This window comes from Nylanderia fulva, unplaced genomic scaffold (genome assembly GCF_048542155.1).
Source record: "Nylanderia fulva isolate GAGA-0341 unplaced genomic scaffold, ASM4854215v1 Scaffold59, whole genome shotgun sequence".
Taxonomy (NCBI): Eukaryota; Metazoa; Arthropoda; class Insecta; order Hymenoptera; family Formicidae; genus Nylanderia; species Nylanderia fulva.
In genome coordinates, this window is record NW_028190687.1 from 298556 (window position 1) to 370644 (window position 72089).

The 72089-nt window shown below is 33.9% G+C and overlaps 2 long non-coding RNA genes across 4 annotated transcripts; one reads left to right on the plus strand and one right to left on the minus strand.

Annotated features, from left to right (window-relative positions):
• The first annotated feature begins 12235 nt into the window (after window positions 1-12235).
• Window positions 12236-21597, plus strand: LOC114929597 (uncharacterized). 3 transcript variants are annotated; one of them, XR_003819285.2, is made up of 4 exons: window positions 12236-12656; window positions 17351-17643; window positions 18731-18918; window positions 21356-21597. It is a non-coding gene; the product is annotated as an uncharacterized LOC114929597 (long non-coding RNA). The 3 variants fall into 3 exon arrangements; XR_003819283.2 differs by lacking the exons at window positions 12236-12656; window positions 17351-17643 and adding an exon at window positions 18037-18413; XR_003819284.2 differs by lacking the exons at window positions 12236-12656; window positions 17351-17643 and adding an exon at window positions 18434-18587.
• A 6525-nt stretch (window positions 21598-28122) lies between these two features.
• Window positions 28123-28507, minus strand: LOC146720897 (uncharacterized). Its single transcript, XR_014925854.1, has 3 exons — window positions 28445-28507; window positions 28277-28360; window positions 28123-28204 (listed from the first exon to the last, which is right to left on the minus strand). It is a non-coding gene; the product is annotated as an uncharacterized LOC146720897 (long non-coding RNA).
• Window positions 28508-72089: the final 43582 nt, after the last annotated feature.

Sequence of the window (72089 nt, forward strand, 5' to 3'; positions counted from 1 at the left end):
TAATTGTATGTTTGATGAGTTTAAGCTTCATCAAACATACAATTTTGTAGATAATAATTTTTTAAAAAAATTAAAAAAATTATTTTGCATCTTCAAATCCCAGTCGGAAGTATTTCTAATTTTCTGAAGATGTCATTTATCCGTTTGGTGGCTCATCATCAGAACTGTCCAAAATAACAAATACGTCATTACTGTGCTCAGAAAGTATATATATATCTTCTGAAAGGTATTATTTTTAATATATCCTAGATCCAAATAAACGACATGATATGGGAACAACAACTGTACGAACACCATTTTTACGTCCAAGATACCTCCACGAGATAAATACCTTGGATGTAGAAAAAAATCTTTAGAAAAGGGTGAATACAAAAACGAGAATTCTGGAAGTCATGTTCAACTAAAAAAAATCATAAATTTATTGGAAGCGAAAAAGCATCGTGTATTCATAGACACAAATGAATACGCACTTTATACATCAACATTGATGACGTCATAACATTGACCGGCGGGTGTTTTAAGCAGTAGCACCTATGAATTTTCAATCTTTTCATGATGCCCTACAATTTGATGTATATCTCATCTTTGGGCCCGGGGACCCAGAAACACCTATAAAAATGGGTGATTCTTCTTTAGATTTTAAATAAGTTATTTTCAATTAAAGGTTAGGTTAGGTTATTAATCGATATACAACATTATTAAGTTAATCCTGATGCAGAGAGATTGTCGGGTTATCATTCAGTTGTTAATCGTAAGTTTCGGATAACGATCAAACAGCTGGTTATCTGAGTATAGTGGTAATAATAATACCAGTGCGTTTCTCTGAATCGATGACGGATGTTATATCGATGCTTTCAGGCTGTATTAGATGTAATTGAGACGATACCGGTTAATCCCGCCCAGTTAAGTCGTCATCATACTTGTCGTCAAACCACTTGCTTTTCTGACGTATGTATATTCATTTGCGTAGCCGTTCCGTAAGTAATTGGATAATTATATCCGGCTTTCCTGCAGTCGCGTTATATTCCTGTACAACGACGTGTAACTTCTGTAATGCGCAGAGTCCGTATATGTTGTTCGGATAATCTATTCGCACACATTTCACTCCTGTCACGTGGTGTTCATTTTTCTTGTAAGACGAAATCTTGAAAAATTTAATGAAACCGGTACCAGTTTTGCATTCAGCAAAAAGTATTATTCTTTTTAAAAAAATGATAACTTTTTTCTAGAAACAATCTCAAATAAATGTTTCGAAATATATTGAATAAGTATTATATCATTTTACTCTTGTATCTATCTAACTTTAATAAAATAAAAAATTCTAATAATAAAGTTTCACAAAAACGTGCGTGCGTGCGTACATAAAAGCATAAGAGTTATACTTCACAATAGCGTTGATGTTTCAAGCATAATCGCAAGACGCTAATCGATAGATATATTATATGCATGCTTAGAAGGCACGTATAATCTTAGCTATGTTAACTCGTTCCTTGTAACTCTTACTGCGTCGTAACATAGCCACGATATCTCGTCCTTGCCTCCAAAATCTTAAAGAGTTTCGACACGCATCACTCGAGATTTCTTCCAAAAAAATATTCTCTTCTTCAATAAATATTACAATCTAAAAAAAAGTAATCCAAAAATAAAAACGTAAAAATTAAGCTAAAAAAAATAATGACTTGAAAATTTTTAAATCCAATTTCGGTATGAAAGAAGATGGACAGAATGACGACATTTTTCGAAATGCGTAATGAAGCGGGAGACAAAAAAATATTACGAACACGAGCGCGAATAACAACGTTCACGGTTTTACTGGGGCGGTATTTCGGCGTTTCTCTCTCTCTCTCTCTCTCTCTCTGGCTCTCTCTTTCATTTTCGTGCGGTATGTGTGTGCATGTCGGGTTTTAAGCCGAGGGCTGTCGGCGGTGCGGCGCATAACTCGTGACGCCAGAAGCGGATTACGCGGCGAGCTAGCGAGCGGGCAGGCGCCAGGACGCGGGTCAGCCGCCGCCTATCGCGATAGCTCAGGATCAACCGGGTCGTGCGCGCGCGCGCGCCAATATATATAGCCGCTGTTGAACGTCAAAAGCTCGCTCATTAATTAATCCGCGGCCACCTCGCGCTCGTGCGATTGTGCGTGCATGCGCGATTGCTGGCCCGATTGCCGCGTAATTGTTAATTGTCGATAACGATATGCGGTTCCGCACGCCAGCGAAACTGTACGGTCGCTTCGTAGGTAGAATTTACCTTGAGGATATTTGATATTCTCGAACGCGGAGCAATTGTTGCCCTTTATTTACGCGCGCGTGTGTGATATCTTAATTTTGGGTGTACGTGAACGATTTTGCTTCTATTTTATATAGGTTTATGTATGTATATCTAGGATGTTTCTAAAACTGTGTCAGAGATTTTAAAGGCCTATTCTAGGGGTTCAAGATAAGAAATAAAGTTCCTATAAACATGAGTTCAAAAATAAAAATTAGCCCCCCCCTCCCATATTTCACTCTAAAAATCGGATCAAATTGTCAAAATCACATAAAAATGAAGTATTTACTACTAATTATTACGCTGTGCAAAATTTCAATGATTTGTGAAAAAGTCTTCAAGAACTATAATACATTTTTTTATTTTTTCTCCCAACTTTAGGGGGTTATAAATGCAGAGCAAAAGCATTTTTGGATCCATATTTATGGGAACCTTTTTCTTATTTTGACCGCTAGAATATGCCCTTAAAATCTTTGACATAGTTTTATAAATACTCTGTATACACAGATATATATCATTTTAAGTGATGATTATCTTAAATAATACGTTTTTAAAAAAATGTTCCATATAAAAGTTGTAGGGTTTCGAAGGGGAAATCATATCATAAGCTAGAATTGCCCCTGAATAGTGTTTTTCAAAGTCATTTAGAAATTAACATAATTTTAAACGAAATTACTTTTTTTACATAAATTGATTATAACATTCATTAAGAAGTTATAAGAATAGGATGAACAAAAAGTAAATAGTTTACGAAATAAAGCATTTATGATTTTTTTATTACAAAGTACCGACTTATCAAGTATATATAATCATGTTTGAGATCGACTTATTACAATCTTTTCATCACAATTTTGCGCACCCACACATCTCATTTCGCCGATATCATAAAAAATGCTCTTATACATATATACGTAGATCTGTGCGTATTTATTTCCGCGATACCCCCCCGAAGATCTTTCTGCTCTAATTCCTAATAATATATCCACTGAACATACGTTCAGAACATACATGTTTCATTGAAGGATATTATAGATTAGAATATCCAAACAAAGATTATATACAGAGTATAAGAAAAGCCGCATTATACATATTCAATGATCGATACCAGCGATTAAATGGAAGTATAACGATAATATTTCAAATCCAGCTATCCGCTATATTTACAAATCACAGAAAATGTTGAAATAATTTGTAAATAATTTCCAAGACGTAGGGAATATAATCTGCGCATATGTTTTGTCAGAATGGAGTATATCAATTAAGAAAAATTTTGTCATACAAAACCAATCGTCATGAAATTTGACACAGACATAGTATGAAGTAAGTAAAATATGAAGAAATCTAACCGAAATCGAATGGCTAAATGGACATCGACAATGACGAGAGAAACAGAAATAGATAAAACCCTGCCAATTACTTTATTTTATGAAATTCTATGAACTAGGCACACTTTTTCCCCATTTATGCAGCCAAACAAAATTGTAGTGAGGTATTTCATGAATAACGTTATTCTATTGTCAAAGTAAGATTGTATGAATGGTAAATGGGCACTGCCGCCACGTGACACATCGGACCCATTTTCTGATTTTTGACTTGGATCTACTCATTTAGTCATTCGATTTTGGTTAAATTTCTTCATATTTTACCTCATACTGTGTGTCAGTATAATATTTCATGATGATTGGTATTGTACTGCAAAATTTTCCCAATTTGGTATACTCTTTTGTGTACCAAAATTAGAAAAAGAAAGCAATATCTATTATTCTCCTCTACGTTTTTATTTGAGAAAGAAAACCATACTTCCCAAAGTTTTGTTTCTTTTTCTAATTTTGGCATAACATTTATTCAATATGCGCAATCTATTATATTTCTTACGTCTATGATAACCTCGCAGAGTGGAAAGTTTTGATAGAGAACAGATAAACTTAGATATAGAGAGAAAAAAATCTTGTGCGCGTTTCTTTGGTAAATTTCAATTATATCTTAACATAATTTCAATTCGCGCTTAAGGGGATAGGTTAGCACCACACATATCTAAACATATGCACGTATACACATATATACATGATAGGTTAGCACAACACATGTCTAAACATATGCACGTATACAACACATATGCGTGAAAATTTTCTGCACCGTTTTCTTATTTATTAGATTTTTAAACTTATATCTAAAAATATACTAATACTTCTTCATTCAATTTCTAGTCGGAACCTATCTTATTTTGTACGTACAAACAGCAGAACTTTTATATTAAACAATTATTTTTTTCGACCTGACGACGAAGTCGATAAAGAAATTTTAAATTTTTTCTTGTTTTTAACATAAAATCAGTAGGTTCCCACTTTGTTTCTGTACGTGTTTCAATTGTGGAAAAGCATTTATTATTTTATTAAACCAATAAAAAGATTTCGGTGCAGAAAAATCTATAATCATCTGATCGATAAAACAGACATCCGGCATCCCCTTAATTATTCAGAAATATCACGTGGAGAAAATAAAAAGTTAAGCAGATCGCGGACGATAAATTTCTGTCGAATTTTCCGTCGGGGAAGAAAGATCGCTAGATGATGCGCGTTCAGATGAAGGCGAAAAGCGCGACAACAAAAAACGAGACCGAGACAGCAAGGAAAGACGTTCGACGAGGAGGCGAAAGGAATGAGCGACAAGAGTTAGGTTAGGTGAGGGTAAAAGAAAGACGACGACTGAGGGAAGACGAAGGAGGCGTGCAGCCGCGTTGGCATGAGAATGGAGCTTAAGCTAGGATGTGTTAGCCGTCTCGTGGCGAGCTGGCAGGCACAGGCGAGGCGAAGCGAGACGGAGCAGGTTTAGGTTAGGTTAGGTTAGGTTAGGTTAGGTTAGGGGTAAGACGAGGCAAGGTAAGACGCGGAGGTGGAGAGCTCGAGTTGGGGTTCCCTCGCTTCCGTTTTGCTCGTTTTTTGCCCGCCGTCGTCTCCGGTCCCCGAAGAGTCTTCGGCTTCTCACCGCTTTCTCTCTGTCTTTCTCTTTGCGGTGCGCTTCGACTTGGTCGTCTCCACGACATTGAGTCTTCCTTCTCTTTTCTTTCCGGATCCTTCTTGTTCTTCTCCTTCTTGCTCCTCATCCTACTCTTGCTTTCCTCGATTTTTTTTCTTCCTCATTGCTCCGCGGAAGAACTTTGACGCGCTCTCTGCTCGTCGGTTCTCTCTCCTCTTACTTTTTTTTCTTCTTCTCTTTCACAAAAAGCGTGAGCACGCCCCCGCCTTATTACTCTTTAACGTTGCGTTCGGAAGCGCGCGACGATGCCGTGGCAAAGCGAGCGGCACGGACAGCTAATTATCCTCCCTGCCGTTCTATTTCCCGTTTCGCCCTCCGCCTACCCCTATCCTTGATCGAAGTTGCTAATGGAGATCTCCCGCACGATGTCGCGCCCTTCCTTTGTCGGCAACTTCCTGCCATGACCCGCAGCACAGCACGGAGAACAACTTTCGATGTGGAGTAAGGGTGGCCAGCGCTACGGGAATTTATATAAGCGTTGCTATAGAAATTATTATGATTAGTTGTTTATTTTATTCGCGCACAATCGCATAATATATGTGTATAATCGTAAATATAATTTATCATATTCAGTGTTTGTATAATGTATCATTACAAAATATTATCGTTTATAATTGTTGCGATTGTATTAGAATTGTTAATATTTTAATATAAAATTAATTTAATATAATAAAATGGATAAACTTATAAAATTGATTCACAAAAATCTGCAATTAATACTAATGCAACTAATAAACTTCGATCTGATATTTGAAAAACAAAATAATTAAATAAAATATATTCTAAAAGAAAATAACATTGTTACATTATATTTATATTAAAATATACATTTATGTAATATTACTCTAAAGTAACTAAGTTAAGTTACATCTACATACTTTTACATGTAACTATTGTAATATTACTTCAAAGTAACAAGTTATATATCTCATATAAATTATTAATATAACAATTGTTACATTACGTGTTACTTCTAGGTAACATAAATGTTATAAATTGTGTTTAGTGGGATAGGTCCTGATTTTGGTCAAACACGACTTTTGCAAGCTAATGATTAAAAATTAAAGCGACAAAGTCGATAGAATTTTTATTAAATTTATTTAGTTCTTTCTTTATCATATTTAGTTTATTTTATAACTTGTAATATTTTATTTTAGGCGCTTTTAATTTATGTAATTTAAAAGGTCTCGGGTTCGATTCCCGATTCAGCGACTTTCGGATCTATATTTTTCTCTCGCACTTATTTCCTTAGGGGGGAAGAGGGGATGTATGGAATTAAATCTCTTGTAGAGATTATTTCAATTTTCAATCTTGGCCGTGAGACCAAGTAAAATTTGGTGCCTTGTGCACAGATATTTAATTCTAACGGAAAAAATTTTAGTTTCGTTGGGATAACGCACTGTCATCCGCGATCTGGCTCTTATTGCCGGTCTTACACTTTAAATTTATATTTATGTAATTTGTTTTTTTCCTTTTGCATTTTGAAATTGAGTTTAATGTTTAAAATAAAATTTTCGCAAATCTACGATTTTGTTAGCATCATATATATATATATATATATATATATATATATATATATATGTATATATGTATGTATGTACAGGTATGTATGTATGTATGTGTGTATGTGTGTGTGTTAATAAAATATTAATATCATATTGATAATGGACATATTTTTTGTAATGATAACGCGCGAGCGAAAAAGAAGATGAAGCTTCTGCCTTTGCTCGCTGATAATGCCGAGGCTAATTAATGTGCTCGGATTCGCCGGAGATTCAAACGTCTTGAAACTTTTCTGAGTTTGAAAGAAAAGATTCTAGAGAGAAAGAGAGGGGGAGGGGGAGGGAGAGAAAAAAGAGAGAGGAGGAAGGAGAGAGAAAGGGAGGAAGAGGGAGGAGAGGAAAGGGGAGGGAGAGGGGGGAGGGAGGGATTGCGTTTCCGGCAGTTTTGTTTTCTTCGAGAAACGATGCGATGCAAGCAGAGGAAGGGAAAAAGAGAGGAAAACGGGAAGGGATAGGTTGAAATAAAAAGAATAAGTTTAAATGCCGTCTCGTCACTTGTATTTGTGCAAAAGAATTCATGCAGGTGACGATTAGCTAAATGTGAGCAATTCCCTTCGCACTTATACATGTTTATAAATACTTGCAATCTCTAATTGTCGCGCGCATGTTATTTTTAAAACTTAAATATTATCCTTTATGAGTAATTTTTCGTTTTACTTTAACACTGAAGAGACATTTTTCTAACAAAATAAATTTATTTATTCGAACAAGTTTTACCTGATTATCCGGTTGACATCAAGAATTTTAATAATTATTCCATTCGCACTTATTCCATCTCACTCACTGTGTGTCGTTTTGACTTCTCGAGAAAATTTATTGAATAGTTATTAAAATAGATATAGATAAGATTCACTTGATGCCATTGTTTCGCTTGTCAGTGGCATCAAATAACATGAATATTTTAAGAAATTCGAATGGACATAGTGATTCGACACAATCACTTATATTGATCAGGGTGACTAGCATGATTAACCAATCAAAAAATCCTATGTTCGATTGACCAATAAACAATATATTCAATTGTGCATCATCCAATAACTGCTAAAATATCATACTGGCAATAATTATCTTGAATATAGAAATATAAACTGCAATTCTTCTACTTGTAATTATAATTAAAAATTATTTCCCTCTTTCCAACTCATAGCTTTTGTCAGAGAATGGTAATCTCTTTATATATGTGCTTTTTTTATCATCTCTTTATATGTGTGCTTTTTTATAGTCTTTCCGCAGACATACAGTTTTATACTGATTTCGAACATCTAGATTTCAGGGATTTACTTATACTAATTGTAAACAAAATACTATTAGTGGTTTACTATTGCTTGTCGAGAAGTGGCGATTGATCTAAGATGTGTTTCTAAAATTGATGTATTTATCTCTTAATTAATTAGTTAATAATATATAAGTTCTTGTACGGGCTATCTACATCAAAGTAAAGTATGATAATGCCTGTTTCTACTAATTAGTTGGATGAACATTCTCCAGACTACTATCTCTCTGTTTAATGAAAGAAGAAACAGTTTATGGCCAAATTTGAATTTCAGACATAACTTTTTGTATCACAATTGCATACTATTAAAAATAATTATAATTTGTAAAATCAACAAGAATATTTTTTAATCAATCTAATTTGTTAGACATTTTAATATAAAATAATTATATTTATATATATAAATAAATTTAAATACAATATACATAATATGTAAGTCATAAGTGTGTTTTATGAATGGATAAAAAGAGCAAATTCTTATGAACTTTAATGTAGGCCTTTATACCTGAATACAGTAGAGACAACGAACATACTTATAATTAAGTCAATATGCTTTAGATAGTTTAACCGAACAATGTTAATATTGATTCATTAATTTATTATATTAGTTAATAATATATAAGTTCTTGTACGGGCTATCTACATCAAAGTAAAGTATGATAATGCCTGTTTCTACTAATTAGTTGGTACACATATTTTCATTTGAAGAAACAAAAAAATATCCACTTGAAATTTTTCATTATTTTAAATAAAATACTTATTTATGTCCATTATTTTAATAACGAAACATTTTCGACCTAATATTCATAGAAACATTTGTTCGTACTTTTTATCTAGGAGCTCGCAAAGTAGTAAAACATATTTATGTGTGTGACTCGCCCTATATATTCATATATAATTATATAATTATATAACCTTAGCGTTTCGGGCAAAACACGGGCCTCGAAGCTCTCTTTCTCAAAGATTTTACCTTTTTTATAATTTATTTGTATTAACTACTTGCAATTATGTACACACACACACACACACAAATATACCTCTCTCTTTTTTCTGATTTTTGACTTTTTTGGACAAAAATTAAAATTTTAATACAGCTTATAACACTCCCAAAATGATAAAGAATCCTTAAAATTTCCATTTCAATAGGCCTACTTGTTTAAAAGATCATAAAGGACAAACAAACTGACAAACTCTGTATGTATAAATAGTATAGATAAAGAAAACCATTTTTCTATAATATTTTTCTTCGAAAAGTATCACTGTATTATAGTTTGTATACACCAGTTTATGACGGCAAAAGGATGGAAAATTGGGTATTTTGACATTAAACAGACTTTTGACAATAATTAAAATTTTAACACAGCCTATAACACTCCCAAGATGACAAAGAATCCTTAAAATTGTATTTCAATCGGTCTACTTGTTTCAAAGATCATCGAGGACAAACAAACAAACTAACAAATTCTGTATCTTTATACAATATATATATATATATAAATAGTATAGATAAAAAAACTATTTCTCTATAATATTTTTATTCGGAAAGTATTACTGTATTATAGTTTGTATACTAGTTTACAGCGGCAAGGGGATGGGATATTGGGAATATTGGGCTAGGAACGAAAAATTGGCGCGTCGCGCGTACACTATAGCGTCAGTATCCTAAATACGGTTCGCACGCGCGCTATACATCCGCACGCCCACGTTAAACATTCATCCGTTGCGGTCCGCCGCGATGGAGTTGCGGGTGGAAGCTACAAAAAAAAAAAAAGAAGATGGAGTCGCGCTGTTCCCGCGCGCTACTTCGAAGTAGAGAAAATGGAAATGCGGCCGGACAGAATCGGGTGTTTCCTTTGGCCGATCGCCAAATTTACCGGGCTTTCGCGAGATCTTGTCCCTTCTTTCTCCCTTGCTCCGTCTTCTCACGACTGCTGAAAAATTTACGTTTACGATTAAATCCGGCCAATGCGCGAAACAAAGAAACAAACGCACGACTTGAAGAAGAGACGATGGAAATTCTATTTGTTATAATTAAACATTAAAAATCTGTGTGCATAGTATATAGGAGCTGTATTGCATTAAATTTAAAGATAACTGGTTATCATTATTTATGGCGAACATCTATCAGGGCATTAAAAATAAAAATGTCACAAATGTATATAAATGTGTGTAAATCCTTCTCCTCGGGATTAAAATTTTATCACAACATTACGAGACACATTTTAAAGGCTTGTCGTGCCGTATATTATTTACAATCGTACGATTTCCGGCTGCCGGAGTTTGTCCTTTCTCGTGTCCGGTTATCGCTCGATAACTCACGCTCTTTGTTTGCATTTGAGTGTATTCGATCGATTCGCACTTTTGTTCTCGGTTTAACTCGCGATCGCTCGATGGACGACCTACTGAAACTAAGAATGAAAATGCCGAGAGTGCAAACGTTCGTTCCCGCCTAAATTCGAACGCTGTCGATTATGTCATGTAAATTAGAAATACAGCGTCGATCAGGTCAGCAAAATACTAATTGTTTACATTGCTAATCATTATGAAAACGATAAATTATAAATCGATAAATTATATCTGTCAGCAAAAACTACTGAAATCATGGAGAGCTTTAATCTGCAGAATGAGTTATATTGGTAATCTATTTAAAATCGTCTTTAAATCTTGAATACGCTCTACTATCTCATGACTTTGCATTCTGTATGTAAAAAATTAATGGCTTTCTCACACCAATCGATAATCCAGCCTGCTGCTCGCATATAATTCTTAGTGATGATACCACGTCATGATCGTCTCTTTCTGCTATGCGAATTTCCAAAATATAGATCCAATGTAACAATTAATTACCTCTTTAGCAATTGTTAATTTGTTTTTTGCTGCCAAAATATAAATAGCTAATTTATTACTTTTTTCGGTTTCTGTGTTCGCGCGTGCTTATCATCTACTATCTCCAACGATACCTGTAGGTATCGATATCTTTCAACAATATTTGTCGTTCGCGCCCTGAGTATATTTAAATAAATGGTTTTAGATTATACAGGATGTGTCGAAAATATGCTTTATAAGCGTAAAAACTTTGGTGAGTGTTTTTTTATTTCTTCAAATAAAAACATTTTCTACACTGTCTTAAGCATACTAACTTAATTATAAGTTAATGTTAGATTAGATATTAGATAAGTTGTCTTTTATTGCACTCAAGTACAGACCTTACACATTAAAACCTATTTCCTTTTTCTTTTAGTGAATTATAATAGCGTGTGCTAATAAACAAATATTATCCAAAATCCAATATATACCAAAATCAAAATACTAGAAATACAACAATGTGGAAAAAAAGAACCTGGATCTGAAACTCAAACATGATTTGAAATCTATGTTCATTATTTCGATAACGAAGCATTTTTGGCTTAATGTTCATAAGTACATTTGTTCCTGCTTTCTATCCAAGGATACACTTACACAGTTTAAAAACTTTTTGATTCACTCTACACACACATACGTACATATGTACCCAGTTACAAATTATACATACTTTTTCTTACAAACAACTATATATTTTTTTACACTAATTGATTCTTTTCATTATTTTATGCATAAAAGTTTTATTAAAATAAGATCATCGAAATATATAAATATTACAAGATATTTCACAGGTTATGTATTTTTAGTCAGATTTAGTATCAGATTTAGGTATAAATAAAATATTTTGTAAACTATTCATTTTTTTAACCATTTTATAACGTTTTATGCAGAAAATTGCGAGTAAACGATTTATATAAAAAAATTATATTAGTTCGTTTAAAAGAAAACCTAAATAACCTTCAAATGACCTTGAGAAAAAAGTTAGTAGCTCCATCTTCTGTCTCTCTTCGAATTAAACAATTTTTGTTTAAAACATTTTGTTGTACAATCAGAAGTGTTTGAAGGTGGTCGATTAAAATTGTACACCCTGTACATATATATATATATATATATATATAGTTTTTTTAAATCGTCATTCTCAAACAACCATCGTTATTCGCACACACGCACACATACACGGCACGCGGCCAACAAGTTGCGTGGACGAGATGCATGCACACGCCACGGTGCACGCGCGTGCTGTCTCGTTTTCGAGGGCGAGTACACACGTGGCGCTCGGGCGGGTGTATCGTTATCGCGCGCCCGGCTGACGCGCGCGTTCGTTTCATCGTCGGTACGTCGTTCGTGCATGCACACATATACATACATATGTAGTATGTATATGCGCGCGCGCGTGCTTGTGTGGGAATATATCGTCGCGTCAGTGTGGGCGGTCTCTCCCGGTATATTCTCGCGCTCGGCGCAAATATTATTGCGTGCCGGGATAAATTTATTGCCGGCGTTCCGCAGCCGCTCGCAAACGTTCCGCGCTTACGGAGGAGAAAACGCGGGGGTTCGAGACGTAGCAGCAGAAAATGGGGAGAGGAGGGAGAACGCAGACGGAAGATAGATCCGAGAGTAGACTGCTCATTTTCGAGGGATACATCCGGCGACCAATGGTATATAGCGACATATAATTGTTCCCGTGCGGTATCTCGAGTAAACGATGCTTCCCTCCTTCATCCGTCGCATTTTGCACAGCAAAAAATTATGAGGATGCCTTAGTTTTGTTTCATAGATCAAAATGTGAGGTTAGATTCGATTATACAGATTGAGCATTACCTGAAATTATAAATTAACGCGGTTTGTTAATATTAATACTTTATTAAGGTTTTATCAATCTGCATAGTACCAATCAAAATTTAGATTTATAGTCGAATCTAACCTTACTTTTCGATCGATAACACAAAACTATTCCGACATCCGATAGACTCTGAACTAGTGCAGCTATAAGAACAGATTTTAGATTTGTGTCGGCTTGTATCATTAAATGGAAAACACCCAATGTTACCTGTGCATACGTACATTGCTGGAAAATATCCCACATTTCGTGATCGTGTAAAAATTTTATGAAACATCCATCGGCAACGACGGTATATCGATTAGTACACTTTTCCTGATTATTCTAATGCCCCGCGGCTAGATTCATTCGGCCACGTCGCCCGTATAATCCTGTTTGGTTTTCCTCCTTTTCCTATCCTTCCGACGACGGTCGACTTCGTGATGCGCGTCGACGTATCGCCGCGAGCAACAAACGTTGTTTGCGCGACTAGGTGGCGACCTCTTAAAAATATCGCGTAACCTAACCCCCATCGCGAAACACCAACTATGCTTTTGGCGAAACACGTATAAAAGTTCGCACATCATAATTCGATAGTTGTATAATCTTCTTACAGCGACTATTATATAATACAATACTCCTTTTTATGACAATATTATGTAAAAAATAAAATAAAGGTTTTTCTCTATACTTAAAAATTTTTAATATACATTTGATATACAATATACTACCATAATATGGCGATTTATCTGGATTACTTTCAGATAATATTATTTTTAAGATCGTTTATGTAAACAGTTATAAAAAAATGTAAATTATAAAAGAAATATAAAAATATATTCATACTTTTATTTACAAATTTTTATCGTTTACTGCTTAAGTTCTACTAATTAAATATTCGTACTATGACTCAAAACCAAATAATCTGAACATTATTCTGAATAATCTTTGATGAAAATAATACTTTTTTCATCTAAGATGCAGATTACATATTTTCATTATCTATATATAATTATATAGAAAGATTATATATGTACGTATAGTAAGAAAATTATATAGAAAGATATTATCTTTAAAAATAAGATGACGCCAAAATTTTATCTAGATGATCATCTATATAATTTTATTTAGATAACAGTAAACACTGTGTATTTAAATGTTCGATATATAATTAATTAATTTAATAGAAAACATCTTCAGAGACTCTCTCAACTTAAATATGTATCAAAATGAGAATGTATACTACATTAATGTAGAAATCTAATTGTAATCCACGTCCAATTATTTTCGGATTTTATGTACCCAAATTAACTAAAATTTTTTTGTTACTCTAATGCGTTACACACATAATACACATGTACACATGTGTATATCAAAATTGATAAAAAAAAAAAACTTATGATATAAGCTACGCATTAACAATTTTTCTTTCATTTAATGATTAATTTAAAAAGAGAAGGGCTAAGAATAGACATCAGCATAAAATTATTCGCTTCTCTTTTAATCGCCCAGCCTGTCGATAGGAATTCGCTCGACTTTCCCGGAGAGCGTCATCTCGCCCTTTAATGTAGGCGTCGCGCAGGATCCGGTTAACTCGGCAGCAAAATTCTCGTTGCAAGCTCAGCATGGGGGTGTCACGTCAGCTTGAGGGTGCGGGACGGCGACAGCGTAAGCGACGAGAGAGGGCGAGGCGACGCCGGCGTTCTCTGGTCACGAAACCTCCTGAGGGTACACGCGCCTCTGCCACTGAATCCCCACGGAGTCAAGAAACTTCCCTTTCGAGAGGGGAGAAGCGCGCGGGAGGAATTTCTCGAATAAGCTGCACGCGAAAGTCTTGGATTTCGATTCGACAGACGCGGATTGGCGGATCGCGTGATTAATTGAGAATTTCTGTTTTGACTAAAAACCGGAAGCGGCAAGAGGAACGAAAATATAAAAAAGGTATTCTATCGAGGGTTTTAATAATATTAAAATGTGGAAATATTATAAGTCATATTTTTTTGTAAGAAAATCTACAAGAGAATCGTAAGGGAGAAAGTTTTTGTTATTGGGTTGTGTTATTTAACTATTGTTTCGCGAGGAAATTTTTAAAGAAGTTTTATTTTATTTTAGACTTTTTATAAAGCAGTTAAAAATTGAAAAAAAAGGTATTAGTATTTTAAAAAATTAGAATACTTGACGATAAAAAATATGATAAAATAATATGAAAATTATGGAACAGTACTACATATATATAAATTTATTAAATACTATAAAGTGAAATATAAAAATAGATATATAATTACATTATATTTCTCTCTTATTTATTTAGAAAAGTAATCAAATTTTAAGAAAAAAAAGAAATTCTCCTCAAACTTTGTTTAACATTTAAAAATTTTTAATGTTATATTCTATACATATATATTAATCTCTTTCTTATTAAAATTTTAGAGAGCGAGAGAGTTATTAAGTGATACCACTCGAATAGCATTAAAATAGGAATGTATGATATATTTTTTAATTTAAATACAACAATATACAAGCCCCCCCCTGCGTTTCAATAGACTGACCAGTATTGATAGTAAAGAAAAACTTAAAAATTATTTATATATATACTTATACATTCAAATCAGATGTGCATATTGATCTGGCAGTTAAAACGGAGTGCAGCCAAAATATAACAGGAAAAGTTGAAAAAAAGTGCGTGCGCGCGCGCGTAATAGGGAAAGAAAAAACGACGACACCGATGAGAAAGGTTTGTTTGTCGGAAGTTATAGGTCTCACATAACTTTCAGGACTTACGCCGCACGGATATACGTCAATTCTCCGCGCGCACAAGAACGAGCGAACAAAAATCCACATGGTGGTGAACGCGCGCGACGAGTGGAGGGGATGACGCGCCCTCGTTTCGAGAGAAGCCGAGTGCTCCGTTAAATTATTCGGGGCGCTTTCCGCGCGCGCGCGCGCGCGCGCACGCGACGAATGGACCGACGAGACGTTTTAAAGAGTCCCGAGAGAGAGAGAGAGAGAGAGAGAGAGAGAGAGAACCGGCCAGCTATAAATACGCGAGTTAAAGGAAACGGTTAAAATTAGCACCTGCTCGGCATTGCTCGAGGCGCGACGGTTCGGTTTTCAACGTCCGTTCGCTGCATTTATACCCCGAAAATAAATTGACATATGTATGGTAAGCACGTGTCGAACGAATCGTCCAGTTAATCGGACATGTCACCCTTAAACCCTTTAATCTCGGTCAGACACGAGAAACACATTGCGAGCTTTGTAGAAATAATAAGAAAGTACTCTGCACTAATCTTATGTAAAATAGATCGGTTCCCTAACAGCATATCCCGAAGAAGTTCAGAAAACATCCTGAGGATGTTCGAATGTCCTCTGGATATTCTCTGAATGTCTTTCGGATATAGTATGCTATTAGGGTAATATCAACTGGTTTTTTTTTTTTCATATATTGGAGTAATAGCCTTAAAGCTAAATAATGGACAGTTACTGAGCTACAGTCAGTTGAAAACAACTAACAGAATTAGAGTTTTTCGTGTTTGACTGGGTATGAAAAGTGCAATTTTATTTATTTCCCTTTCTCATTGAAAGTGTCTATATTACTTCTTGGTAATGAATTAACTCAAAGTGATAAAATCGGTGATGAAACACGAGAGCACACATTTGACGCGGTACAATTGAAACTTCACGGCGTAATGTCGCGCGCGGTTATAATTTTTCATGAAGCCGGTAAACGAAATTATTAGCCCGGTGACGATCACGCTCGCGTTTTGGACATCGATGTAATTTTCAACGTGGCCGGGAAATTGTTGGGGATATTTTCCATGCGTATGCCGATATAATTGAGTCCCCATAATTGCTAGCGGAGTCGGAACGTTTTTTTACGCTTTATCGCGCAATATTCGCATCCAACAACGCTAACCTATAACTAACAGCATCCGATTAAGGGTTAAGGAAATCAAATACGGATGAAATAAAAACACGTTGGACATCTATATCATTTTAGAGATACAGAGAAACGCATTGAAGAAAAAATAAAATATATAAATAAAAAAACGCAATTCGAAAAACCCAAATTGTAGCTGTGAGCTAACCAAACAACGCTAACCTATAACTAACAGCATCCGATTAAGGGTTAAGGAAATCAAATACGGATGAAATAAAAACACGTTGGGCATCTATATCATTTTAGAGATACAGAGAAACGTATTGAAGAAAAAATAAAATATATAAATAAAAATAACAAATAAAAAAAACGCAATTCGAAAAACCCAAATTGTAGCTGTGAGCTAACCAAACAATGCTATAACCAACAGCATCCGATTAAGTGTTAAGGAAATTATATATAAATACGGATGAAATAAAAATACGTTGGGAATCTCCGTTTTAAGGATAGAGAGAAACGCATTGAAGAAAAAAATAAAACATTATATAAATTAAAAAACGCAAGATTCTTAAAGACATTCAGTTTCGAAAAATCCAAATTGCAGTTGCGAGCTAACCTAACCTAACCCGAGACTTATCCTTTTGCCATTTCAGGGCCAACAGTTCTCGAGGAACCCCCGTCGTCCCCGATGCTGTCAGTCGAAAACACGCAGCTAGTCGGATCATTACTCCCGGTGTCTCCAAACTCCTCAGCGGGAATACTCATGTCTGAACACACACACACACACACACACACACACACTCTCTCCTCAGAATCCCATCCCTCGAGAGACTTCTGGCGGGAGGAGGGGAGAAGAGGAGGAAGACGTGCAGGGTGCAGCCGGGAGCTTCGCAGGAGCACGCCACCGCTACTTTACGATCAGGAGAGCATGCAGCCAGGCAGCCAGGTACCCTGCCACACCATGGAATATTGATATGTAAATATAGTAGCCACGGTAGCGACGGCGACGGTGACGGCGGTGGCGGTGGCGGCCTTGCAGCAGCGGTTAGAGGGGCGCTAGCAGGTTAACGAGCGGCTTGCAGAGTGGCGCGGTCGAAGGGTAGTAGTAGGGGGTAGCGCGCGTGGGTAGCCGGGTGATTGGGATGGGATGGTTAGCTCGGCTGGCTCGAGGGGACGATGGCGGGTGGTGGCGCGGCGCGACGGGTTGCGGCGGGAGGGACGACGAGCGTGGGTGGAAGAGGGGAGACGGGTGCGAGGACGAGTTTGGGGTTGGAAGGCGCGGGCGTAGGGAGGAAGGGGGAGACGGTCGGGTCGCTGCCGGCAGTATAACAGAGACGGCCGGGCGTGCCGCGGAGCGTGCCACCAAAGGGGATGAGAATTTTCCAACCGCGGTGAAAGTACTGTCCGCGTGGCGCCCGCGCAAAAAATTCCTAGAAAATCACCGGCGGAACGCAGACGCGTTTGAATTTAACGGCGCGATTCCCGATGATCGGCGCCGTCTTATCAGAGAAACGGATTTTTTTACGGTAGCGTACGTCACCCCGCGAGATCGGATCTAGAGGCGATAGAGCGGACAATTGCATGTCGGCGGTGTATAGGGACATGCCCTGCGGGACACGGCGGTGGAACGGGGTGGTTGGAACGGGCCGCGGAAACACGGAGAGGGCGGGAACACGCCGGCCGAGCGAGGATCGGCGAGACGGGGTGGTGGGACGGGTGAGGGCTGCTGGAGGGTGACTACGGCTTTCTGTACGTGCTTGTCTCTGTGTGTCTGCGTCTATGTGTGCGGCTGAGTACGTATACGCGCGAGAGTGCAAGCTGCGGGCGAGAGCGAGCACGTACGAGAGCACGGAGAGTCGAAGAGTATCTTCTATAGATGAGGAGGGGATGGTCGGTCGAGTTCAACGTCGAACTTCTCTCTCTCTCTCTCTCTTTCTCTCTTTCTATATATATATATATATTCTTTTTTTTTCTTTCTTTTACTTCTACGATTTTTCCACTAGCTCTCATTTTTTTTCTCTTACTGCCCGCAGCTATCTCCGTTGCCACCTTTGTTTTCGCGTGAAACGCGTCGGGGATTTTTGACGGAAGCCACGAGGAAGAGGAATGATCGCGCGAGGCTCGAAAGATGCTTTCAAGTTTATGCGACTCGGTCGCGGCGATGAAAGGAAGCTTTGTTACGTCTGCTAATAGAAGAGCAACGTTCTCTTGAATGAACGCGGTATGTGTTTGTTTTATCTTCTTAGTCACCTGCACCTTACGTTAATGGTCCGACATTCTGAATTTCGTATTTTTTCAATTATTTCGATTATTTCGTTAAGGGGATGCCGGATGTCTGTTTTATCGATCGGATGATTATAGATTTTTCTGCACCGAAATCTTTTTATTGGTTTAATAAAATAATAAATGCTTTTCCACAATTAAAACACGTACAGAAACAAAGTGGGAACCTACTGATTTTATGTTAAAAACAAGAAAAAATTTTAAATTTCTTTATCGACTTCGTCGTCAGGTCGAAAAAAATAATTGTTCAATATAAAAGTTCTGCTGTTTGTACGTACAAAATAAGATAGGTTCCGACTAGAAATTGAATGAAGAAGTATTAGTATATTTTTAGATATAAGTTTAAAACCCTAATAAATAAGAAAACGGTGCAGAAAATTTTCACGCATATGTGTCGTATACGTGCATATGTTTAGATATGTGTGGTGCTAACCTATCGGAGTTCGGCCGTCTCTCCGTCCAAAACTAAACAAAATACACTTAGAGTTTTGAATGACAGAATGAATTTTTTACACACTTGGTAAATTTTTTTCTTTTATTTATATCTATACTAAAGTCGCAAAAGATGCATTAGTTCAAAGTACATAAAGAATAAAGTAAGAATAAAAATTTATATGTTTTGGTTGAAAAATTTATTCAAATATTTCGCGCTTCCATGTATTATGAGACTTGATACAAAAAGGCTAGATAATAACTAATTTTTTTTAAGTTGATTATAGCTGTAGTTAATAAATTATACCAACAAGCGATTGAAAAATGTGTTTTTATAATAAAATATCAATATACAGTGCGATTTAAAACAAAAATAAAAAATTTTGGCAGATTGTTTAAGAGATTATTTTAAATAAAACATACTATATAATGTATACATATTTTTGAATATATAGATTTAGCTTTAATATTTAATATTTTTAATATCGTCAAAGTAATGTATGCATTCAAGTTCAGGGAGCACATTTTAAGCATTTATTGTGAAATTAAATAATATTTACATCTTCTATCGTTTCTGATTCTCAAGATTATTTCCTACAAATCATGGGATTTATTGTACGAGAGCAGTAAAATAAAACTTTTGTGATTACGTAAATATTGAAGATAAGAGGACTTATGCTCATATAACATTTTTTACTAAGAATAACTTGCTAATCTGTCAAAGTTTTTTACATTCATTCTGAATCAGCCTATATAATAATGATTGTAAATTGCAGAAGTTATCTTTGAATTATAATAATAAACATGAATCAATGGAATATCAACTCATCATAAGATATCTTCGATGCTTCATTAGCAGTTATTGTACTCACTTCATATCCTTCCTCTATCTCCTTCTCTCTTTCTCTCTCTTGACTCTCATCTCAATTTTCAACTTCCATCATATCAGCGGTCACAATCATACTTACCAGCAATATTGTCTGATTTTGCACCATCATTTCATATAGTTGCATATGCGTCGTAAACAAAACGCACGCGATTCTGACATTGCGAGAGGTGGCGTATCAAAAACATCTTGTTTTAGGGGTGCGCGTACTAAATTCACGAATACGCTAAATTCACCAAAATTTATTGCATTAATTCAATTCTCGCAAGGCAGAACGTCAGTGCCCAATTGGCATAACTTATATAACATAAATTAGCAATTAGCAAATCATGATACGTAATCGTGTCCCAACATAACTCACAAAATTTCTGTTTAAGTCTGAGAATTATAAAATGTATATATCTGTAGACAATAATGAAGAGAATCAATTTTTAAACATTGCCTCTGATTCAACAAGATTTATATCACATATTCTCAAACTTTTTTACATTCTAAAACAATACAATTTATTTAAATAAAATTGATCAAAGAATCAGAGAGATTAAAAAATTGATTTTTAAAATAAAAGTAAAATAAAAAAATATGATTTATATATGATATTTTGTATATCGATCGTTTTCTTTTTACTAATTCACATAATTATCTTGATTAACTAATAAATATGGAAACCTACTAAATTATTTCGATTTTTCTTTTCAATGTTTGTTTTCGTAAGTAATATATTTATCAAATTATTCAACTTTGGTGTATTAGTATTGTTATATGATCGTGTTATAAACCTGCTTTGACATATCATCTCTTTCCCATTCACCCTTTTCCTCCTTTTCTGTATATATGTATATCTATCTCTTTCGCAATCACTACCATTTTTTTTTTTAATTTTTTTCCAAAAAAATCAGTAATATATTTATTAAAATATTTGAATAATGAAAAAAGGATCGATAACTTATCTTGAATAATAATTTTTCTTGGATCTTGATCAAATATTTTTTGAATTAATACGTGATCTAATAAGATCCTCCATCCTTCTTGAAGCTCGTTCTTCTTCCGTCGCCAGGGTTGTCAATGACGAAGACCTTATCTGTGCCTCGCACCGCCAGCGGGGCTTTTTACGATTGGCTCGATCGTTAAGCGTGACCGTAGCCGCCGCCATAAAGCTGCTGTCAATCGTCGTGAAGCCAAGCGAAGGAGAGTATCGTGCGAATCGACTCGGCAAAATATAAAAAGTGTCCCCTGCATCGCACTTAAAAAGCTTGCCTTCGAACGTTTTTCAAACAAAAATTTATTTAGATTATAAGAACGAGAATATCTAAAAAATTATTTTTTTATAATAAATTTATTATTTTATTATTTATTATCCTTTTAATTAATATATGTATAGACTTGGTTTGTAATATTCATTCAAAAAAAAATCAAAAAATGATGAACATGATTAAGTCCCAATCATAAAACATATAATTTTATAAATAATAATAGTTGTATTTAAAAAAAATAATAATTAATAACTTTACGGCCAACTGACAAGAAATAATAATTGTATGTTAAAAAAGAGTTTATTATTAACGTAAATTACAACATAAATCCTTCTTCAGTACAAATTTAACCGCATATAAACAATGATACAAAAATATACAACTTAGAACTTATAAATCTAATTGTTCAACACTATCATGTAAAAATAGATAATGGAATTAGTAAGCATCTATAATGGTCAATAAGAACTATTGTGTTAAACACGAATGATTGATAGCCAGATTCATACATATAACGCACATCGATATTTTGTGTATATAAAATACATCGTTATTAAAAAGTTAGAGTCCATAAAGTCAGGTATTAAAACGTCGATTTTTTAAAACGTGAGATACAATTGTTCTAAACTAGTACTAATTATTAAATCCAAATTATTTATTCATCGGTTGAAAGCGAGAATTATAATTTTTTCTTAATAATCCGTGTTTGTTAAATTTCGTGTGCTCTGAGATGCGAAGTCTATGAAATACAATAATTATGTCAAAATCTTTATATGATGTCAATGGACTACTAATATTTTAACAATACTGAACATCTTTCTCTTACTTGTGTATGTGTTGCAATAAAATGTTAATTATATCTTGACTTCACAAGACGTCTTATTTCCAACAAATATACTTGCCTCGACTATTACTAATAATAAGCTAGGTCAAAGGAAAAATACTTTTAATACCTGATTGTCTCTGTGTATGATTATTTTTTAACAAAACAAACACATTTTTAAGTATTTTTCAACTCTTCTAGAATATCAAAATATGCGTCGTTAAGTAACTATGTATCCTCATTTGAATTTAAACCATTATTTTGTTCTTTGTAACATTTCTGAAATAAACTTTTTATGATCATTAGTTTCGAAGTCAAGAATTTTTGTGCCTTCCCAATAAAAAAATAGTATTGGATCTTCAATTCTCGTCGGAAATAGGATTTTTGACCTCCTAGATGTCATTTATTCGTCCGATGTTTGATGGTTCATTATCAGAGTTGTCCAAGATAGCAAATACGTGATTACTGCGCTCAGAAAGTACCCATATACACTTTCTAAAAAGTATTTAGCGTATCTTACATACCAAGTAACCGACATGATATAAAAACAGCCTACAAGCATCATTTTTATATCCAAGGCACCTTTTCAGGCAAGTACCTTGGACACAAAAAGAAATTTTTAGGAAAGAATGAATACAAAAACAAGAATTCTGGGAACCATGTTTAATTATAAAATAAAAAATCATCAGTTTATTGCAAGCGTGAAAGCATAGATAACAAAATAAATACACATTATACACTAACATTGATGACATCTTAACGTTGATCAGCAGATGTTTTGGACATTGACATCTATAAATTTTCAATCCTCTCGTGATGCTTTACAATTTGGTACATGTCTCATCTCTGGGTTCGAGGGTCCAGAAACCCCTATAAAAATTTTTTGTCCAAAGAAAAAATTGGTTCTATATTCTCTCAAGTATAAAAAGCTGACTTTGAATGCTTTATAAACAAAATTATTTATTTAAAAGTAAGAATATCTAAAAAAATATTTTTTTACAAATTTATTACATTTTATTATTTATATACTTTTCATATTAATATATAGACTTGGTTCGCAATATTTACGAAAAAAAATGTCAAGAAACAATGGCAAACAGAGCGTGGTTAAATTTGTCCGAAGAAAAAAATGTGTTCTAGATATTTCTGAGTATAAGACACGCGCTCCTGCCTCGTTGCTATCTTCTTTGTGCTATTCCTCGCCCTTTCTCCCTTTTCCTTCCTCTTCTTCTATAGTCCAATCCGAGATACCTCTATCTTCAAAAGACCGTCTTACCAAGAGAATTCTTCGGTTGACTCTTCAGTTGAGAGTCGAAAGCGTTATCGCGGCTGCTTGAATTCGGGGTACTGCGCATTCACCGCCCGAGATTGCTGCTGCTTCTCCGCTGCTTCAGGTGGTTAAAGGGTTGGATATACATCGCACGCGATGGTGGAAAGCCGAGGACGGGTTAGATGGAAAGGGTAGGAGGCAGCTGGAGTACCGCCGTGGGGCTTCCGTTTATGGGCGTCGCGACGGTGGCCGACGAATAGAGAGGGTAGGTCGACGAGTTCTACACTAGCTGGTGAGGTAATCATCCCGGTCGGTTACGATGCTGTTAAACGTCGCTCCGTGAAGACCTGTCTCCTCGCTTCTCTCTCTCTCTCTCTCTCTCTCTCTCTCTCTCTCTCTCTCTCTCTCTCTCTCTTCCCTCGCGCCAATATTCCTGCTTCCATCGAAAGATTCCTGATCCTTCGTCGGTTTAATCCTTTCGCCATCGTCCTTTCGATTTAGCAGTGTATTTTGCACCAAGTTCTTAAAAAATTAATTATTTCTTCTTCTCAAAATAATTTATTTTTGATGATTCTTAGCAAGTTTTTTCCCAAAAATTTTTTTAAAGCATGAAATTCTCTTCTAATGATTTTTTGCTCGGAAAAGATGAATGGAATTTATTTATGTATTTCTCGATCTAATCCCCTGCTATTTTTTATGCCAGCAATATAAAATGCTTTGTCTTGAAGTCTAACAATGAGTCAATTTTGTACTTCTTTATTGCTGTGAGAAATTTGATTCCATATAATAATAAAGATTCCTGATCCTTCGTCGGTTTAATCCTTTCGTCCTGTCGATTTAGCAGCGTATTTTGCACCAAGTTCTTCAAGAATTAATTATTTCTTCTCAAAATAATTTATAAATTAATGATTCTTAGTAAGTTTCCTCAAAAATTTTTTAAAACATGAAATTGTCTTTTAATAAATTTTTGCTTAAAAAAATTAATGGAATTTATGTATTTTTTGATCTAATCCCCTGCTATAATTAAATACTTGTCCTATTGTTCTACTGTTTCTTGTTTTTGCCTGCAACATAGAATTCTTTGTCTTGAAGTCTGACAATGAGTCAGTTTTATACATTTGTTTTATACTTCTTCATTGCTGTGAGAAATTTGATTCCATATAATGATTCTTTAAAGGGGCCAAACAAAATAAAATCTGATGAGTTAGATCTAAACTGGAAGATGGATGTGACAGAACCTTCCAGCCTAACTTTTCATTCCCTTTTTTGGTCACTTTTGAATTCAACAACCCATTTGTAAAAATTCACACGATTCATACAACTTTTACCTTATTGCTTGAGCGTCCGAGAAAAAATTTCAAATAGTTCTACATCCTTAAAAATCCCAAAAATCTCATCACTGAACACTATTCTTCAAAAGCACTTTTAGAAAAGTTATTGTTGAATGATCGATAGATTTATGTATATTGAAATGATTGTGAAACAACTATTTTTAATTGATGACAGATTACCAAATTTTTAAAATATCGTACTTCTATTTAAATATTTTTTGAGCTACAGCCATTTGTCTTTTTACTTATTAACCCTCGTAATTGGAACCGTTTGATTGTATTCGCTACGTAATATTTTTCTCCCGCTTATCTCTGTAACGTTTATACTCTTTAGACTCTACAGTCTTCTTTATTGTTAGATAAAATCTCTGAAACTCGTTATGGATTATCGTGCGTGCAACATGACGGTGGCCAGGCCCAAATGAATAAATTTGAACGACGTTCAATGTTTTTTGCGCGGCTCGGGATTTTCCCGAGGATCTTGGGGAACGGTGTCATCTCGTTAAGCTCACGAAAGAGGACTCTGCAGTGGCGCGAGGAGAAAGAGGATTCTCTCTTGGGGAGGACAAATCCCGTCGCTCGTGCGGTGCACCTGCGTTCGTCGCCTGTCATCGAGGAGGCAGTACAACCTCCAACGGCACTGTTCTTGACATTACAGAAACAATAATAGCCCGTCTCTAATAAACGTGAGTTGTTTTTCCTGAGAAATCTTCATACTGTTATTTAAATATATTTTCATCTTTCTTTTATTATATACAGGGTGGTTCAAAAGTTCGGCAATGGTCAATTATCTCCGAAAATAGTGGTCCTATGAAAAAAAAGGTAAATACAAAAGTTATGAGGCTTAAAATAAGACACTTAATGGTGACTTTGATTTCGACTTAGGGGTCAAATTTAGAGGGAAAAGGGGTTATTTCAAGGTCAGTTTTATTTTTTTAAATAGAACCCCTTATTTTTCATTACATATTCTTGTAGCTTACCTCGAGAGCTTTCCAAAAAACTATAATAAAACATTTTTTCATCGAGTACTTTTTGACTTATAAAAGTTTGAAGTTGCAATTTTTTGACATAAAGTGTGAAATATCTTGCAAAACATTCAGTTTTCAATAATCGTACCTTAATACTTTTATGCACGGAATATTGAGACCAATCAATCAATGTACAGAAAACACATTGGTGCTTTAAAAAAGATATGTAATTTGCAACACATTTTTTTTAAAAGCAACTATGTGTTTTCTTTACATCAATTGATTGGTCTCATTATTCCGTGTATGAAAGTATTAATCATACGATTACCGAAAACTGAATAATTTACAAAATATTTTACATTTTATGTCAAAAAATTGTTAATAGTCTGTATAATATACACTGTGACCATCCGTCCTTTATTTTAAAAGACAGTCCCTTATTTCAAATAACTGTCTTTTAGATTTATTTATTTTTTCAAAACTCAATTTTGTCTTTTATATTACAATTTTGTCCTTTATTTTTTATTTAGTATTTTAATATTTAATGTTGTAACTTTAACATGAGAATTAATACGAAAACAACAAAACCTCTTATCTGGAATCTATAAGCAAGGATAAGAAAGCAAGGATTTGAATCCACACAGTTGAATCAGTTACAAACTATAAGAATATGTAAACTTCTGATAGTCACAGAATTATTTTTTTTTTTTGCTCATCGATCTCCACTTTGATCGTAAACTGATTCAGAAACATGTTGAAACAAAGTCCTAAAATTTTCAGGTTACATCAATTGATTACAAGTTAAGAAAAGGCCAATGCTTCGGTCATATTTAAATGTGAATCCTAACTTTAAAGGATCATTATCACTAATCATCACTTGATCAATAATACATATAACCTCGACGAAACAACTTTTGTTTAAAAAGAAATTGGTTTGCACTCAAAAAAGAAGTGATGATTAGTAAATTTTTCAAAAACGATGTCATTTGTGTAAACAAATTAATATTATTGTCTTGTATTCCCCTTGAAGTCAAACAACTTTTTAACAAAACATTTCTTTTTAAAAGTTGAGGAAAAAAAGATATTTAAGGTAAAATATTAAAATGGTTCACCCTGTATATATTGGATTTACAATATAAAAGATATACATTTAGAGTGTCTCAAAGCATTCTTTTATATTATATCATAACATTGTTTAAAAATATTATCCAATATTAAATTATTCTTAATATATTTGGCCAATTAAAATTTCTCTCCAATAATTAGCGCGTGCGACTTGAAATTTGTAATATACAATAAATATTATGGTATATTCATTTATTTTATTGACTTTTTTAGTTGATGAATTTTTGAACGACGTATATGTATGTACGTGCGGTTCATATACCGAGAAGATTTATAGACTGATAAATGATTACTCCATTATTTGACTTTAGGCGATCGATCGCAGCGCGCACGACTAATTACTCTGATTCGCAGCCTATAATGGGGGATAATTAGTCAATGAGCCTGCGAATGCGGATGTCCACGTCTCCGCAGAAATTTATATTTTGGCGACTTTACGGTGACGTGCATACGTCATAATAAATCGTACCGATGACTGTATCTGACAATTCAATGAACGATATGAGGAAAGTTAATGACCGTTTTCAAATATATGATAAAAACTCATACAAATCAATCATAAAATTGTAATTACGTACGTAAAAAAAATTTGCCCCCAGAATCATAATTAAATCATATAAATTAAATAGTTAAATAAAAAAAATTAAATAAATTTTTAAAAATATATTTTCTCCGTATAAATATTGTATATATATTATATATTTATTTGTTACTAAATATGATAACTATACATAGCAATCACTAATTCCTTCACAATAGTGAACAAATGTGATTTCATATTTGCTACTTACAAATTACAGTAGAATTTGTTACTTCGAAATGTCAAAAATTGTTACTTAGAAATATTCAACAAATTCTTCTTACATAATTTCAATCGATAACAAGAAGCAACTTAAAATTTAACGTTTATAACAATAAAAATATATGCAATAATGAAATATAGAAAGTTAAGTAAGAAATGAGTTAATATAACAACCAGACGTAGAAAGTAGGCACAACATACTTATCTTAAACTTTTTTTTTTTTAATTTATTTAAACGTTTCAGTCGTTTCTTTGAACCATCTTCAGTAGATCAATTGACAAAAAATTTTATAATTTTATACGTCTTGATCCATATTCTTACCTTTACACGTTCCTATCGATTTCAGCGTTGAGATGAGTTCAAATTCAAATATTGACAATTATGAATTAAATTTTTTGTACTTACTTAGAAAATACTTTGTATATTCCAAAATTATAAGATGCTCTTTTAACAGAAGATTCTCTGTTCACTGATTAATTTGGTCGATTCCTTAACGAAAAGTTATCAGTTTAGTAGTAGTTTTTTTACAAGTTATCTTTTGTAACTAAATCTTAAATTAAAATTCTAACTTACCAGAAATTAACTAAAGAATTTTATAAATTTTTTATTTTTTCACAAAGTTTTGTGCAAAAAGTCCTTGTCTTTCAATATAACTCAGAAATTATTGATATTTTCGCTGAAGAAAAATTATTTTCAAATTTTCAAAAAAATCATCCGATGATTGGAATACCCAATATGAGGCAATTCATAAAATTTTATCGGAGCGCTTTAGAAGGAGGCCACTCCTGAGATCATTTTGAGTTTACAAGTTCCTGTTAACACATGTTCTAAATTAAAAATTTAAAGAGGTATAGCTCTTCGAAGTCTAAAATAAAAAATAAGCATACTTTTATGAATATGAAATAAAATTATTATTAAATATTCGAACAAGTGATAGTACTTTTATTATTGTGTTATATGAAAAAGTTATGTATAAAAACTTTTAATCACAAATATTGTAATTTTGATTTAAGCTGTTTTTCGTCTGGCTAGTTTTTTATATAAGTGTGAAATAAAACAAGAAATTTTTGAAAATTTATTGTAAAACACAGAGAAAATTTGCAAAATTAATTGAATTAACTGTCATGTATAGCGATGGTTTACATATTGAAAAGAAATTCGTGAAAATTTAATTAAAAAAATAAGCACACATTTGAATGAAATTCGTAAAACAATGACATAAAAAGGAAAAAATTACAATATTTGTGATTAATCTACCTTTTTCACGTGACTAAAAATCTCCAAAATTTTTATAAATTGGTACGCTTTTTATAGTGATACTTTCAACTTCTAGTAATAATCAAAAATGCTATTCATTCAAAAACCAAATTTTTTAAATGGAACACGGTAACTTTCAATTTAAATTCGAATTACACGCAAAAAAAAACTTTTATCTCAATATTTTTTTTAATATCTCCATCAACTTGGAAATGATCTCGACAGTAAAGTGTCATGAAAAAAATGATCTATAATTATTTATATGGCGTAACCTAGAACCAATGATAAAAATGTGACAGATATCTGATTCGATGTTCGTTTGTGTGTGTATGTGCGTGCGTGCGTGTGTTTCATGTATGTTGCGTATATGAGAGTGTGTGCTCGCACACATGTACACTTCTAGTAAAGTGAGTGTGTGTTTGTTCAGGCAAAGTGTTCAAACTGTTCTCCACAATGCAAGCATCTACTCTGCTTTGGAAGGAATTAATTGTCGGAAGAATTTCATCAGCACAAGAATCGATGTTCACGGACTTCACAATTAGTCTTTTGCCCTTTGCCACAAATAATACTTATGAAATCTGACGAGATCCAGTGAACAAGGTGGATCAGATTGTATTTGTCTATTCTCTTGTTGGGAAACTAGTGTTTAGTACTGCATACGCAATTCTCGATGTATATACGAGGTCACCTCCTTGTTGGAACCATATGACATGTTCAAATGCAATTGTAGAGAAAGATTTTCTAATCAGACAAGAAAATATGTCTCTATCAAGACTGATTATTTATATCAACATATAAATTTGCTACAAAGGAAATGGAACCTACGATCTGACCAATAATGCCATATCAAACATTGACTTCCCAAACATGTTGATAATCCATCTTTAAACCAGTAAGAATTAAATTATGATCAATAACTATAGTTCCAAATATTGACAGATTCATCATTTTTAAATGTACATTTTATCAGAAAATTTTGATAGGAAATAATTGCTACTTTATCCAGTTGCAAAATATGTCGAAAATCATTATAATTCAATGCTTGATGAAGATAAAAAGACATTCTAAAACTTGTAAAACTTTTTTCATTTTTTTCAAAATATGCCAATTGGACGGATTATCTATTTCTATTATGTTTAGACTAAATAACACCTTCAGTTTTGATTCGGTTTGCCAAACGTGAAAAAACATTCCACAAGAGAGGATTTGGATCAGGATAACGTTCTCGCTCCAATCTTTCAAGTGCAGTGAAAGTACTCATCAAAAATTGGCAGCATATCATGTGCTTCTTCATTCAAATAGGATATGACTAGATAGATTTTTATGAAACCTTTGTTCGGTAAATCGGAAATATAACCTAAATGTTTTTGAATATGAATATTGAACTGAATATGAATTAGCCCGAATAGAATTTTTCAAAAATTCTTTTATAAGCAGACAAATAGGGGAATTGCTTCCGTCAAAGCGTGCATAAGATATGAAGAATTTTTTAAGTAAACGATAATGAAATTATTATTCAAAATGTAGTACAATTTAGAATTTCAGAAGACAACTTTTTTGAAATTGCTCAAGAGAGAAAATTATGATTTATGAAATATTTATGAAATTGTTGAAATTATTTTTTGCACATCAAAAATTATTCTTCGTCTTTTTAGGCTTGGATTATATCAAAAATTGAAATTTATTTTTTCACACTTATTTTCAAGATTATTTCAAGATCAACCAATGGAGGCATTTTTAAAAGAAATGTTTGAAAGAAAAGTTTTATATATTTTGCGTGTAATTTGAATCTGAACTAAAAAATTACCATGTTTTATTTAAAAAATTAGATTTCTGAGAATAGATTTTCGGAAATTAAAAATATTACCATTTGATAGTTCGTGCCCGATTTATTTATCCAAATTTTTTAAATTTTTGAAGAAACCTTTTCTCTTCATTTTAAAAAAGGTATTCGGGTGGTCTCATACAGACATCTTGTATATACTGTAACATCGGACTTCATATATACGTAGAAAGCATTATGCCACACAATGCACTATGCCACACATTTTTAGAGATAGGACAATAGCTGGCCGAACTCGCGCGAGATGATACGCTTCTCGGTTGCAGAATCTCGAACCCTTTAGTTGTACCACATTATCGACCCTTACCTATCTTATATATATATCTCTCTCTTTCCTTTCCCCTGGTTTTCCGCACTTCTCGAGCGAATATAATACGCGCCCCGAGGCGCGAGTCAAGCACGATATTGCGTGTGCGTGCTCTTGCTTCCGTGCTTCGCACGCATGAAAACGTGAGGGAGAGTGTGTTCGAGTGAAAAATTCGAAAGTGTCCTTGGCCGTTCGCAGATGGATCATTGGTTAAATATTCAGGAGATCTTTGCACGTACAAGGTTCTATTTTATCAAAAAAGTGATAAGCTTAGGGAGTTTTTTACGCTAAAGAGAAAGAGTAAGGGTGAGGAAAGGAGGGTGAGAGGATTTAAATATTTGTGCTTTGCGTCACTCAATTTTGGTTAGATTTCTTCATATTTTACCTCATACTATGTCTGTGTCAATAAGTTTCACGATCGGTTTTGTAAAATTTTCCCAATTTGGTATACTCCTTTTTAAAAAGATCAAAGTTGGAGATAATTAATTAACGTTAATTCCCTTGATTGTATTATTTTTCTTTTGTCTATTATTTCAATTATATGTTTTTTTACATAAGATACCTATGAATAACTATGGAAGATAAAATCACTAATAAGAGAATCCCTTGAAATTTCTGATTTAATAAATTTAAAAATGTTTAGAAAAATCATTGTTTTCAAAGATTTTAAGACATTTTTCTAGAAATGATTTGTTCAAAATATTAATATAATAGTTTTACCATAAATCTTTTGTATATTTTTTTGAATAATTTTCGCGATTGTATATCGAAAAAAACAAAAAGCCACTATATATATAAGGGGTAATTTCATCCTTTTCTTAGAATCGTTTTTGCAACACTATTAAATTAAATTTCTAATCCTTAACTTTAAACGAACAATATCAGTTATATTGAAATTCTTTTTCACTAAAAATTAACTAACGTTCGAACCGGTTAACTATTCGACACATAAATTGCAACTAAATACTTTTAAATTTCTAAAATTATCTATTTATTTCTTTTACATGCGTGTAAAGTTACATGAAAATCAAAATTTTCAGATTCACGAGGTTTCTTTATAAGTAAAATAAAATAGGAAAAAATGCGAGATCGCGCATATCAAAAGTTATTTATATCCAACGCGTTTATGGACGCCCGCTTTAAGAGCCGCGCCGGCAACGTCTTGTATGTAACGGCGTGGGATGACAGCGGTAATAATGTTCATTAATCGCCCGCGGAACGTTAAACGATATGTCGTCACTCTCGCCAGTTTGTCATCACCGCGACCCGCGCCATCTATGTCCAGTCGCGACTTTTATCGTCGCGAGCCGTCAAAAAGACTTTACGACGGCAAAGCGCGCGTCGCACGTGGCATCGATCTCTCCCCTTTAATTCCTCGCTCTCTCACCACTTCCCTCGCTCCCTTTCTTTCCTCGCGCGTTTGTCTCCGTCCATCCTTGACGTATCTCGTTACAGGACGGTTTACGAGTTGCTGAATGCGATCTATCAATATTCGGTGGCATACGAATTCATTTTTAATGTATTTTATTATATATTATTATTATATTTATTATTGTTATATATTATAATATATATGTTATTATATATATTATTAGACATTTTGTACTATCGTTATTAAGTCTTTTTTCTTCTTTATTCAGGACAAAAAAGATATCCACTAAATCATCAATAATTAATAAATTCTATTAAATTTATTTCAATACAGCTATTGGTCTTGCTGATTAAAAATAATTTAATTCATTTTTTCGACGATGAATCCTATAATATAAAAACACAAAACTTTGTTTTTTAACCCAGCATAGGCTTAAACATTAAATAGATCTATCGTACTTCAACTCTTTAATGAGATGAGGAACAAAGTTTTCTTGCTTGAGACTATTACAATTCGCAAGATCGATGCATCAAATGCGTATCTGCCAGTTTTTCATTAGAGCATTTACAACAATTAACATTAAATTGTACTTTCTTTAAAATTATATTTTGATTAGCAGGACGATGACAAAATGAAAAATGAAAATAAAATCAAAACATTGCATTGCTTACATTCATTTAATAATTTTACCAACGAATTTAAGCTCAAAAGTTGTAATACCTATAATTCGGTAAGGAATCATTTGTGGACCTATATTGATAGAAACTTTTCAGCATTTTAATATCTACTGCCTACCCTTAAAGTAGCTGACACCTTTTTTGTTTCATCTCTATATATTTCGAAATTTTTTTATATATTAAAATTAGTTTTCAGAGGTTTGAACCACGTAAATTTTTGTTTAATTCCAATGTTTATGAAACATTTGCTCACTTTATCAGGAAGGAATAGCCTAATAATTTTTTTCATATATATTTCATAAGAATATATCTCTTTTGATAAGAATAGTCTGCATATTATTATTTCAATGCAATATTAAGTTAAATATATTTTAATAAATAATTATTTGTTTTATTTCATTAATCATTGCTCAATATTGATAAGTAACAACAATAGCAATAACATGCATTTTTATTAACCAACTCGAAAATGGAGATATGCATGAAACCACAGAATGTTTCTAAAACTATATCAGAAATTTTAAGGTGTCATATTTTAGGTATCAAAATAAGAAAAAGAGTTCCTATGAACATGGGTCCAAAAATGCTTTTCCTCCAAGTTATAACCCTTTAAAGTTGGAAGAAAAATCAAAAAATGTATTATAACTCTCGAAGACTTTCACAGATTGTTGAAATTTTGTACAGCGTAATAATTAGTAGTGAATACTTCATTTTTGTGATTTTTACAATTTGATCTGATTTTGAGAACAATATATGGAGAGGTGTTAATTTTTTTCATTTTTTGATGTTTATAGAAACTTTTTTTCTTATTTTGACCCCTAGAATAAGCCTTTAAAATCTCTGACATAGTCTTAGAAACATACTGGATATATTTTTCTATTAAAGTTTCATTTGTTTGTTTATAATCTGACTACATCTATCGACCATTTGAAAATAACTTCAAAGTATGTTATATAACCATAATTTCCACTATTCATTCTTACACTTTTATATAAGAGAGATAAGAAAACCTACTCTAACATATCATTAATTCCGCCGGAAATATTTTGTGACCTTTTTATATAACATGCGAATTTCATTGTAACACCTGTTTTTATCTTTCGTATATTTTTACACTGAAGATAGTTTAAGACCGAAACGTTTGTAAAAATTCTCAATTAAGCAATATCTGCATAATATTTTTAGCATAGAGTCATTCCACGTCAAGCCGGACACTTTTGAAAATGCATGTTCTTCAAAATTGTCATTACTGTTTTTATAAATTCTATAGAACAAATAAATACTAAAAACAATGTTTTTGTATACATTTTCTAAATTTATATAATAAAAATAAATATATTTTACATTATTAGGTATGTATTAATTGATCCTACATTAAAATAACTTTCAAGATACTCGTATACTAAATACCATAAGTTTATTATCGTTTTATTATCGCTGCCATTGCTTTTCAATTTTGAAAAAATTTGAAAATTATTTCTAAAAAATTGTAGACTAATGTTTCTTTCTATTTTTTGTAAGTTTTCTTATTAAAATCTATATATTGTTTATAACTATTTTCTATGTACAAAATTATATATATGTAAATTAATAGAATATTAAGATAATATAAAAGTTTATTATAAAAAAATTTTTAATTTATTTATTATATTTATTATATTTTTCAGTTACATTTATACGTTTGCTATATCGCGTTGCGGCAGCGTGCGTCGTCGTTACTCGTGAATCAATCGCTGTTTAAAAAGTTTCATTGGAGTTCCATTTTGTAACTCAACAGTTTTTTAGAGAATTGATCAAGGAATACGCTCATATTTTTTTCAAACGTTTCGAAGCGTGTTCTCATCTTGACAATGACGTGTAAATAATAGAATTGTTTATAACAAATAAAAATTTTATTTTCACAAATTTTGATTTACGAAGAATTAAAGTGCGTTTCAAGAGCTTTAAAATGAGCACTCGAAACAGCCTGTAAAATAACGGAAACCAAAGATATGAACGTTTAAATGAGAACGTATTTTCGATTTTTGACCGTTTTTGCGAAACTTCAACTTCTTGTAACTTCCGAAAAATTAGAGTTAAAAAATAAAAAAAATTATTTTATGTATTTATTTGTTCCATAGAACTTATAAAAACAGTAATGACAATTTTGAAGAACATGCTGTTCAAAAGTGTCCGGCTTGACGTGGAATGATTCCATAACAACCGGCTTTGGCTAATCAGCCTTAATTTTTTTTATTTATTAATCTTCTGAGCCACCGAATTGATATATTTTTCCGTTTCTAGTAATATACATACATTGTATCTCAAGTGATTCGCACCGCACGTGGCCGATCTCATAAAGGAGTAGTTCTTTTTAATTATTCGATTGTCCCGCGGATAATTTTCATCCTCTTTGATACGCGTATGCGCGACCGAAAGCAGGTCAGCGTGTTCGATGATGCTCACACCGAGCAATGAGATCGAATTGATGGGAAATAGCCTCTGCGTTTTCGAGACAAAAAAAAAACGCACGACGAACCGATGTGCGTACGCGGAAGAGCACTCGCTAGCTGGAAGGAAATGAGAAGTAATGAAGTCGCTCCGTTCGGCGAAGTTACTGACTCGTAAAGCAACTGCGAAGTGACGAACCGAATGGGGTCGTGGAAGCGCAGGAGAGATAAAAAGAGAGGGAGAAAGTTACATAGATAGAGAAGGGAATGAAGAAAAGTTGAAAGGAGACGGATACGTTCCACCGGAAAGGAAAGAGCGATGTGAACTGAGGATAGGAACGGCGCGGGGTATGCGGGCAGCATCCTGTCACGCGCGGCGGTGCCGAGAGGAGGCGCGCAAAAAGAGAGAAGTGGAGGAGAAGGAGGATAAGGAGAAGTCGTCGGCGGCTTAAGTCGGATTCCGCGCGCGGTTGGCAGCGGCGTTGATCCACGCGCGTGTACGGCGATATGAAATAATTAAACTCGGCCTCGCGACGGTGTCGTGGCGTGGGAGGTTAGGGAAGGATGAAGAGAAGAAGAGGAAAGAGGATCGCGCGGGAGCATTGGATGTCGGAGGCCATGCGACGTGCTGGAAGATGCGGAGACGCGATTGGGGGGACAACGGGGGGGATAACCATATTCTATATATACATACATATATATATATGTATGCATGCATATATATGTATGTATGCATATATATATATATATATATATATACCTGTATGTATGCATATATATATATATATATGTATATATATGAAAGGCAGCCACGTCGCCCGTTTCGAGACTCGAGTTGCTTGCTACCGCTGCCATCGTCGCTGCGGAAGAGGCTAGGTCGCAGAGCGCGTAGCAAGAAAACGAGATGAAGCGGCAAGAGGTGGCAAAACCGGAGCGAACAAGCGCGAGAGAGATGAAGAGAGACAGGCAGAAGCGGAGAAAGAGAGGGAGGAGATACCGAGAAAAGCTGGCACGAGGACACGAGCGGCAAGGGCGGCTGCAAGGGGACGGCAGGAGACGACGATAGCGGCGCTGCGGCGTAACGACGCTATAACGCGAGCCGCCGGGTGATTACCTACCACCTCCGTTACTCGGTTCGCCCTCCCGCGTCGAGTGGCGCACGACCGCGCCACGCCGTGTTGCCAGGCCGCGGCCGCGCCTGGCTGCCACGCCGCTGCCACGCATGCGCGGCGTGGCACGGCGCGGCGTGGCGCGATACGGTGCGATTTGGTTTGCGTCGGGACTCTTTCGGCACTCTCTCTCTCTCTCTCCGTATCTACTCGCTCGCTCGTTTCTATCCTCCGATTACTGTTGCGCACAGCGACCGCGCCATCAGTCCGCCCGAGTAGTAGTCGTCGTCGTCGTCGTCGTCGTCGTCGTCGTACGGCTCGCCTGCCGCCCAACGTCGACGCTTTAAACGCGACGCCCCTCGTAATGACGCCACCAGGGACACAGCCCGCGACGTGAACGTCGTGTCGGTGTGAGACTTTTCTACGAACACGTAATACAGAGTCGCGCGCGCGCCCGCGCGCGCTGGCTCAGCTTTCCCTGTTCGGCGATATCACCCACCGGTGGAGAGAATCGTATGATGAACAGAGCGAAGCGGGAACATATCCCGAGGCCACGCCACGGACCTGTATGACGGATCTTCAGTGGTTGGCCAGACATGTCTCCGTGTTCTTCCCTTCCCCTCTCCTTCTGAATTGATGAATTCCGCGAAGGGAAAATTAGAAGAGATCGGACAATGGCCATGACGTCGTATTAAGACGCTCTAGTCTTCTTTCTCTTTCGACCTATTTCTCAAATTTTTTTTATTATTCATTTCTGGCAATGCACTTTTGAATTAAAAAATATTTAATTAGAACTATGCGTATCATTATCTTTAATCACTTAGCAAAGAAGATCACAATAGTCGTAACCAAAACTATCGACAATATTTGAGACTCTTAAATGATTAATAACCAGTTTCTTGAAAAAAAATTTGCCTTAGTAATAAAATAGTTAACATTTTAATTTAATTTAAAGTAAATTTGTATATTTTTTTATTACATTAATAATATATCAGGGCGAACTAGACCGCGTTCTTACTTTACTTTGACGTTATGTGGTTTCTTGAGAAGATAAATGCACATGCAGAATGCTGATAAAAAAAGATACTGTCATCGGAAAAGTTACGGTGTGTTTTACAAGCGAGAGCGAAACAAAAATTAAACCGTAAATCGTAATTGACTGTATGTTTTTGTTTTTCTCCCACTTTTTATTTATCGATGCGTTGGAGTAACGGTTAACCGCGGATGTTTTAAAACAATCAAGCGAATGTGTTTCAGAGCGCTGCGAACGATTCAAAATCGGAATGAGTGCCGCCGTTATAAAATCGAAACGAAATTGCCTACATTGATCAAATTTGCAGCAGGTGTCGCGGCTTCGATTGACGAACAGACACAATAAAAAAATACGGTATGACTTCTCTCCCACCATCTCGCTGGATTGTTTCTAAACTTCTCCATTTTTTCAATTACTAATATCGTATCGAAGACTAACAAAACTTTCTCTCATTAATGGAGTATGCATAACGTAAATTTACATAAAACTGCACAAAAGGTTATATCTCATCAATTTTATCGTCACAAATATGTGTAGGGGAGCAGCATTGATTTAGGAAATATAAGAAATTAAAGTTTCACAATTTTAATGCTTTCTTTGAGATATTAGAAAGTAACATTAGTAATTGGGAAGTATACATTGTATTTCTTGTAGAGTAAACGAAGAAAAAATTGTTGTTTACACATTGAAGGGATAGATATATGAATAGTTTGCCAATAATCAGTTTCTTACAGGAGAGACTTTGCTCCTTCGCTGTACCCCAAAAAATTAATTTAACCTAACCTCTAACTTTACTTTTAAAATTAAAAATAGGTTTGGATTAGAATTGTTTCGAGGCTAAAGCTTCTCCCTCTTTTCGGGCGTAAAAGTCGTAAACAGTCTTTTTTAATTAAAATATAAGATACAGATTATTACAGCATATACAAACTTAATGCCAAGTTTCATATACCATCTCTAACTTCTTTCTTGCGGAGAATTATTTAGAAGAACTTTCCCTACAACATATTTAAGTGATAGTAAAATCGATGAGGTATAACTTTTATGAAGTTTTACCATAAATTTAATGTAAAATAGTACAAATAGAATATTTACTTGTCTTTACCCCCTTCCTCTTTTTCTCCCTCTTGCGGAAGAAATCTGAAGTTTTTTTCGCTCTTTAAAAAGCAAACCTAAAATTTCTAACGATGTATATCGATGATACATAAGGGAAGCCATAAAAAAACTTTCGATAGCGCGTGCATTTTTCCATCTCATAACTTCATTTTTATCAGGTAAACGAAAAGAGAGCGCTAAAATTCTCAGCGAAGCGAAGAAATTCTCAACGAAGCGCGTTTCTTAAACGCCGACTTGTTTTACAATACCACAGTAAATGTAAGTTTGTTTCGTCGCCACGAAAACCGCGCCTCTGAATTATGCTAATTAAGAATGGCGCGGTAAACGACTGTAAATTAGGAGATTAGGCTATTAATTGGGAGGGGGTGGAAGAGGGAGAAGCAGGTTAATTGTAACCAGTCTGTTGCTGACGCGAAACGCACATTTCCGAAGGCGCGCCGAGATTTCATACCACTGGGACGAAGGAGACATAGGTCGACCGAGAAGGGGCGGGGAGGGAGGAGGAGCAGGAGGAGGGAGGAAACAATTGTAGCGTGTAAATTGAAGGGAAGGGTCGCGTGCGCCCTCAGAATGGGACGAGTGCGAGATTCACGAGAGAAAACGTGCGCTTGCATTCTGTTTAGGTTATTCTTTTTAGCAATAAAACAGAATTTCGTTTTCAACAAAAAAAATGTTACTTAAGAGGATGCCGGATGTCTGTTTTATCGATCAGATGATTATAAATTTTTCTGCACCAAAATCTTTTTATTGGTTTAATAAAATAATAAATGTTTTTCCACAATTAAAACACGTACAGAAACAAAGTGGGAACCTACTGATTTTATGTTAAAAACAAGAAAAAATTTTAAAACTAAAATTTCTTTACCGACTTCTGTCGTCAGGTCGAAAAAATAATTGTTTAATATAAAAGTTTTGCTGTTTGTACGTACAAAATAAGATAGGTTCCGACTAGAAATTGAATGAAGAAGTATTAGTATATTTTTAGATATAAGTTTAAAAGCCTAATAAATAAGAAAACGGTGCAGAAAATTTTCACGCATATGTGTTGTATACGTGCATATGTTTAGACATGTGTGGTGCTAACCTATCATGTGTATATGTGTATACGTGCATATGTTTAGATATGTGTGGTGCTAACCTATCGGAGTTCGGCCGTCTTTCCAGCATCCCCTTAATCACAATTAGAATTATTAAAGAACAATATATATTATTAATATTTATACATCCGACAATCCTAAGTGGAATAAGACATTATAATAATAAATAAAATAATACTTTATATTAATTTTAGAACAGTAACATTGATACTAGGGTTTGTATCAATATAAGATTTTATTAAGAAGAGAGCAACAAAATTTAGAGAGTGCAGTTTAATCAGTGAACATACGTAATAGAAACCTATTCCACATGGGAAATGGCAGATATGATTTTTTGTTACTCTTTTTTGTATTTATTTATTTACTGTACTGTGGAAGTGACACGACCAATATAAGAAGAAAACAGAAACTTAAAAAAGAAAGATAGCCCGTATCCTCAAAAATATTATAATTACTCGACTCATGTTAATTAGACTTTTTTCGTTTTTTATTAATACTGCTCTCAAAATATGTAATTTTTTTTAACATTTTGTATATGTAATAAATAAAATAAATAAAATAAATAATAAAATAAGCCTGCTCTCAAAAAACAAAACAACTTATGAATAATTGTATACATAGCTCATGGTATTTAAATTTTAATATAATCTTAAAGAGAGATATCTAATCGCCATACATAATGTCGGAAAGTTTGTGATGCAAACATGAGGATGGGCTTATCTAGAATCGTTGTAGAGTCGGCAAATGGGTTAGAAAACGCAACCGTACCCTCTTTGGCCAAACGATGCGGCAGCGACTCTCCGTAATTAATTAATTAGCTCACTAATAGAGCGCGCTTCTCCACTTGACTGTCTGGCTATCATCTCGCTTGCCCATCTATGTCCTTTATCGCAGCTGAAATTTATCCATCGCACATCCATGCAATTTTCATAGTGACAGGGCAGAAGAGTAATGGCTGCATTTCATCGGGAGTAAATGTTGTTTCGAAAGCGCGATCATATATTGCATAATTACACAATAATTCTCTTTCTCTTTCGATATAAATATTATATTTCAAGCAGTAAAGTTCATATTTCTCACGATATATGTATATAAAATTTTATCTCAATGTGTATAGAGGAAAGACTTATTAATTCTTAAGAGGCAAAAATTATTACTTCAATTAAATGTTCGTCAAATATTTGAATAATAATATTCCTAAAATATTTGAATAATATAAAAATAATTTAAATAATATAAAATAATATATAATATAAAAAATTTATTTAAATATTCCAATATTTAGTTCAATTAAATATATAATTTCTATGGCAATAAATGTTGTAATAAATTAAATCTATTCTCAAAATTCTATACTGCTCTTTAATAAAGCAATTGGTAAACAATCAAATTTCTTATATGAATTTTTTCTCGAAAATAAAAAGCCGTAAATTGCAAGTTAGAATAATCATGTTAAAGAATTAGTGCAAAAAGATAAGGTGAATTATTTGGCAAATAGTGGAAAAAATGCCGTTGAAATTACTTTGTGTGATTGTTGCTGCGGAAAGAAAGCGAACTGTTGCATTAATAATCGAGGCTTGTCGCCGTTTTATTTAATTAAACGCGAAAACGTTGGGCAACTCGACTTTACAATTGTCGAAACTGTTTTTTCCGTGATTTACTATTAACCGCTTGTGAAAAAAAACAGAATATCTCGTTAAGTTAATTGGGACTTTGCGTCAATTACGTACGTATCTTTGTATACAAATATATCTTCTTTCTCACGATTATAATTCATTTCCTTATTCACTTGCCGTAATTTTATAATTGTCATTCAATGGCAATAATTCATACACAAGTTCACACGAAAAAATTGTACTTTTGAAGTAAGTTTGTATTCTAAAATTCCTCTTAATAGACACTGTATTAAAATCTTTCTTAACAGATATTCTTAAATTTTGTAATACAATAAATCCTTCAGCTACATTTTTATAAATTAGAAATATCTGATACTATAATCTTTATATAGAATTGCTTTTTATACATAAAATTGTTTTAATGAATAAGAAGTTTCTTTTGGCATCTATATTTTCGTAATAGACTTATATTTAACAATAAATCTTTTATTTACCATAATCGATATAACTTTCTCTTTTAAAAATTGAAAATTCTGACAACACACACACATACATAATTTTAATCAAAATTTCATCAAAATCTTTACTATACGTCATGTATTGTTGCCATTACATCATAAAATACGTTACAAAATCTTTTTGCAACTTTATTCACAAATTTCTCAGAACTATAACCATTGATGAAACCATTTTAAAGTTGAAATTATATACAGAAAGAGAAGTAAGAAAAACTAGAAGAAATAGTTATTTTTCTTCTAATATTTTTTTAACTGTATTATTAATTGACTCTTTGACAAAAAAGTAAACATGAATTTAATTAAATGATAGGCTTTCTTTTCAAATTAAAAGAGAAAAGCAAGTAAAAAAGTAAAAAAGAATTATATATATACATATAATGATTATATATACATATATATATTGTATATGTATATATGTATATGTATAATAACTGTATTTAAATATAATATGATTAAACAAAGTATCATGTAAATAGTTGAAATTTTTTAAAAATTATGTACAGCTTGTTAAAAAATTAGACCGACAAATTTTGAAAGGAAAAAGAAAATTTAAAAATAAATATATTTTGTTAATTCTAATTTTTCTATAATGTTTACTTTTAATACTACTTTAAGATATGAGTTTATGATTTTCCAGTTTTTCATCTTTGTGTTAATGTTAATGCAGAAATTTTTAAGTATTTATTGTAAAAAGAGTGAATCATGTTTATGTATTAGTTTTGTTCAAGATTAAAATATAATTCATATAATTTCACTTATACACTTGTTTATTGTTTAGATCCTCCTATTTCATACCATGTAGTATAAAACTAAATGTCGTAGAGAAAAATAATTTATTATTAATAACAAATGTTTTGAAAAATTTGTCGGTATAATTTTTTAACATTCTACATATTCTGACATGTTTCTTGTTTAAACTTGGAAAATCAAAGTAAAAAAACAAAACGTCCTGAAACTAATAGAAAGCATGAAAATAAGATTAATTAGTATAAAGCACAATTATTTATAAAATTAAAAACTTTGAAATTATATGAGTATAGTAATTTTTGATTATAAATTTTTCTGCACCGAAATCTTTTTATTGGTTTAATAAAATAATAAATGCTTTTCCACAATTAAAACACGTACAGAAACAAAGTGGGAACCTACTGATTTTATGTTAAAAACAAGAAAAAATTTTAAAACTAAAATTTCTTTACCGACTTCTGTCGTCAGGTCGAAAAAATAATTGTTTAATATAAAAGTTCTGCTGTTTGTACGTACAAAATAAGATAGGTTCCGACTAGAAATTGAATGAAGAAGTATTAGTATATTTTTAGATATAAGTTTAAAAGCCTAATAAAGAAGAAAACGGTGCAGAAAATTTTCACGCATATGTGTTGTATACGTGCATATGTTTAGACATGTGTGGTGCTAACCTATCATGTGTATATGTGTATACGTGCATATGTTTAGATATGTGTGATGCTAATCTATCGGAGTTCGGCCGTCTCTCCGGCATCCCCTTAATGTAGAGTTTACTTTAACAGAATTTTAATTCAAGGTTTAATTACGAAGATACATTGATGGCAGAAATTAGAAACATGCAAAAAAAATGATGACATTTTCACTAAGGAAAAATCGTCTCCAAATGATCCCAGGAATCACCATTAAAAGATTTGCTATTAATGTTGGGACACCCTGTATAATTTCCATACACTATACATTCAACGCTATCGCACACCTAATACTGATTAGAAAAGTGCCGAGAGTGCCGAGATCTATCGATGTCGAGCTCTCGAACTGCCGAGCTGTCGAGGAAGACAGAGGGTGAGAGAGTGAGAGTGAGAGAGAGAGAGAGAGCGCGCGCGCTCTTCATGACTTTTTCTTTATCGCGGCAGTGCTGCTCGGTTTACGAGCGAGGTAGGGCGGCTCTCTCTCGCTCGTGGGTATCCTGGCTTCGTTTCGGGGCTGGGGAATAAAGAGGGGGACGAGCGCGGGCGGTGGTTATTAATAACGCCGCGATAAACCTGGGGTTAAGCTTTGCGGGGATGACGGCCTTTGGCAAAAAGCGGTGAGAGCTCGCTGCCCCCGTACCTTCATCCTCTCGTCTCTTTCATTCCGGCTAACCCCTTTCATTCCTCGCTTCCTCTCCTTCTTCCTTCTCCCTCTTTCTCTGTCTCTCTTTCTTTCGCCTTCTTTTTCGATAAGAGAACGCGAGAGCTGGCTCCCAGCCGAGGCGAGAGTGCAGTCGACAGAAAAAGAGAGAGAGAGAGAGAGAGATGATGAAGGAAAATGGAGTGAAGGAGTCTCGCCCGGACGTTTATCGAGGAGCGTATATCTCTTGGGAAAGGAAGCGAAGAAGCGAAGATCCTTCTCTCTCTCTTTCTTTTTCTCTTTTTCCCTCCCGCAGCTCTCTCTTTCTCTCAATTTTTTTTGCACCCGTCACCGCCCTACGATCTTTTTCTCCCATTCCATCTCTCTCTCTCTCTTACTCACCCTCGCCCTTATCTTTGCGCGAGATAATACTCAGATATGAACGGAACTGCTCCAACGTGAACTACTGATCGGACTTGCGGTTTTTGAAAAAGAATCACCAGGATATCGAATACGATGACTGGTTGCTTAATCCGTTGCACGGATGCTGCATGGAGCGTCTCTTGCGAAAAATCTTTGTATCCGGTGCAAAAAAAATAGATTTATATTTTTTATATATGTATATATGCGTGCGTGTATGTTTATGCAAACTTTTATTTTTCTACGGATTTTCGAGATCACCGTTTGCATTTTATTTAATGAATATTTTCTAAAAAATTGAAGAGTCATGTTGAAAATTTCTTATCTTTTTTCATTTTTATGAAACAAATATATGTATAGAGTTGTATGTATTATTATTATTTTTCATGCATGTTATTTTAGTTTATTTTATTTGGCATTATTGATTTGTATTTGTTTGTTTAGATTTTTTCGTGGCACTGCTTAGAAATGTTCAAAATATACATTATACATTTTTTTAATAAAATTATTTAATAAAATTTGTTTAATAAATTAATGAATTAAGAACGATTTTACTGTATTGTCTTCTAATATATTATTATACTCCCTAAAATTAATATATATAAAAATGTATGAATATTTAAAATATGAGAACATTGTATAAGACAAATAAACAACTTTAATTTAGCCAAAAATTATTTTAAATCAAACAAAATGTTTTTTATAAATTTTTGGGTACTGAAAACGGTGTTACGAATTAAATTTCACAAGCACAATTTCCAAAATAATTGAGATTTAATGTGTAAAAAATGGCTTTTTTGCGATATTTGAGATTTTTCGTAAAAGAATTAACGTTATTTGAAAAATTTGATCAAATATCATGTATCGATTGTCTCCTATAAAATAAATGTTTTTATTTCAATATCTTATTTTTTAGTCATGTTATGTAAGAACTGGGAACTACTTATCTACTTATATGTAGAGATGTACCTGAGAAAAAGGATTTTTTGAAAAAAAAAAATTAATTTTTCCAAAATTGATTTTACCATTATTTATCACTCTTTAGATAATACAACTTTTGTGTGGAACATTTTTTTGACAATGCATTTGTTTTGAAAAATTTAAGATGAGTAATTAAAATGTGTGTGACATCTTATTTATAAATAGACATACATTTAGTGGAAAAATTACAGTGTATATGTGTATCAATAGTCCTAATTTATAAATTATGAGTACAATTATATGACTTTATTATCATAGACGGAATATGTGCTACCTCTTTATTTAATGTTTAAATTTTAAATCCTTTCTAACATGACTAAAAAGTAAGAATATCAAAATAAAAAATGCATCTTTTAGGGGATGAACAATAAATACAAGAAATTTCAAATATCACAAAAGAACTATTTTTTCCTTATTAAACCTCAATTATTTCGGAAACCTGAATTATCTACTTTAAAATAATGAAAAATACTTTTTTTGTAAACTATAATATAATATTCAATAAATTACAAACCATACTTTCAGATTACGACTTTGCACATAATTATGTGTTCCATCCAGGTATTTTTTAATTTTTTTTATAATCGTGCAACGATAATATCTTTCTCCGAATTTCTCATACATTGACGTCGGAAGGTTGATTTGCGGATTCGTGATATTCCATTCGTCAGACATTATTCATAATGTGATGCAGTTGTGTCCCGCCGCATTGCCGGATCGCGCGTCATAACATGGTATAAATATAAGGTTATGCTCATGCGCACGCTACCAATCAGAATTGTCAAAGTGTGACGTCACAAATAAGCGGTAAATTTAAAACTGTTGTTTCTAAATAGCTTATGTTAGCAGCATTCTCGTCAAATATATCATTTTGATTTCAAATTTGCAGGGAAAAATTTATTGTGAAGAAGTATAGCTTATGAATTAATAAACATCTTGTCGTAGTTTATGAATTAATAAATATAAATAAACATTGCAAACTTAATAAATATAGAAAAGTATACAAAACGAATATATAAAAATGTTAATACTTTGTTCGTCTGAAAGAGAAAAACTACTTTGTAGGGATAATAAAATGACAACAATAATATATATATATATATAAAACAACATATATAAAAATGCTATGAAAAAGATTTATTATTGATAAATTTCGTTAACCTGCCGCCATGTTTTATTGTAGTCCAATCAGAGTCCACCCGAGTGTGACGTCACACTTTGACTGCGCAGTAAGTGAACACGAAATGAGCATACCCTTATATTTATACCAAGCGTCATACTATAGATATATACGTTCAGTTTGCCAAGGGTTGCGCGCGGAATCCTTATAACGAAAAGAGAGGACGCGCGCGCGCGTATGAGCGTCTCGAGAAGCGGAGATTACTCGGGGGAAAGGTAAACAGACGTGTCTTGCGCGTCCTTTCCTTGCCTCGAGTGTAAAACAAAAACTCACGCTTCTCACCGAGTCCGAGTTCCGCGGACTTTAAACTTTGTTTAACTTGGCGGAGTATAAATATCTCGCGTGCTGATTAATTATACTCCGTGTGATCGCGAGTTTATTAAAAGAGATTAGAACGAAGAGAGGAGAATCACGAGTCTAAATTGCACGAATATATTTTCGAGACAAAAACGAAGAACTCATCAAAAATTCCCTACTTATTTTTAAGATAAATGTTTAAAATAGGACACTCAGATCGAATCGTCTTGATCTTAATAATATATGTCAAAATCAGCATTCTGAGTAAGCATAAAAAATGGTAGCATTTTTTGGTTCTTATTCGAAGTAGTGACTTCGACATATGTTGTCAAGATAATTCGATTTATTCTTTTTTTTTTTAATATCCTGTTCTAAACAAAAATTATTCGAATTAATATTATTGATGATTTATTAAATAGTTTTCAATTATATTTATTAAAATGTAAGGACTTTTGATCACTAACACGAGTCTAGTATCAAAATTGACAATTTTTTTTTTTTTTAACCCTTTAATTCCCAAATATTTATCTGTTCAGATTAAAATAAATCACCCTATATAATAGAATCATTCACACAACTTAAGATATCAATCTTTAACGTTGACAATCTTAGGAAAATAAAAATTTCTAAAATTTCTTATTGTATACTATATGTATAATTCCTTTCAATTGAGAAATATGTTTAAAAATGTTAATTTATATTAAAAATATTTATCTATATAAATATTATAAATTAGTTAATATAGTAAACTCTTTTTTGTTATATGTTTCAATATTACAATAGATACATCAAAAGGTCTTAGAAATTATCAGTTGAAAAAATTCAAGCAGTAATCTATCTCGAACACTCTCGTACATCTAATCTGGAATTGCTCGAATTTAAATAAAATGAAGTTTTGGCAAACAGTTTTTCGACGTATAGCTTGAGAAATTGATTAACGATTAATTGAGTCAAATTTAGATATAAATGCACCTGAACATGTCTATGTATTAACTTGCATTATCTTTTCAATTTTTCAATTATTCTCAAATTTTCGTAGCATTTGCAGTTAATTAAAATTATTCCGTTTTATTGCATTATACTATGCAAAAGAATTTCATAAAAAATTTTTTTTATTATTTTAAACCAAACAAAATGTTTCTTATAGATTTTTGGATGCTGAAAACAATGCCGCAAGCAAATTTCCAACAACACGTCAAGTTTCAAATAATTGAGGTTTAATATGCAAGAAATAACTTTTTTGCGATTTGACATTTTTTTTATGAAAAAAGTTAACATCATCTGAAAATTCTGATCAGATGTCATGAATGCATTGTTTATTTCCTATAAAATACATTTTTTTATTTTGATGTTTCACATTTTAATCATGTTAAGAAGAATTTAAATCAATAGTTTTTTGCTGAGATAACAAATATTCCGCCTATGATGATAAAATTATAATCATAATTTTTGTAGTTTAGGACTATCGATACACACATACATAGTAGTGCAACTATCGTGATATGTATATTTATAGAATGTCTTATTTTAATTGCCCATTTTGAATTTTTCGAAACAAATGCATTTTGCATCGAAAAAATATTTTAGACAAAAGTTGTATGATCTAAAAAGGAACACATAATGGTAAAAATTAATTTTGGAAAAAAAAATATTTTTTCAACAAAACTTTTCCTCAGAAGCATTTTCATATATAAGAAGTGATTCTCAGCTTTAATCTTTTATTGCTAAAAAGTGAGATATTAAAATTTAAAAAATGCCTTTGTATAGGTAATGAAAAATACATTCGTAATATTTAATCAGATTTTTCAGATAATGTTAACCTTTTTTCATAAAAAAAATCTCAAATATTGCAAAAAAAATCATTTTTCTACATTAAATTTCAATTACTTTGAAAATCTGATGTGATAGTGACATTTAATTTAAAACATCTTTTTCAGCGCCCAAAAATCTTTAAAAAACACTGTCTAGTTTAATATAATTTTTAATTGTAAATTAATGTAATTAGTTTTAGTCGATAGATTTTATAACTCCGCATGAGTCGAATTTTCGATATCTCTTGTGCATCTAGTTTCTAGCTCTTCGAATACATAGCTGCGACATACATGTACTACGTAATACGCATAGATGAAGAGGAAGGGAGAGGACGCGAAAGCAAAAATCGATGCCGTTTTTCATTGGCGCGTATCAATGCGACACTCTGCCGGTGCGTATTAATATTTTCGGATAGGAAAGTTGCGCGCGAGCGGCGAAGCCGGCTTTCGCGTTGCATGTTGCATCTCGATAGCAGCCGAGCGCGCAGAATTTTTCTCATGCGCTGCATTGCACCGCAACTGCGTTGCTGCATCGCTCTACAATCTCTCGATTTCTCCCTCCCCCTCGCTCTGTCCGTATTGCGATTCTGCGGAAAAGTTGCTTGTATGTTAATATTTCGCTGTTTTTCGAATGCACACGGCTTAATGTCCTTAATTTCGTCTGAAAGCAAAATAATGTTAATTCTATTCTAATTCATATATTACGACTACATTTTCGTACTACATTTCTACACATTATGTCATTAACCTGTTAAAAAGCATGTATTATTAATTATTTATTATTTCTTATTCGATGATCTGTCATCAATGACATCATTCTTTAAAAATGTATAAGAATTTATTGCTCATATCCTAGCGAATTTAAATAACATTAGGAAATTTCAAATTATCCTTTTGTATATAAAATAATTTAACTATTGTTGCAACTCAAAATTACTTGAAAGTCATATATCAAATTAAAATGTAATTTAATTATTTAATTACGATGTGAAAAAATATTAATTACTCTGAAAAAAGAGAAAGGAAGAGGCAGAAGAAATAATAAAAATACAGTTTACTCTTTCTTTCTCTTATTTTTTTAAATATATTTTTTGCTAATAAAGTAATAATTTTTAGAAGAAAATCTCGAAAAAACAATAATTATTTGAAGATATTCTGTCAACCATAATATAAATCTTTTTTTTTTTTCATTGTTAGATACCTATTTATTCTTAAAAGCAATAGACAATTTTTTATGATAAAGATAAATATGGATTACGTATTTTTAGAGTAACGCTATTATTTATAGAAAATATATATTTAGGAAAAAATGTATTATTTCTTCTGGCCTCTCTTTTTTCACGCGTATTCATTTTAGAAATAAACGCAAGAGCATGCGTTCGCGTGACGTATATTCCTATGCACATGTCGTATGCGAATGAAATGTGCAGGCTGTGTACACGCACCTCGAGAATGTCACGCATCTCGTTATCAGATGCGGCACTTCTATCAGATATCGTAAAAGCGAAAGAGATACTTGCGAAATACGCAATATACGCAAACGTAGATATCCTGGAGGTCAAAGTAGTATAACAAAAGTCCAAAAGTCTTTATATTTATCCGAGTCAAAATTTGCCTCCTATTTTCAATTTCAATTTCAATTTTTTTACACTCTTCTGTATGGGATAGATTCAATTTATATAAAGGAATTAAGCTTTTGTGCATATCTTAAACAGACATAATAAATTAACTGGTTCTCATTGAGTTGCAAAACTATAAATTAAATAGTTTCAAAAGCGAATGATCGGGCAAATTTTAAGTATAGATGTTGAAAAAAGTAAGAGAAAATAAAATTTTGACTTGGATACTTTATTGAAGAATATTATTACATATTACATACATTATTATTGAAGAATATTACTGGTCAACACTGATTTTATTGTCACTTAAATTAGATATCGATTTTAAGGTAACTTTACCAAATATGGCAATGTTCTTCTAGATTGACTCTAATTTTTAAGTTAATATTTCAGGCGTAACCTATTTTCAAATCATATGGAAACTGTTTTAAATCATACAAAAGTATATATATGAAATACCTAATGGTCTTGTATTCAGTAAAATAATATAAAGACAAAAAAAATAAGCTGATTTAGATAATCACAATTAATGTATAGAAAAATGCAGTTTATATGATTTTCTTTTATATGACATCAGGATCACTTTAGATATAAAAATATGTTAAAGAATAAAAAGATATAGACCAAACCCTACTGCATCTGTCAGCAGCTACAAGTCACATTTGGGATAAAATCGAATATAATTTGAGTATCTATTATTTCAAAAACTAGAACCAATTCGACAAAACGTGTCATTTCTGGATTCAGAACCCCCAAAATATATCCCTAAAGATTCGTTCAATATTCAATTAAACAAAAGTTTATTTTTGTTAATCAGTGGAGATGCCAAAGTGATGGTCGAACTCCGATAGATTAGCACCACACATATCTAAACATATGCACGTATACACATATACACATATACGTGAAAATTTTCTGCACCGTTTTCTTATTTATTAGGCTTCTAAACTTATATATCTAAAATTTCACTAATACTTCTTCATTCAATTTCTAGTCGGAACCTATCTTATTTTGTACGTACAAACAGCAGAGCTTTTATATTAAACAATTATTTTTTTGACCTGACGACAGAAGTCGATAAAGAAATTTTAATTTTTTAATTTTTTCTTGTTTTTAACATAAAATCGGTAGGTTCCCACTTTGTTTCTATACGTACTTTAATTGTGGAAAGGCATTTATTATTTTATTAAACTAATAAAAAGTTTTCGGTGCAGAAAGATCTATAATCGTCCGATCGATAAAACAGACATCCGGTATCCCCTTAACGTCCGTATGATTTTTATAACGTCTTGTGCGTACGAGTTGGAAGTCAAGCAGACAAACTGATTGTGAGACGAACGAAGGAGGAGAGAGAGACAAAGAGACAGAGAGAGAAGGGGGGAGGGAGGGAGGGGAGGCAACAGCACACCGGGGTTGTTTGCGCCGTGCAGCGTCGAGCCGTTCATTAATTACGGCGAACGAGCGGGGGTGATGTGCGCAGCGAGTCGCGGCGAGAAAGGGAGAGAGGTTGGATATGTAGATAGAGAGGCACGATCCGCGTCGGAGGCATCCATTGAATTAGCCTCGTTCCCCGTAGCTATGGCCATGAAGTCCGCCGCCCTCTCTCGTTCGCCCGTGCTCTGCTCAAACGTTCCGCCGCGCGCGTGATATAACCTAGTATCCGACACGTACAGAACGTTCCAAAATTGCTCGATTTTTCAACGATACACTTATGAAGAAATACACTCAATTTGGAATCATCATTAAAGATTAAGAGGATTCTTCAAAATTTTACCAATGCCCATTTGAATAATGTTTTAAACATCTTCCTTAAAGGAATCCTTCACTATTGTCTGTTTTATCGACTAATTATTATTTTCATACTTCTAATCTTTTTTGTCGCATTAATTTGACAGAATTAAAAATGCTTCTCTACGATTGCAATACATACATACAATGATCGCAGGGAAGTTCAATTCACATGAAAAACGAGAAATAATTACGGAATCCCAGTTTTTCTCATCTACTTTTGTCTCTATATGACGTCTCGAATGACAGGCGAGCTGTCAACTCGTCATATTAAATGCTCTATATAAAAAATATATATTTTGTATGAATATAAACACAAAATATCTAGGGATTAGATACATGAAGGAAAGCACTATTATCCTCTAAATCTAGATTAGAAGTCTAATATAAAAGTTTGTATTACGATTTCGTACGTATGTGTGCAAAAAAAAACAGTAATACATATTTACGTTCAAACTTATAATAGTATTAAACGTAGCAAAAAGTGACTTCATGTGTGCCAAGTATACATGGATTTCTAATACATGTTTGATCTGGATGATTTATAATGTAAAATTCAAAATATCAGTAATTATTCTTCGAAAATCGGTCGATAATTACCGATATTATTAATTCCAAAATGAGGGCGCTACTATTTTGTCGAAGTTCGTCGTTTGCTGAGGAATCCCCTTAAGGATTAATCCTACATTTATCATTAGTTATTTATCATTTAAATCTACAACCTACAAACCTCTAATCATCAATGTACACTCAAATTTAAGTATTAACACTCTTTGATAACGTTCTTTGACTCTAACACTTTGATGATAAACACTCGACTTATGCCCAAAGAACTTGGCTCATTTTTATAGGGGTTTCTGGGTCTTCCTAGCCCAGAGATGAGACATACATATATATCAAATTGTAAGGCATCATAAGAGGGTTGAAAATTTATAGATGCCAGTATTCAAAACATCCGCCGATCAATGTTAGGCCGTCATCAATATTGGTGTATAAAGTGTATTCACTTTATTATCGATGCTTACACAATGTTTTATGCTTGTAATAAACTAACAATTTTTTATTTTATAGTTGAACATAATTCCCAGTATTCTTGCTTTTGAGTTCATTCTTTCCTAAAGATTTCGTTTTGCGTCCAAGATATCTGCCCAAGAAATTGCCTTGGATATAAAAATGTGCTCATAGACTGTTGTTTCCATATGTTGGTTATTTCCATATGGAATCTAGGATATGTTAAATGTCTAGATATAAGAAATAATAACGCATTTGTTATCTTAGAGATAACTCTGACAACGAGCCATAAAACGAATAAATAATATTAGGAGATCAAAACTATTTCTGGTAAAAATTTGAAAATCCAAAACTAATAATTTTTTTAATACTACCATTATCTACAAAATTATGTATATTTGATGCCTGGGCCCAAGAATGAGAGGAGCCCAAAATAAGCTAAGTTTTTTAAGCATTAACATTCTTTAATGACAAACACGCCTAAATTTGAATTTTAACTCAGATATAAAATGTATCAAGATATAACATATAAATTTATATTTTTGAGAGATTTCTTGAAGTTAGGATTCGAGCTGTCACGAGAATTAAGGATGCAGGCTTTTACTGTAGTTATATTTATTACACAAACCTTTTATTAACGCGTTTTATGACTAATTATAATTTGTTCACGTACCGTAAAATGCTCTTAATTTTTTATATTCATCTCAACATAAACATATAACAATATAAGAGTTTACATAAAGAGTAGTGACTCTCAAATCAAAAATTTGTTTATTTTCAATTTTTAGTCTAATATCTACTTTATATTTAAATACATTTAGATAATCTATTTTTGAAACTTTATTCTACAGTTTTGCCAAATGTTTTCTTTTAAATCTCTACGTGGAAACTTTGTTCGCTTATGAGATAACTTAAAATAAGAAATAACGCCTAATTTTCAATCCAATTTTTAGGAATTATATTTTAATCTCTTTAAAGTATTAATTGAAAAATATATTTTTCAAAATCTACTTATGTATTCCTAAAAGTTTAATCATTTTTTAAAACATTTTCGATTTATCCTTGGCAAGATATTCCTGCGATATTCGCAATCTGTATAGAAAACGCGCAGAAATACATTACCCTCGCGCGTTCGTACTCTCGAAACGCCCTGTAAAGTGTCGCCGATATATACAACCGCAAATATAGGTCCGCTTGTACGTATACTATATGGTGCGATTGGTTAAGCGCATTCGCGTACGCCGCCGGGTCGGCGAGCCTCGCATTCGTTTCGTTCATTTTGCCGCGCTGCCAATCAGCCGACTAATCGTCCGACGAGGTCACATCGATGACGGAGAGAAGGAGGGAGAAAAGGGGATGCGAATAGGGGATGCCGCGGGACAGCCGCGCACGAGCGACTGGCTCGAAGGAGGCGGAAGTCGGGGTTTGAGGGGGTGGGAGAGGTAACTCTCATCCGGCTGACAAACGGATCGCGGCAAGTGCGAGCCTACGAAACTCGATTACTGGTGCCGCGCCACTCTAAACGGCGTTGCCCACGTGCTCTGCTGGGGACTGCTGCTGCTGCTGTCGACGGCGTCACGTGGGTAGCGGAACACGTTCCGTTCCATTTCGATCGAATGAACGGACGCGAGCGGACGGTACGGCACTTTACAAAGTTCGGAAGTTTCAATTTAATCTCTCTCCTCGACCCGCCTCCCTCATCGGAGACCGTCATGGAGCTCATGAAGTTCCTAGACGGGGTTACCTTTCATTATATGCTGGATGAAAGCATTCGCTTTTCTCCAACCACGCACGGCGACCATCGTTAAGTTTCACGTAATTACGATAATTTCAGGGTCGGTTACGGAGTCCATTAACTTACAGTTAGCGCAACTATCCGTGACTTCTTATTTATAATTAATAGTATAAAAATATAATTAATGGGGGTATCTAGTTATTGATTAATATTAAAATATTACTCATTCGAAAGATTTAACATTCGTTTTACGTTCTTTATCCTGTTCAAAGATATAATTACGAATGTAAAAAATAAATTAAAATTTGTATGACTAAGATCAAACTTACATCATTCTATTGAAGGTATATATTATATATATTTCAATGGTATTTTAAGTTGGACTCTAGTTGTGCCTAAAAAACAGAACGATGGATCTTTAATGGAGAAACGTCTTTTCCTTTCTCTAAGACACCAATCTGCCATCATACGAAGCCGATATGATTTCCGCCACGCCTTTGCGTTCATCCAGCACCGTCATTGCTTTTTCTTAGGTCACCCATCCCCCCTTTCTTTCTCAACACGATCGTCATTGGCATCGTCGAAGTGGCCCAGATAGACTGGCTGGTTGGCTAAGAATGATGGATACCGTCTGTTTTTCGTTCATTTCAGCGGGCGGCCACTCTCGCCAGGAGCTCTCGTCTTTATCCCGCTGCGTTAGCGAGGCTTTCCGCTGATCCTGGAAGCACGAACTGCTCGAAATTGTCCGGAGGTGGAGTCAACACCCCGTGCTTCGTTTTTTTCTCTGCTTGCTTCGCGTCTCTCGCTTTCTCGCGCTTTCTACGTCGTCTCGTTTCCTCTTTCCATCGCCATCTCTCACCGTCTTCCTTTTTCCGCCTTCCTCTCGCTCTTTCGCTCTCGCGAGCACGGAATCGTCTCGTTTCCTCGCTACTCGGGGGTAGATATGTATGCGCGCTCGCGTAATAGCCTCGTTCCTACCGTGCTCGATGGTAGATACGTGCCGCGTCGCGCCAGCCGAATGCCGCTCCAAGAGTTCAAGCCCGCGCGATAAACGGTACGCCGTGCGCCGAGCGTCGAGCGTCGAGTCCCGCCGAGCCACGCCGAGCCGCGTCGAGCCACGCCGAGCCACGCCGGGCCACGCCGCGCGGCCGAGCCAAGCCCTCCCGCATTCGCGCATGGTGCCACGCCGCGTGCGCCACGGGTTACTCCGCTCTGCACTCTACAACGGCGTACAGCCGTTGGCAAAAAGACGACGAGACCGAAAGCCGAGCGAGTTGGAGAGCCGGACCTTTTCCGTCCGTATGTTCCGTCGATCGGAAATCGAAACGGGATCCCGAGCCCGGGATACCGACGAGATATTGAAGATGCAATGTCAATTAATATCCGCCGTGCGTAATTCGATGGTAATGGAACGGGCGAGGCTTTCGTTACCCCGGTGATGCGCTATATGTGCGCGTTGGTTTTGTTTTGGGATTTATTATTTATCGGGCGCAATAGTTTTTACGGAGAGATTTTGGAGGTTATTTTGCATAGATTTTCTCTTGCACTGATTTTGGGATCGGTAACAGATACCTTGCTCGATATGGAAGGAACATATAAATTAGCCCTTTGTGTGCTCGGAACAAGGGACAAATGATGAATTTTCGAGATTTTTGGCACTTTGTATCTCAAGTTGCAATCTTCCACATATTTTTTCATTTATGATATTCTTCTATTATATAAATAGCAACTTGGATTACTTTTTTAGTATTTTGCTGCAAAATTTCAAATTTTTATGCGAAAAGATAAATATTGGACGTTTTTTTCGACGAATCGCGTTTAGTAACGCGCTTGACGAATACAGGTGACCAATTTTACCCGATTCAGAAAATATTTATTCCATCACACTGTTATAAAAATAATGGATGAAAACAATCGACGGTTTCAAATTTATCAAATGATCCGACTAATAACACTAGTTTTCAAGGTTTTATGAAAAATTTATGAGAGAACACTGTTTCTAGATTCTAGTAATTTTCAACGTTGAGCGCAAAACTATCAAAAAATGTCGATTAGATTCGGTTTTTCAAGATATAAGAAAAGTCATTTTTATGATTTTAAATTTAAAAAACAAATTAGTAATGTTGAGCATTTAATTTTTGTTTCTTATATCTGTGAATTTTGAATCGGTCTCGCGTATTAGTGTTCATATTTTCGTTCCAATATCCTTGATTGACATTTTTCAATTGCTAAATCCCGATGAAAATGTTTGTCTTGCTCATTACTTGTCACACCTAATTATTTAGAAAGTAATCAAGATGTAAACGTAAAAAGTAAATTTTTAGTATACTTGCATCTATTATTTATCCATAATCTATTTATCTATAAACGAATTTCAGTAATTCTGTGATTATGCAGCCCTTTTTCCAACTCTTTCGAAAAGTATAGATTGTGTTCCGTGCTCTAACATAAAATCTATCTCTAAATTTCATTCTGTCTCTAATTTTCTTCACTCATGAAAGAAGCCAGTACGTGTTAAAAGCCGAAGAGCGGCCAAACGTCTTTTGCCACGACCTGTAAGCGGTCTCAAGTGACTGTCTTGCGCGCCCACGGAACCGTCGAGGGAGGGAGATAGCACACGATCGTACACGAAATGGAAAAAGAGCGAGCCGAAAGTGAGAGATAGAAAACGGAGAACGCGGGTTATTTATCACGCGCCGCGCGGTTCGCCGATCGTATCCGCTCGTCTCCTCTCGCTCGCTTGTGGCGCATCCCTCATCCTGGCTCGTCCATTCTGCTCGGTTCTCTCACCGACCGATCCCTCACACCCCTTTTCCTCGTTGGAGCACGGCGAGCCTTCATCCCACGACGATCCGGCTGTCCGAGAGCCCATTGCGACGACCAGGAGGGACTCGTTACGAGCATCCCGGTATGTCCCTTCTCCGGCAAAGCCTCCCTATCTCCACCCGTTCTTCCTCAAACCTCGGATCGTGTCGCGTCGTTCTCGCAACCTTCTTCTACCCACTTCGGTACCTCTCTTTCTCTGTTGCTCTCTCATTTCCCCGTCTTTTTTCTCGTACAACTCCCCGGAGAGGGATCGAGTCCTTTCGCCTTTCGCGCCAAGCACATATGTATACATACAGCAGATACATGCGGGCATATATGTAGTCACGTGCGCATGGACGTGCGCGCGTTCTGGTGGAGATAGTCATGGGGCGGGCGAAGAAAGACGGAAGGAGGGTGGAAAACTCTCGTGCGGGAAGAGTGCGGTTATTCGAATCTCACGCCGGATATTCGCGAGCACGACGACGCCGACCACCGGCGACGATGTATTTTTTTTACATTTTTTTCTTTTTCCTTCATTTTGTATTGTTTTTCTGTTTTTTTTTTTCTCCTGTCGGACTAGCGCATTCCTGATGTGATTGTCCAGGCTGTAAGTTATGTAATAAGAAAGTTCGTGCGTGCTTTTTTTTTGTGAAAAATTAGACAATTAGTCCGGGTTTCAAAATTTATGCAATTTGAACGCAAGGCGTTCATTCAATGAGACGTTCACGTATTTTCAATAAAAAAAGTATTCTTTTTTTCTATACATATAACTAAAAATAAGAATAAATGTTCTAAAAATGAACAATTCTTATAACTTTTCCAATTGTCAAAAATAAATATTTTTTATTCATATAATAGCTTCTTTTTCGAGAATTATAGCGTCTTTAAAATGTCAAATTTCAACGTGAAATTCTAATAATAAACGAGTCGCATTTTGTCTTTCAGTTTCAACTCCAAGTTCAACTCCAATATATCCTGGCATTTATCGATCTTTATTAAGACGAGGCCAAATCTCAATAGAAATAATTATTGTGGAAGATATGGCTGCTTTCTCTGTTCTTTTTTTTTTTTTTTAATTTTCTTTCGTCGATTTGCAAAATCGAAAAAAGGTAAAGCTCCGCTTGCCAATGGAAGATGTAGGAAAAAAGGATACCCTTCAGGTAATCGGGAGGGATGGAGGGTGGAATTCTCGCTCTGTGCTTAATGCTGTACAGAGGCGTGATGGTTGGCGATTGGAATTAACGACTTGGTGACCGTATTGATTTTATTCCGTATTCTCTGAAGTCTCTTCTTCTCTTATCTTTTCCTCTTACTTTTTCGCCAGTCTCTTCTCTCTTTTCTTTTTGATGAATTTGATAATCCTTCGTTTGTTTCCGCGAGACTAACAACCACTCTTTAGATGAGAATGTTGCAACTGTTAATCCCGTCTTAATTTTTCTATTCAAATTTCTCATAGTTGCAGCTTCCTCCTCATATCTTTATATCCTGGTTTGAAGGACTATTTTCTTGCCTATACCGTCTAATCCTTTCTTATGAATCCATTCTTTCTTCTTCCGCTTTTATTTGCCGTGGAAAAGCAATCTACTAATAAAACAGCTGTGATCTGCGAGAAAAAAATCGTTTACAGACAAAAGTTTTTAGTTTGATATTTCTTCATTGTTTATTGTTTTTAGCATCACATAATACATTTGTAGCATCTAACTATACTATAATTTTGCACGTTGACTTCACTATCTTCAATTTTACTAATCAATCTGGTATCTGATATATATTCTACAATCGCAGATTCATTTCCTTCATAATCTGATGTTCCTATCTGATATTTCTATGCGCTCAAACTTTATGTATTTGTATATAATATTAGCTCCTCTTCCTTCTGTAGTTGCTACTTATTCTCCTATTCTCTTTTTTCTCCTTTTGTATCACTCTCTTAAATGTTGGATCAAGTGCGTCGTCTTCATTATTTCAATTCATATTGTATGTTTGAATTCAAATATACAATTTACATATATTTTTTGTTTAGTTTTTTCTATATATTTAAAAATTCTACATTATTTAGTATATAATACGTTGAAGATGATCCTAAGAAGGGTTCGAAACGTCGGCGATTGTTTTTTGTATGCTTAAAGTAATATATTATATTGTTTAATAAATTTCGCGATAGTATTTTATTTTTATTTTCTTGACATTGTATTAAATTTGCACCTTTCTAACAGACTCTTATTATCATTTATTTACTTAGTTATTTTTTACTTTAGAATATTTGACACGTTTTTACCATTGAAAAGAGAGAAGAGAGAAAAGAAAGGAGTATTTCAAATGTCTGAATATAATTATTATGTACATTTTCGTGAATGTAATGTTAAAAAAAAAATACTTTCATTATTTTTATCATATCATATAATTTGTTTTGCCATATGTGTGTAATCGAGATATATCATATTGTAAAGAGAGAAATCGACTAAAACAAGAGAATCCGAAAGTCATACCTTACTCCTGCTGCTCGATAATTCCGATGGGACTATATTCGCGTTTCTATATCGACGAGACGAGACGAGAACGACACGAAGAAATGGGAGGTAAGATTATTCTTGGAAAAAGATCGTGGCGAAGTAGGACGGACGAGCCGGGTCGCTCCTCTGGTCGTTATCAGAGGACCTTCTCATCGTTCTCCCTGGGCACTTAACCGGCTACCGTTCGCCGAAGGAAAAAAGGTCGGGGATATAGAGAAAAATGGACGAGACGAGCGGAAGGTTCGGTCCGATCAGGGTCGGAGAGCCTAAGCTCTCGATATCCTGCGCACGGGTCGACATTCATCTTCGTCATTCTGGAAAGGAAGCTTGAAGAGTCGTAATCCTTCGACCTCTTGCGCGTCCAAGTACGTGCGGGAATATTTCTCGTTCTCTCGGTATATTCTTTTACCTCATGCACAAAAAGTGAGATAGCAATCCGTTAATACAGAATATATATTTTTAATACTCGAATTAAAATTCTTTTAAAATCTATTCGTGAGCGAAACTAGATAATTAAAGTTGAATAAAGAGGAAAAACATGAAGAAAAAAGATAATATAAATAAATAAAATTTTTTGCTATGTATATTAACTTCATAATATTGCTACCCAGGTAGCAGACTGATGTCATTAAATGTCAAAATAATAATAAAATGTCATTTGACGTCAAAATAATAATAAAATGTTATTTGACGTCAAAATGACATTATTTTGACGTTTAATGACGTCAGTCTGCTACCTGAATAATTATTACAAAAGTGTGTTAAAATTGATATTTTTGTTAATAATAACTAATTTTAAATTGCTCTAAAAACAGAAAAAAGCATGCAGAGAATCTAAAATAGTTATAAATTATATATATAAAGTAATATCCTAAAACAGCAGCATGCTAAATAATTTATAACTATTATATATATATAATATATATTGTATATTGTTTAATCACAATTTACGCAAATTAATTTTCTTAAAGAAGATATTAATCTCGCAAAAATTAACAAAACAATTAAAGAAAAAATAAAGTTAAACCGAGAGGCGATTCTAAGAAGTATCGATTAGGTTAGGTTAGGTTGTTCTTTATGCTGTTTCTCATACGGTCGCAAAACTCTTGAAATTTTTATGTAATTCTGCAAACATACAAACGGTGTCTTTCGCGAAAACGAAGAACCTTCATAGGGAGGTTCCCGCGGATTCCCGGGAATTTCCGTCGCAGAATCTCGCAAGCGCGCAAAGGTCGATCCGAAGGAATCGTCGCTTCGGGAGGGAGTAGAAACGAGCTGACGCCGTGTGCAGACAAATCCCCCGCAGGATCCTTAATCAGGCCTGACGCTTCGCCGGCACGTAATACGGGATAGAAGCTTCAGCGTCGTTCCTCTATCGTCTAACCATTTTCATTCGAACAAGCCTAACCTTACCTGTCGGTCGTCTCTCGTTATTCTTCAAACCATGAAAAATCAACTCTCCCGTACATTATCTTATTCCAAAAAGTTTTGAGATGGTTACATTTTTGAGCAAAAGTAAAGTACAAAAAATACGAAAAACTGTTTCAAAAAATACATATATCGTTCAACTATTTTTACTCAAGCAAACTTAACCTTACCTGTCGGTCGTCTCTCGTTATTCTTCAAACCATGAAAAATCAACTCTCCCGTACATTATCTTATTCCAAAAAGTTTTGAGATGGTTACATTTTCGAGCAAAAGTAAAAGTAAAGTACAAAAAATACGAAAAACTGTTTCAAAAAATACATATATTGTCTAACTATTTTTACTCAAGCAAACTTAACCAAAAATACGAAAAACTGTTTAAAAAAATACATATATCGTCTAACTATTTTTACTCAAGCAAACTTAACCTTACCTGTCGGTCGTCTCTCGTTTATTCTTCAAACCATGAAAAATCAACTCTCCCGTACATTTATTTTATTCGAGAAAGTTTTGAGATGGTTACGTATTCGCCCTAAAATAAAATGAAGAAATACGAAAAGCTAAAACAAATTTTCAAGAAAGTATTTCACAAAATTTATTATCATCTAACCATTTTCACTTGAGCAAACCTATAACTTTATCTGTCAGCCTGTTGTTCCTCAATATTCTTCAAATCATGAAAAATCAATTCTCCCGTAGTTTAGATATTTTTTCCTAGAAAGGTTTAAGATGGCTACATATTTGGGCAAAAGTAAGAACTATATATGGGCATTTTTATCTCGTATATGCATAAAAATTGTATTCTTACGCATTTTTATTTATCATAAATAAATTAATCTTTCCTTTTCTAAAAAAAAAAGTACATGAAGTCGATATTCGCATATCGAAGTTTATTGTTGTTATTTTTTCGCATGTTTATTGGCTGTCTTAATTCGCGGTTGTGAGTTATTATTCGGAGCATCGAGCTGTCATTTTAAAAAAAGTAATAAAAAGCAATAATAAGAAAAATATAAATAATAATGCAAGTACTTGTATAACACTAAATACTTGTTAAAAAAATTAAAAAATACAAAAAGCTAAGACAAAGTTTCAGAAAGTACTTTAAAAAGTACCGAAGGACGATTATAAATTTAATTATTTAATATATTAATTTAAATTATTTTAGTGAATAAGATTCTTATTGTTAGATTAATTAAAATCTAAAATAATTAATATTTAGATATATTATTATTAAAATAAAATTTATGTAGAACTATGTTTTTTATTGAACTATGATTTATATTTTATTATCTAAAAAATTAAATTTTAATTTATTAAACACACATAAAGAGAAATCTTCAAAAAAACAATTTGCAAATTAAATATATGTATTTTTTCGATAGAGATTTTGCAAAAAAAATTGCAAAAATTGTTTTATTTTCGATCTTCCGTTTATCGCTCTAATATTCATATATTCGATTCAACGTGCATCTTGCATGATATACATATAGCATACTAATAGAGACATTTCTCTGTATATACCGACAACCATTACAAGGCTTGCAATTTATAGATTTCATCTTGTTTCTCCTACGAAGACCAACACAAAAAATTTTCCGACGATGATGGGAAGGGAAAAGCGAGGGAAGAGAAGGCGAGCCACCCTTTTGCCTGCCTGCAGGCTCCTTAATCAGGCGCGTCGCGTGGCTGGCACGTAACACGATATAGGTTCAACCCCACTTCCCCGTCCTTTCGTCGATATATCGACGACGATGGCGACGTCGGTAACCGGTAACCTCATGCTACTCACATTCTTACACGACTGTATATATCTGTGCGTGTTACACGACAGAGTTGTAAAATGTGGTGTGGCATTGGAGGGTTGAGACTCTCCCGTAGATAGGTAAGGGTTATGGATCGGAGACTTTGTTTAAGCTGATGCCATCGTCCACTCTTATCCGGCTCGTGGCATGTCCAGACAAGCCGCGCATTTTTCAATTCTCCAGTCGCACGAAGAAAATTTCAAAATTAAAGGTGAAAGGTGAAAGAAACACTTAGAGAATTAGATAAATGTCCCTAATAACACAACATATCCGAAAGATATTCAGAAGATGTTCTCTGAACGTCTTCGGAATATACAGAGGGTAGACAAAATAATGTGAACACCTGTGAAAGAGAGGTATTTATATATGTACATTAATTAAATGTTGGGCCATCATTTGCCCCTTTTCCAGTGTTGGGCCACCATTTGCCCCCTTTCCAATGTTATCTCATTCTTCCATCCGCCAATTGCCTTAAAGATAGATGTTGAAGAAGGAAATCCGCTTCTCAATCTTTTTCAAAACTGCCCACAGTTCGATGATATTAAGCCATTAAAATGCCCAAACACTCTCCCTGGCCAGCATAATTACCAAACCCAATTATCATCGAACCACTATAGGCAGTTTTGGAAAAGAGATTGAAAAAACGTTTAATTGGCTCAATGATATTCAAATTTGGTAATTGTGCTGGCCAGCAAAAATATTTAAACATCTTAATAGCTTAATATCATCGGACAGTAGGCAATTTTGAAAAAGTGAGAAACATATTTCCTCCTTTAACAAAGCAATTAGCAGATACAAGAATGAGACAACATTCCAATTAGAAAAAAAGCAAATGGTAGCCCATCTTATTAACAAACAAATATAAATACCCCTCTTTCACAGGTGTTCACATTATTTTGTCTACCCCTGTATGTGCTGTTAGGGTGTTTTTTTAATGTACTAACGCGATTGGCAAATTAAAACAACAAACTATGAATATATTTCTATGATATTTGATAAATATTCGAAATATGGAATTCTTCCCAAAAATCCTGGAAGCTTAAAGTCTAATTGTAATACCTATTATAAGTATCCTTTCTCAGACAGCGCTGTCTGCTCATAACCGACACTTACTACTTACACGACTATCCTACTACTTATCTACTACTTATACCTCTAATAGCACAACATATTCGAAATATATTTAAAAGATATTCAGAGGATATCCAGAGGACATTCGAACATCTTTGGGATGTTCTCTGAATGTCTTTGGGATATGTGTGCTGTTAGGGGTACGAATACGAAAGTTCGAAGTGAGAAGAAACGAAAAGCGATGTTAGCTTTCTTTCGTTAAAAGCATCGCGGCGTCGCATCCGCAATAATGTATTCCGTTGAGGGAGAAAGGGAGGTAGGAAAGGAATCATCCCTCCTCCCCCTTTCGCGTATGAGCCTGCAGCAGCACCCACACCGAAGCCACGACGGTAACTCCTGATTATCCTTCGGTCTCGGATTTCGAGCGGGACTTCCTGGGCTTATCGAGCCATAGCCAATGGTCGTCGATGCTGCATCGCACAAGGCACCATCGATCCAGGTTCGAAAGCAGAGAGATATCAGGCGTATCAGCCGCCTCTCTCTCTCTCTCTCTCTCTCTCTCTCTCTCTCTCTCTCCTCCCTCTCTCTCTCGCTCTCTCTCTCCTCCTGCCCCACTCCTCTAACCTCTTCTGTCCGCGTCGCTCCGTGGCCCCTGCCACTCGAGGATTACGTTGGGACCGGCCTTTCCCCAAGTCCTCGAGTATTATCGAGCTCAACACGGAGCTGCATCGAGAGGCATCCACCGCGTTCCCTCTCTCATATACCTTCTCTCATATTCCTCGCCACTGTCGCTTCTTGTGCACCTTCCTTCTCTCTATTCCACGTTGTCTTTCCGCTCATCCTGGACATAATCTTTTGCGGCACTCTCGTATTGAAGCTTCTTCAATACTACATGTGTATATTCTCCTATTTCTATCTTTAATATTCTGTATTCTTTTTATTTAATTCGTCATTTTTTTACTCTTTACTTTTTTATTCCTCTTTTTCCTACTATCTAGTTTTTCGGGATTTTTGTTATAAATTCTTGTACCATACTGTTCTTATTAACGTTTTATACATCCATCATAAAGAGTTATCTTAGAATATTTTTTTGTATTACATTAGTTTGTATGTTATTCGTGACTTTTAAGAGAATTTTACTGGTGATTTGGATATCACACAATGTTATATATTTGAATTTAAACATAAATTAGTTTATAAATATGTTTTTTTTTTTAAATTGGCCAACAGAGCCAAAGCACGAAAAATTAATTATTCGGAACTGTATCTCTTGGTTTGAGATCACTAAGTTTCATATATAAATTAATCTCGAAACTTACATATGGAGAAATAGGCGCAAAAAATATAGGTCCGAAAAGTCGCTGAAACGGGAATCGAACCCGCGTCTTTCACTTTCCGGGTGACTGCTCTTACCAACTAATAAAAAAAAACATCATATTTATATTCCTAATATTGAGAGCCGATAAAAATATTTCTTTCTGAATAAATTAGTTTCTTTGTTATTTATTCTAATTTTTATTGCACTCTTTTAAATAAAATAAGTGTATTATCATATTGATAAGCAATGCTTTCTATTATAAATATAGCAGTTATAAATAATAAATATTATTGACAATAAAGAAGGTAATGACTGATTAGTATAATACTATCATAATCAGTAAAACATAAGACGGAGAAGCAAAATATGTGTTATCACTGAAATACTCACTGACCTTCAGTGAAATCTTGTTACTGCTGTAATCAATTATGTTGTCATGGATTAAGAAGAATAGAAAAAAATTTAGAAAGGAAAAAATTACAGTGCATTTCATTATTCACTAACAATGTTGTATAGTTAGAGAGTCACTTAAAAGTATAAGTATCACTATATTTAAAAATAAAAATGTTTAAATTATCCATTGATATCTTATACATATAATTTATTGTTCTGTTAATATAAGCTTTTTGCTCTTATTAGATTATGTGTCAAGTATTCCACTATCAGATATATGACAAAATCATTACAATTGAAAAGGTAATTAGATATCTGAATTCAATAATCTGATTCAACATAATACAGAAGCACTACAAATAAGTAATAGAAACTCCTAATTCTAATGTATTGTAAGGATGGATTAGACGCGTTGGAATAAAAATTATCAAGATACTATTTTGCATCAATTGTTTTACTTCTTCTTTTATTCAAGTAGTCAAGGTTTTTTACATTTTGGTCGACAATTCCTTCCCGATGATTAAAAGGAAGAGATCACGAAAGGATGATCCTCATGTACTTCCAGAAGAAATGCGAAGAAGATAACTATATGCGCGAAAAAATGGGTCGGTGACCATCGCTATATTGACTTGCGTTGATGCTTCGCATAGAAAGAAACACTCTGCTGCAAGTAAGTTTCTTCAATAATGTACCAGTGGTTATTTTATAGCCCATGTATAATCAAGTTAGAACAAAATTAGAATGAAAAGTATCATGTTAACATTAAAAGGAGAATACCAAATTGGACAAATTTTATGGTACAAAAGCAATGGTCATGAAACTTGACACAGACATAGTATGAGATAAAATATAAAGAAATTCAAACAAAATTAAATGAGTGGCTAAATGAGTGGATTTTGATAAAAAAATCAATCTAAAATCATAAGTTTCATAACAATTGGTTGTGTACCACACAATTTTCCCAATTTGGTATACTCCTTTGCTTAATTAGAATCCATTATCTGCAGGCAAGTTTCCAATTACGCCTACAATGATAATGTTGATCTTTCCCACTTTCTTTCAAATTCTCGTATAATGCATCTTTCAAATTTATTTTGAAATATACTATCCATATCTTGACTCATGTAACAGCAATTTATGTATCTAATGACAAAAGCACTGAGATATCGGAGAATGATGTATAATTTTGTATATAATATAGTTTTCTATTTTCTTCTCATGGTCTTTATAGTATTTCTTTTTGGACTTTTCTCCCTTTTGGCTTTTTTCTCTCTCCTCGTTCGTCACGTCATATCGTAGTCTCGCTCTTGCCATCTCCATCAAACTGCCGGCGCCTCTAGAGCAACGGCAGACAGCCGCCGCCGCTGTTACACGCGTATGTATCGATACTCGCGAGTGTATATGTACACCTACACGCGCGCACATGCGCGGCACGTCTCTGTGTCAGGCATACAGATGGATACGGATGTCACGTCAGTAGCGCGGTTCTCCACTCACCATCCTCTTCGTTCGCCCAACCCCTTGCTCCCTCTATGGCACGCACTCGACTTGATTCACTCTTTTTCTCCTTCTTCCTCGTGCTAGCTCGCCGTCTCCTTTCAGGGATGTCGGCGATGAGATGATGAGAAAGAGAGCCGGAGCACATAGAAAAAGAAAGAAAAGGAGAAAGAGAGAGAGAGAAGCGAACCGCACGAACTGAAGCACTGTATTCCTCACGTCCTGTATACAATGTATCCTAAATATCACGGATTTTCTTTCGACCATAAGTTCTCTTACAGAAAATCATAACAATTTTGGTCTTCGAAGTTGGGGTCTCTTTAATTTATTCCTGCTTATTTTTTTTATATAAAATACTCAGAATAGCGCATATTTTCTCATTAGATAATATCATGTTCAAATAAAATCAGCATAAAATCTAACTTTTTGTTTTAATTTTTGAGTGCTGATAATTCGGATATTATTGTTTTCTGCGCATTGAAGTATATATACAGTTTGATCATTGATATATGTAGTTAAAAAAAAGTGCGTAATTTCTAGAACACGCTGTATATTGTTGCTTCATGGCCTCAACCCCGTTTCTACGCTGAGCGGCACTCGTGCTCTCGCCTGTCGTCTCTTTCGCCGGCTCTTCCTTTCGTACCGCTGTTGGCGAAACGATATATCGGGTAATCCATAAAAAATAGATTTGGATTTTATGCTTAAAGTAAGTTTTATCCAATTAAATATATAGCAAATAGAGAAGAAATAAATTATTAAGAGAGAGTTTTAACTATTTTAATATAAATTTTATCAAAATTAAAAATTTTTTTCATTCTCTTCCCAAAATTCTCCCAAATAACTATAACAGCACACATATCCTGAAAACGTTCAGAAAACATCCTGAGGATGTTCAATGTCCTCTGGATATCTTCTGAATATCCTCTGAATATCTTTCGAATATTATACTATTAGGAAAGCAAGTACTTGGCTTTCTGTAAAGAAAAAAAAAATTTGTTTATTAAAAAATTAAAAATTTTTTTGTTCTTAACTTAAAATCGGTAGGTTCGCGCTTCATTTCTATATGTACTTTAATTATGGAAAAGCTTTTATTATTTTATTCAATCGATAAAAAAGGGTGCGCAGAAATGATGTTTTATCGAAAACAGGATCCCTTTAATATTTTAGCTACATTATCTTTTTGATCACCTTCTAATCTTCTATGTTGGAATTATCGCGTTTCTCTCAGCACACCCGTTGTACATTGCATCGGGGGGTCCAGCGACCGCCTAACTGCGCGCCTCCGAGTTCCAGTCTGGAACGACTCGAGTCTGGAAAGGAGAATGGGGGTTGGGAACGGTTCGAACGTTTCGGAATCTCCGTTACCGCTTTCTCGTATAAGGGCGACTACTCCGATATCTCGGCAGCCGAGCTTCGTGGGATCGCAACTGAGAAACCGTTCGTTCGGGAAAAACGTGCAGCACGTAGTCATGAGCGATGGTGTAAAAAGTGCGTTTATAGACCAAAATGTATGTAAAATGACTCAGAAACATATAAAATAAAAATATTAATATTAAGTAATATATGTACTATGTATTGTATAAAGCAATAAAAACTAATTTTTATTTTAAATTTCTGCTGAAAAGTCTATTATTACACTATAAAACACACTAGTATATTTTTCATGAGTATTAAGTGAGTACCTAAATATACTAATGTATTTTATAGTATAATAGACTTTTCAGCAGAAATTTAAAATAAAAATTAGTTTTTATTGCTTTATACAATATATAGTAGGTACATATATCAGAAGTGGATAGGTGAAAAAAGAATAAAATTGCTATAACAAAATATTTTATGAAAATCTCTCCTCCAATTTTAAAATATTTTATTTTTATTATCTATAATTAATAATATAAACATAATTTATATTAAATTTTGTAATACTGTTACAATATATATATATGTGAGAGAAACCTTACATAGTAAGTAATAAATGTATAAAAAGTTGAGAGATCTTCTTTGAAAATGCATAAACAAAAGTGCAATTCTAAGATTCATCTGATAATAAAAAAAGACTATAGAATGTTTGTGCTGTTTGTATTTTTAGAATGTTCTTTCAATGATTATCATATTATTCATATGTCATATTTTACGATTTTACGATATAATTTCAACTATTACTTTTTATTATATTATATGATATTAGATAAAAAAATGTAAAATACATATTTTATATGCTGTTATTTTATACACTTGCAACTTTAATAAAATTACAAATAAACGAATTTTTATTGTACTTTTGATTTATGCTCACACTTTTGCAGATATACGTAGCGCTTTGCCGAAGTAAATTAAAATTGAATAACAGAACCATGAGAAAAGTCACACATCTATACTCTCACACACTTACACACTTATACTTATCTTTTTCTAGATGTTGGCAGCTACTTAACTAAACCGAGAAGTGTTCCGACTCTGTCACAACTTGTAAAACTACAAATATATATAAGATAATGTATAATATAAAAAATGAATAGAGATAAATAAATGATAAAAACCGATCTATAGAAATAAAATCTTATATAAAAATTTTAAAAATACGGAAAAAAGATCTTTCATATTGTGAGTATGCTCACTAATGTTAACACATTCATAAATATTATTTGAGACATATAGTTCTATAGCATTAGACCTATTTTATAATTTTAGTATTTTTTTATCATAAATTTCAGTTGTGCTAGGTTTGTCTTTACTATATGTCTTAACTATATGTAGCTGCTAGTTACAAATTACATACTTTTTTTATAAACACGTGTTTTCTTTGCATGCACCAATCAATTTTTCTCATTATTTTATACATGAAAGTATTGAGGTAAAATCGTCGAAAATTAAATATTTTACAAGATATTTCATAGTTTATGTAAGATTATGTTAAACTTGAGTATGTATTTTGTAAACTATTCATTTTTTACCATTCTACCCTTAAAAATTTTTATGCAGAATATTACGAAGAATCGATTTATGTAAAAAAATATGATTCCATTTAAAAGAAAACACTCAAATGACCTTGAAAATCGCTCTTTAAAAAAATCAGTAATGCCAATTAAGTGTTTTGTTCCCCCTTGAAATCCTGCAACATTTTTCTTTAGAAACAATATTTTTGGAGATAAAAATCGTACTGCTTTATTTTGTCCACCCTGTATACCACTATAAGCTAACTCAAACATTTTCTTATTATTAGAAAATTATAAATTTTATTATGGGGGCTTGAATTTCTAACATTTGAACATTTTCGATATTTTTTATTAATAATCCCAGATAGCACAAACCCATTTTACAAAATGAATTCTATATGTATTGGAAAAGGGACTCAAAATTGGTGACATACAAATGAATTCTTTTCGAATATCTTGTGCTATCTGGGATGTTATAATCAACCCTAACAGCACAACATATTGGAAAGACATTCAGAAAATATCCAGAAAACATCCTAATATCCTCTGGAAGTCCTCAGGACATGTGTGCTGTTTCGGATGTGCGCTGTTAGGAAAAGTTATAGATTTAAAAGATTAGAGTTAGATGATTTCTAATGATAGCTTTGGAGCACTTTTCGATTTAGTTAATAGCTGCCAACATCGAGAAAAAAATAAGCCAAACTAATACTGTTCGGAACCTCAATATATGCAAACCTAACAAGATCGAATATAAATTACATTTCTGAATAAATTCACCGAGCCCGTTTAGTTTATCTCGAATCCGCAACTCTTTCGTCGCGGGTCCGAATTCGAAAAAGCCAGATCGGTCGTGACAGCTACAAAGGGTGAGTGAACTCGCACGCGACGTTATCGCGTCCGCCGAGCAGCGCTAATTCGACGTCAAACGGACGTGTCGCGTCGCGTCGCGTCGCGTCGCGCTGCGCTGTCGACTCGAGGCTGACGTCCGTCGCGCCGTTCGTGTCACAGGAATCTAAAAACGTACGCGAATATGTCGGAGCGCACAATATATAATCCATACAAAGGATACCTTGTGTCCGCTTCTATACTTTATGCTCGCCTACTTTCCTCCATGAAACACGCAGGCGAACATCACTTACATAAGTACAGGCTTACAGAAGTGATCCGTC